At 46.7% G+C, this 60,948-nt stretch overlaps 4 protein-coding genes across 8 annotated transcripts; all 4 read left to right on the top strand.

Moving 5' to 3' along the window:
- The first annotated feature begins 3,417 nt into the window (after nt 1-3,417).
- On the top strand, nt 3,418-6,035 carry LOC103645732 (Hyaluronan / mRNA binding family). The gene is made up of 5 exons (XM_008668740.3): nt 3,418-3,783; nt 4,104-4,668; nt 4,785-4,998; nt 5,087-5,320; nt 5,406-6,035. Exons 1-5 carry the CDS (start codon nt 3,594-3,596, stop codon nt 5,883-5,885), a joined length of 1,683 nt encoding a protein of 560 aa, XP_008666962.1. The 5' UTR covers nt 3,418-3,593; the 3' UTR covers nt 5,886-6,035.
- A 2,633-nt stretch (nt 6,036-8,668) lies between these two features.
- LOC100193073 (uncharacterized) lies at nt 8,669-10,489 on the top strand. 4 transcript variants are annotated; one of them, NM_001326386.1, is made up of 5 exons: nt 8,713-8,844; nt 8,968-9,100; nt 9,200-9,249; nt 9,371-9,438; nt 9,553-10,489. In NM_001326386.1, the coding sequence occupies exons 1-5, from the start codon at nt 8,730-8,732 to the stop codon at nt 10,201-10,203; spliced, it is 1,017 nt and encodes a 338-aa protein (NP_001313315.1). In that variant the 5' UTR covers nt 8,713-8,729; the 3' UTR covers nt 10,204-10,489. The 4 variants fall into 4 exon arrangements, with proteins under 4 accessions (XP_008647165.1, XP_008647219.1, XP_008647125.1 ...); XM_008648943.4 differs by having other exon boundaries at nt 8,669-9,100; nt 9,553-10,477; XM_008648997.4 differs by having other exon boundaries at nt 8,706-8,844; nt 9,371-10,477.
- A 256-nt stretch (nt 10,490-10,745) lies between these two features.
- Nucleotides 10,746-14,000, top strand: LOC100284950 (30S ribosomal protein S1, chloroplastic-like). Of its 2 annotated transcripts, none has more exons than XM_008681121.2 (10): nt 10,746-11,171; nt 11,306-11,465; nt 11,570-11,643; nt 11,952-12,111; nt 12,193-12,313; nt 12,734-12,815; nt 12,911-13,008; nt 13,195-13,273; nt 13,363-13,413; nt 13,551-13,978. In XM_008681121.2, the coding sequence occupies exons 1-10, from the start codon at nt 10,968-10,970 to the stop codon at nt 13,632-13,634; spliced, it is 1,113 nt and encodes a 370-aa protein (XP_008679343.1). In that variant the 5' UTR covers nt 10,746-10,967; the 3' UTR covers nt 13,635-13,978. The 2 variants fall into 2 exon arrangements, with proteins under 2 accessions (XP_008679343.1, NP_001361311.1); NM_001374382.1 differs by having other exon boundaries at nt 10,806-11,171; nt 11,582-11,643; nt 13,551-14,000.
- A 13,038-nt stretch (nt 14,001-27,038) lies between these two features.
- LOC118476195 (uncharacterized) lies at nt 27,039-28,826 on the top strand. The gene has a single exon (XM_035964444.1). It carries the CDS (start codon nt 27,620-27,622, stop codon nt 28,520-28,522), a length of 903 nt encoding a protein of 300 aa, XP_035820337.1. The 5' UTR covers nt 27,039-27,619; the 3' UTR covers nt 28,523-28,826.
- Nucleotides 28,827-60,948: the final 32,122 nt, after the last annotated feature.

The following is a 60,948-nucleotide window of genomic DNA, read 5'->3' as shown; positions in this document are numbered from 1 at the left end:
CAACACTGAATATGTATGTATAAAAGAAGTCTATCACATTCACATATTTGAAATAAAGGAAAAAAAAGGAGATGTTCAGAGCTGAAATCTCTCTTCATAGACCATGCCAGTGAGATCACACCTAGTTCCGCTAGGTGGTAAAAAAAGATTTGCTTGGTCAAAAATAGAAATAGAAGAAGATAAAGACAGGTTATCTGAACAGATGGAGCAGAGGCAGCAAGTGCTTGAGAAACTGAACGCCTCCTTTGCTCCTTGTATGTCTTGTTTACCGCCTAAGCCGGCACAAGTCACAGCACGCGGAAGCTGTTCACAGATAGCACTTGCTCACCTATTGATGGCTTGGGGTCGAGGATGCATACAATGATCTCCACCTTAGTACATCGGAACCGGTAGCACACTGAACTATAGTTGCCACCCACATACTGACAAGAAAAGCTATTAACAAGATGTGCCTCATTAAACTCTTCTAATTTTGTCCTGATAAAAGTCAGATAACGTGATTGTCATTAGCACTAAAATCAGCCCATCCTTATATTTATCAGACTCACTCTTTGATAATGAAAAGTTAAACATGAAGCACAAGGGCACCAAAAGAAAGGGTAAAAGAAAAGTGAATTCCTTTAATAACAAATCCTAATGCAGTGAAATGCACTATAGCACATAGAATCCTAAAGATACCAAAATAATTACATGATCCTGAGGGAGGCATATCATTGTAAGCCTCTTCAAACATCTTATCCAATCTAATCCTGCAAAAATGGTTTATGTCATCTTGCATGTACCTGAAAAGCACTGTTTTGAAGACCCTCTAGCCAAGACATCCCTTATGATGATACACATGCCAACACAAATTGTAGCACTGTAATGATCAGTCAAAACCTTGTCCACCAAAGCCATCTCTTGTATTGTAGTTGCTCACATAAAGTTGCAGATACTATTACAATAATGGATATGCATTATGTTAATATATAAAATGCTATAAGGCGACTAGAAAAATATCATTAATGAAGCATTAATGCAATTGCTCCATGCTGGTGAAGGTAAAACTACCAAAACGAATTCTCAACAGCATTTCTTATAGTAAGTTTAGAACACACTTTTGAGCAAAAAAAGAAGTAGCCGAGAACACCATTCCCAATTTTCAATGACTAACGATCTCCCATGAATCGTGATAGAGACAAAGATGTCAGTCAAATATGGTAATGCTGCAAGCTGCACATAAGGAATGTATGAACACAACCCTGGCTCTTCCAGTCTACATAATGAAGTAAATTAATTGCACAATGTTATACACATACATATTTCTACACTACCGAAGTGCATGAAACATATTTTAAGCATCATAAGCATATCCAATTTCCCGAGAACACAGTACATGCAACATTATAGTTTCAGTCCAGAGAGCAAACTATTTAACTATCACACCCTAGAGCAAAAATATTTCATGGATTTGAGCACAACAAACATTAACACAACAGAACTATCAATTCAAAAAATAATAGGAAAAGAACTGGCAAACAAAGAGAAATGGGAAATGTAAGGCGACATCCCGTTAATTCTTGAAAGAATTGTAACAGAACTCGACTGACCTGAGGGATCTGTGTTGTGCTTGTATACATAAACCCTGAACCCTCCCTGCACAGATCGCAATAGAAAGAATGAGTTTAAACCCACTTCATCGCGCATATCGAGGCACATCAGAGTGCTCACAAAGAAAATGCCCATTAGGGGCTTCTAGTGTGAGAAATTATTGCGAAAGCTTGTAAAAAAATATTAGGCACAAAAACAGTTGATTGACAATAGACAAATAAAGTCAGTACTATTTTCGTTCACTACCATAAACAAAACAAGAAAACAAGAGGATATAATTAAGTAATATGCATCAAGAAAATAACATAAACCCCATGTTAACCACAAGTAAACAGCACATATCACTGTTTGTTGCTAGATGTAAACATATTGAGAAGCACGAAGCACCGACGAACCCTTCAACAAGCATTTTATTTTTGCCGTGGTTGGTGCTGATTAGCACAACTATGCACATTCACACATAGATCCAACAGGAGCAACGACTCAGGCAAACATTTCATTAATCACCTAACACACGCCCCACGTAAAGACAAACACAACCACTTTCAGCTTGGTGGCATGGCAAACAGTACCGTTGTTCTAGATGGAGCACTCACACTTGATGGCTGGGTTGAAGGTGAGGTCGTTGTCGATTTTTGTGCCATCCGTGGTGGCGATGGTGCAGGGGTCACCGTTGATGTTCCATGTCGTTGACTGGATGACGACTCCTAGCCGTCCCGCACCCGTCCTAACCTCTGATTAACTGCGTCCGCTCCTTGGTCGGGCGTCGGCGGGAGGGGTGATCTCATCGTGGGGGATGGCGGGGAGCAAGGTTGTGGATGGGTGGGGGGATGACGCGAGGGTGGAGGTGGCGGCGGTGGGGTGGGGACTGCAGGACGTGCCTTCCATCGTTGCGCGTTGCGGGGGTCCCGGGGCGAGGGACGTGGACAGCGGTGGTGAATGGATGCTGGACGACATGGTGAATGGCGCGGTCACCGGTGGGGAAGCAGATGCGCGCTGCCGAATCCCGGGCGTGGTGAATGTCGCGGTCTCCGGTGGGTAAGCCGATGCGTGCTGTGGATGTGCCATGCCGGAACCGGTGGGGAAGGGCGCGGTCTCCGGTGGGGAAGCACGCTGCAGGGGCATGGTGAAGGGCGCTGATGGCTAATTGCTCTGCCTGTGCCGCGCGTGGGGATGGGTGTGGAGGCGGGCGTAGATTGGAGGTGGTCGTGGACTGCGGCGAGGATGGCTCCATCGGCGTTGAAGGCGGCCTGGGGTCGAGTGCTGATTGCTCTACCTGTGCCGCGCGTGGGGATGGGTGTGGAGGCGGGCGTTGATGGGAGGCGCGGCGCAGGGATTGGGGATGAAATTCCATGGCGGGGGCTCGGGCGCGATGGTGGCGGACTTGGGGGCGGGGGCACGGTGAGGTCGGGTGGACGTTCTCGATAGAGTCATATGGTGTAGCATAGATATGATTCATATGTTTTATGTTTCCATGGTCTATAATGTTATGGATATATTTGACATCATAATTAATTATCTTTTATATGTCATTATCATAATGTTAATTTATTAAATTAAAATAATATGGAAAATGTTTATATTTAGAGTTGGAAGCCCGCGATGGCGGCCTCGCCCGGGTCGGGGACAGATTGGACGCGTTCCCGTCCGATCCGATTTGCCATGACGCACGCCTGAGACTGGGATTGGAAATTAATTCAAATGATGGGCTCCTTCCCCCTTTTTTTTTGCGTGGATGTAGCAGGAGACAGGAATGCATATGCATGCAACCGTAACGAGCGCCGAACCCGTCGCGCGGCCTCGCGGACTCCGATTCCCAGCTCCTCCTCGCGATCCAACGGCCGCGGGCGCCGCCTCCCGACCATATATAGCAACCAAACCGAGACAAGGCTCCTGTCTCGATCCAGCAAGGCGTTCGATCTGAAGCAGGCAACAACAGTAGTCATCTAGGCATCTAGCTAGCCTCGATCCACATCCCTGCTGCTACGATCAACAACACGGGGATGGCCAGTTTCAACTTCGCCGTGCTCGACCTCGCGGACGGCGAGTCTGGGGAGGCCGCGGTGTCGGTCGTCCTCGCCAAGGCGAAGGCCCAGGCCGTGGCCGACGCCAAGAAGACCATTGCCGGCTTCGAGAAGGAGAAGCCGATCGCAAAGAATAATATATACTTCACCAAACTTCAGCACGACAACGGTAACGCACCCCTGCTGGTCCTCCCAAGTCCCCATCCATCTCCCTCCGTTTAGTTAGCAATGTTCTTGCTGTGTGTGCTGCGATCACCGTGCCTATTTCTTGCTGCGATCTTGTCTCCGATAGCAGGGAGATTAGATTGGTTTGGTGGCATCGCAGCTGGTGCTGTTATTTTTTATTGTTGCCATTACTTAGTGGGCGACAAAACTAGCTATACTTATCGTTGTCATTTTGTTATCTCATGGTTGTAATTAATCTTTATGCGTCTAGTCATGTCATTGTCATGTCGTGTCTAATTAACCTTTCTTGCTTCTTGATGTCAGGTATTAGAAATATTTTGCACGAGATCAAGAGTTTGAGAGAGGCACTCACAAAGCTGAGAGCAGAGGAAACGAAGCTGAAGGAGGATGGAATCTTGTCGGCGGAGCAAAGGAAGCTCCGTCTCATGCCTTTGTGGGAAGATCAAAGGAAGCTGAGGCAGCACCAGAGGAAACTGAGGGACCAGGAAGCGAAGTTGAGGTCTCTGCGGAAAGAATTTTATTTGGAGCATAGATTCCCTCTCGGTGCTGGCGAAGAAGACACCCGAGTCCATGATCAGGGTGTTGATAATGTCAACGGCACCTGTAATGCTGATGGAGGAAGAGCACATGTGTACCGTGAGTACAACAGTAATGGTGGCAGGCAGGGATACCCTAAGAGGAAGGTTCAGAGGTACGTTGTTAAGGCCAAGCAGCCATCGTCCTCTGGTGCTCCCACAGATCAGGTTCATCACACGCCTGAGGATAAGGTCACCTCTGATTCTGGATCAGAGGCTCCTGTAGAGATTGCTCAGGACGAAACCGTCACTTCGACCAATGCGGACGCCGCACCCGCGTCTGGTATAGCAGGGTAAGTTCTATTCAATTTTTTATTTTCTTTCCAACCACGTAGATTTTTTTTCCACTTTGTGTAAAGTCATCTGTATATTGAAGAAAAGCAAATCAATGTTTATTCTCTTTTGACAGAGCTGCAGCAAGTAACAACGGACAAAGTGGCCCAAGACCAAGAACGTTTCTTCCAAAGGAGAAGCTCAATGGCTCTATGAAAAGGAAGAAGAAGAATGCGAACGGCGGCAATGAAGTAGACAAAGCAAAGAAGCAAGGTTCGTCCGAGACTGATCTTTTGAAGAAGGCTGACAAGGAACAACTGACAGCCTATCCAATGGAGGAGGAGAAAAAGGTAACCCCTCTATTCCAATTTTCAGCAGCATACTTCTTTCAACTTTATTGATTCCCAAATTTTACCCCGGTGCTCAAATTTTGAACAGACCCTGGTTGAGTATGAGAGAATTCATGAAGACAAGAAGAAGTCTTCAGTTGAGGCATCAAGATCTGCCGAGGTGAGGAAGGTCTCCGCCGATGAATTCGAGGGCCTCCGGATGTTGGAGAGGAAGAAGCTTGACGATGACTCAGGTGTCATGAAGGCAGAAAAGGTTCAACACAAGGCTAAGGAGACCAGGAAGAAGGAAGGGAAGGATGCTGACGATGCCAAGCCTAAGAAGGTACCATTGCTTTGTTTCCCTGTCTTGTTACTCTTGTTAACGTTGTTTTCTTGGCTGCGTCATCTGATCAGAAACATGGTTTCAGGTTGTCATCCCCATGAAAGATCTCTCCTTTCAGCCGCCAAGGCGCGCTTTTCTACTGGAAGATGGCACTTCCAACGGTGGTGGCCTCCGCCCTCGTGGCCGCTTCAATGACGGCGGCTTCCAGTCCCGCAGCCGCGACAACAGCACCGACTCCCGGGTTCGTGCTGGCCGTGGTGGCGCCAATGGCAGGGCGTTCCAGAACGAGGATGACAACTGCGACAAAGTTGCTCCGAGGGGCGGCTACCACTACCACCACAACCAGGGCGGCAACCACAACGGCGGCGGCTACCAGCGGCACGCAGGCAATGACAACTACCGGCCACGGGGACGTGGCTACTCCGGCAACGGCCGCTACCCTCCCCCTGCCCCCAAGCCCTTGGTCGTCGACGACATGGATTTGTTCCCGCCGCTACCAGCCTCTGCTCCACCCCGAGCTGCCGCACCGGCGACCGCCCCCGCACCCGCACCCGCACAGTCCTAGTCGAACGACTAGTCGCTTCCTTTTATTTATTCGTTTGCTGAGGATTGTGGAGAGACGAACATGGGAGGAGGTACTCCTCGAATTTGTAGCGGATGGTATAATATTTATAGTATAGGTATAGAAAATATTATTTACATTTATATATAAATAGATATATAGATTTATTATGAATATATATGATATAATCAAGTAGTAATATATGTTTATTGCCATAATAATAAATATATCAGCAAGTTTACACTACTGTTAAGTGCCTGAAGGTATGGTTTTCATATGATCTCAACTTGAATCACCTTACTAGTTAGTTACTTAGTTTCAGCATTAATCCCTGTAATGTTATCAAGGATGCTTGCTCTGCACAAAGCACACCTAGTATTCTATTGAGCAATTTATGTGCTCTCGATCCAAAGTGTATTGGTGTGGTTGCTGTAACTTTTATGCTGTATTATTTTTTATTATCAGCTTACTAAGAGCTGGAAAATGGGTCAGATCTCGTATTAGCATGCAGCGATGTGCAGAACTTGGTTCTAAAGTTCTATCTGTGTTGTTGTTCACTAGTTTTATTGTCTATCTGTTGCAGAAGATGCTGAAGTTACTTAGGGCATTTTGACATCTTATTCTATCTCCTTTGATAGGAAGATTTGCAGCGCTACCAGCCTCACTATATTATACTACCTTCGATCTTTTGTATTGTCGTTTGTAAGTGTAAAATTAAACTATCTAGCGACAGATAAAAAAATGGAGGGGGTATCAGTACCAATGGTCTACAAAACTTTGTACATGTTAGTTTGTTGTTGATCCTTCTATCTTCTGTTCTTAGTTTTCTGACTTTGCCCATGATATGATTATCCCCCACACCTCTTTAGCAAAGGGATAGTCTTTACATAAGTGGGGCATAGTCTCTTGAAACGAGTTGCAAAGACAACACACTGGATTACAAGGCCATCCCCGATTCTGAAGGTTGTCCGCGATCAGAATTTTGTTGTGCAAGAGAGTCCATACGAAAAAACGACTCAGCTCTTGCCTTCCAGATATAACATATTTTGATTTTTGCAGAAATTAGTGTTGAACTAAATTTTGTAAGCGCTACTTGCACTGTATTACCCATTCGCAGTCCACCGTGAAGAGATGGTGTCCTTGAGCTCGTCAAGCTCCTAAATGCTTCCTTGTGTTCTTTGTTATTTGATGCTTTATAGTTTCCTTTGTCTCGAGACACTTTCTAAAACTTGTCATAGTAAAGTATATAAATGTTTGAAATTTCTCTGCATTTGTCATTAATATTGAGGCAACATCATGATAGATTATTAGTTTCTATAATTAAACAAAAAGTTACATTTTGGACTGTGAAACTCGATAACATATGCACTACCACTACAGTTAATGATTGATCAACTAATGGCATTGATGCTCATGCAGTGGTTGCATGTAGGTAGGATTTGGCATAAGGGCATGTACAGTGGGTGTTTTAAGTTGTGTCTTACAGTGTGTCTAAGGGGGTGAATGTAAAAAAACTCAAGACACGTATCTTGACGAAGACACAGTGTCTTAGCTCTATGTTCGAGACAGGAGACTATCTGATTGATCACTTTAATTTATTGAATACTCTGATTGGTACAATGAATATCGTAAGACACATGTTTTAGACATGACCACTGTATTATGTTGTGTTTTAGTTGTATCTTGTACTTGGAGTACCGTGCAGCAGTATCTGGGTTGTATATGCCCTAAGCTACTTACTTTAATAGTTTAGTTAACTGCAAGGAATTACTTCAAATATGCTGTCCTAATTATCCCTTGTTGCACGCTGCCGTGTATGCTGCGGCATGCCTCGTGCAATGACAACTACGCGCCCATGGTCGTTGAGGACAACTACGGCCCGCTTCCCTTTATTATTCGTTTGCTGAGGATTATGGGAGACTGGGAGGATGCGCTGCTCGGATTTGTAACGGATGGTATATAATGTTTATTTTTTCACTTTTTTTTTTGCTTAATATCGTTGTTGCCTTGCTTTTGAGTTTTGGTTTGGCTATACCTTTTTTATGTGATTTCATTTGATTCGACAACATACTCGTGATCCATGGCTGCGACTGATTTTTGTCCTCCTATGTACTTTTTTTATTGATTAATTTAGCAATTCTAGAAGGTAGTCGACACTCAAGGAGAGATAGATATCAAGGTCAGCGAAAGCAAACTAATGGATTGATTAGTTGCTGAATTGACTTTGTGGGTTATGTTTGAATATGGATAATTTTTTTTTAAAAAAAAGACACTTTCCAAAAAAAATATAGAAAATATTATTCACATTTATCTATAAATACGTTTATTATGAAAAATATATAATGTGATCAACCATTAATATCTCTTTATTGCCATAATGATAGATTTTTTTTTGAACGCGGTCTATAATCATATTTATCGTTTGTTATAAAAGTAAGTATATTCTAGGGTAGAGAGTAATGATCTTTTCAAATATCATAGTAATTATTTTTGTAAACATTATTTTCGGGAGCGGGACTACAGGAGTATATCATTTGCACAGTGAGGATTGCATAACGCTGGCGGCAGCGTGACGCTAGCACCGGCATGACGTCCCGCGTGCGCAAGCGCGTCGTCCGCAACCTCCAGCCCCGCGTCCACCTGTGATGCTGATGGTCATGGACCTCCCTCGCGCAGCCTGGACAGCCGCAGCCGCACGCGCCGGTCAACCACCTCCCGCCGCAACCTTTTTTTTATGGGAGCCTCAGGGCAAAGCCGTCCGTCGTGGTCAACCGCACCTGGTGTATTTCTAGTGGCGTCCCGTCCCTCCGGCCAGATGGACACCAACCAACACGAGCTGAGGCCGCGATGACGACGACGATGATGAGGCTGAGGCAGCACCTGGGCCTGGTCTCCTCCCCTAGTATTTATACCTCCGCCATCGCCAGGTTCGGCAACAACACACCCCATCGCCGCCGAACAAGTACATCAACTACTACTCATATCACCCAAAAGCAGTTCCTGCTCCTCGTGATCCTCCTGCTCCTCCTCCTCCTCCTCCTCTTCTCCGTCGTCTTCTTGATCCCCACCGTCTCGTTGCCCCCAGCTCGGTCTCGGACCATGTCGTCGTCCGCCTCCGACGCCGCGCCGTTCGAGAAGCCCAGGGCCGTGGTCAAGAAGGTCCTCGCGGAGTCGCAGCCCGAGGGGCAGGGCGCCACCGTCCGCAGGAGCATCGGCAGGTACGCTGGCAGATGATCCGATTCCGTCATGCTGCTTCTCTCCTCGAATATCAGGAGGCGTTGGCTGACTTGTCCTTGCCGCCTTGCGCGTCCGTGCAGGCATGAGCTCCGCAACCTGGACCCCTTCCTCCTGCTCGACGAGTTCACAGGTACTACCACTCTATCTACGCCCAGATTTCCAGCCTTCTCGGATCATCCGAACTTTCCTGCTCGCCCGTCTATGGCTGTTTGTTGTTTGCGCCCTCACCTCTCTCTCGATTGGTGTCGCAGTCTACAAGCCCGCCGGGTTTCCCGACCACCCCCACAGAGGATTCGAGACCGTCACCTACATGCTCGAGGTTCGTTGCGTCTGCTCAACTCAATGCTTCGCTCCTCTTCTCTTCTGTTCAACGCACGCGAGCTGTTCGCTCAAACGTCCCCATCCTTGTGGTTCCGGTTATTGGCTGCTGCAGGGGGCATTCACCCACCAGGACTTCGCTGGGCACAAGGGCACCATCAAGACAGGGGACGTGCAGTGGATGACGGCGGGGCGAGGCATCGTGCACTCGGAGATGCCGGCGGGGGACGGCGTGCACAAGGGCCTGCAGCTCTGGATCAACCTCTCCTCCAAGGACAAGATGATCGAGCCGCGGTACCAGGAGCTGGAGAGCAAGGACATCAGCCGCGGGGAGAGCGAGGACGGCGGCGTGGAGGCCCGCGTCATTGCCGGGGAGGCCCTCGGCGCGGCGTCCCCCGTGTACACGCGCACCCCCACCATGTACGTGGACTTCACCATGCGTCCCGGGTCTCGCCTGCACCAGCCCGTCCCGGAGGGCTGGAACGCCTTCGTCTACGTCGTCGACGGCGAGGGCGTGTTCGGGCGGGAGACGGCCACGGCGCACTACTGCCTCGTCCTCGGCCCCGGCGACGGCGTCAGCGTGTGGAACAGGTCCACCAGGCCGCTGAGGTTCGTCCTCGTCGCCGGGCAGCCGCTCGGCGAGCCCGTGGTGCAGCACGGGCCCTTCGTCATGAACTCGCGCGCCCAGATTCAGAAGGCCATGGAGGACTACTACTATGGCAAGAACGGCTTCGAGAGGGCCGGACAGTGGAGCTCCTCCGCCTGATCGGCGAGGCGGGGAGCCGATGGCGCCAAATTAATCTCCCGTGCAAACTAAATATACTTTATTAAATTTGTTAGGGTGCTGAGTTTGACTATTTTTTAGCAACTACACTTGTATTGGTAGTATGTCATCTAGTATGGCGAATTGGATATTGTAATAAACAGTAAGGAAAATTGATAGTCTCAATAAACCATTGTATTTGTAGCATATGGAAAATTGTATATCAAGGCCATTTGTGGGTGATTGCTGTTTTCCAGTCTAAAGTATCAGTTATTTATGCGTGGAGACATTTGACCCTGTTTGGAACTTGGGCAATCGTTTAACCTGTTCGTTTGTTTTTTATAAAAAATAAACTGAAGTTTGATAAAAAAAATATTATGTATTTTTATAAAATTTATACGCTCCAACAACACAAACTAATAAAATAATTGGTAGATTTATGAGTGGAGACGCGGAACATGATATTGGCCTATTGGGCTCCGGACCTCCGAGTTGAACCTTCTAGTGGTACAAGTACAGTGGTGTACTCGTGTGGACAACATTGCTTCTCTCTCTCCCTCCAGAAGACGGGGGAGAATGTTGCCGAGCCACGTGGCAATCTATCTCACAGCCTGAATCAGAATCAGCCCGCGCCTCCCCTCCCACCTCCACTCGTTTCGCTCCTCTGAATCCCCCCCGGGCCCCGGCACGGAATTCCCCCCGGCACACCCCCCAAGGCCACCGGACGCCAGCAGCCCCGCCCCCGCCCACACCTACGTACGAGCGCAATGCTGGCGGCGTCCCTCAGGCCGGGGCCTTCGCTCGCGGCCTTCCCCGGTACCGCCCAGAGGAGCCCAGTTCCTTTCCTCCCCTTCCCTGCCCGCCTCCACCACCGGCCCGTCCTCCTCTCCGCGACCGCCGAGGGAACCGGCGCCCCCGCCGGCCAGGGAGACGCCTCGGCTGCCCCGCTCGACGAGGTGCGCCTGCCGCAGGTTCGTTTCCTGAGCGCTAGCTAGTAGCTACCCCCTTCTCGCGTGCTGGCTTCTGGACAACGCGGCTTGGCTGCTGCTCGATGAAATGCCAAAGTGAGGGACGATTGAGGAAGCTCGCTCCGTCTGTCCTGCAGTTCGCTGCGGACTGGGAATCCGCGCGCGCGTGCAAGGACCAGGGGAGGATCTTCTCGCTGCCGGTGCTGAGGGCCAACAGCGGCGGGCTCATCGTCAGGTTCAACTCCCTGCAGGGGTTCGTGCCCAACCCTCTCCTCAGCCCCGCGCACTGGTGTAAAGGTACTAGCGCTTTCCCTGTCTCTTCTGTTGTGCACGTTTCTGTGACCATCCTGTGGTTGCTACTTGCTAGTAGATACGACATACGAGGTAGTGTTTGATTGTAGCTAAGCTTGCAGACCCCAAAAGGCCCATCCAAGATGTTACGAAAGACCTAGTAGGAACGTCCATTTCTGTCAAGGTAACTGATTTCTCTCTGCCTTCTCAATTGCAGCTTCTGATTCTGTTGCACAGTTGTCTGTAGCTATTTTGTTGCAATATACTGTATGGATGTGCCAAAACTTCGATCCATATGTATTCTATATTTTTTATGTAATGTCCTGGCTCATATCACAGCTTCAATGATACCTATCGTTACTTCCAGCATCATAAAAGAAACATAGTGAAATGAACCCAACAAGTTCAATGATACATGCCTCACAAAATTACTCTGAAAATTGGATGAAATGGACCCAAGATTTATTAAGAAGCTGAATCTAACCGCTCTAGGTGGCTGAAGTGAATGAGGAGGAAAAGAAACTTGTCTTCTCTGAGAAGGATGCTAGTTGGTCAACATACTCTTCCCGAATAAAGATTGGCGACATCTATGATGGAATTGTGGGCTCAGTGTTCCACTATGGTGCATTTGTTCACCTGCGATTTCCTGATGGTACTTGTTGGCATGTGGCAACACATTTTCTTGGCTAGATATTCAATGTGGAGTTTCTGACAACAGCTACAAACTCTATAGGATTATATCATCTTACTGGCCTTGTACATATCTCGGAGGTGTCTTGGGATCTTGTCCAAGACGTCAAGGATTTTCTAAACGAAGGGGATGCTGTCAAGGTCATAGTTGTGAACATTGATATGTGAGTACTTTGTAGGACCCTTACAGAGCTCTGCGCACAATTGTTAATATGTACTTTGATTCTTGAACTCTTGATGAAGTAATTCTCATGTCATACTTTATCGTGAAAATAGATATGGTATGAAGCTTTGCTGCAGAATGTTGAGTGGATGTATCATAGAATCATGTAGGGAAGTTGTTACTTATCAGTAAAAGTCAATTGGCATGGTGTTTAGTGGTAACTTGGTATACATTACGGCTAAAAGGTGTGATGACTGACAAGATTTTTCATGCCATCTGTCTGCCTTATCAAATTAACAGCTGTTCACATAGGAAAACTTTTCTTTTCTTACATCATAAGGGAATGATTAGATATTGGATTCCTTTGGTTTTTTTTCTTTTGAAATAATTGGACATACTTTGCATTTACCCCAAAAAATAGGACGAAGTCAAGGATAGCTTTATCTATCAGACAACTGGAGGAAGATCCTTTATTGGAAACATTGGACAAAGTTATCCCTTTGGTTAGTTGTTTAATACAATATCTTGACTCTTAGTTTATTTAACTCTGAGATGTAAAAAAAAGTGGACTCATTCAGTAATCTTTCTTTTCTTCTAGGAAGCTGATCAATCACCTAATCGAATGATGTCTCCTTCGGAAGTTGAACTTCTGCCAGGACTTGATGGTATATGCAATGAACTATTGCAAGAGGATGGGTATGTTTTTTGTTTCTTTGATTGGTATCTTTTTTTTTTTTTTGCATTGTTGCATAGTTGGATAGCAAGTTCTTTACTGTCACAGATATGCCGCCAAGTCACACAAAGGTTCTACTGCATATCCACAGACGAACTGGTTTTGTTATATTAACACCCATAGTCTAATCAATTGTATTATCTTTACAGTATAACAGACGTACAGTTTGGGCGCCAGGCATTGGAGAAACGTGTCGTTTCACAAGATTTAGAGCTTTGGATTTCGAATGTACTATCCCAGTCATTTTCATAGTTGCAGCTCGGAGGAGATGATGGATGCTATAAACTTGGATTAACTTGTTGGATCTGACTACGCAGGTTCAAGCTAAGGACAACAGGTTCACACTTCTTGCACGAGCTGGGAGGCAGGTTAGGTTTCTTCTGGTGACCGCAATGATTTGTTTTGTTTTCAGAGGAGTTTCATTGTACTGCTGTCGGGCCTTGGCTGGTTCGTTTCCGAGTAAATAGAATTATATGGATTGTAATTCCTTCTTATTACTTGGCAGGTCCAGGAAGTGTATTTGACCACTTCCCTAGACCAGGAGGGCATAAAGAAAGCCGTGCAAAGAGTGCTGGGGCGTGTTCCTTGAACCCGACACGCAGCGTGTAGAAACCGATTTTCTAACTAAAGCATTACAAGGAATCAAAAGTACGAGCGAACAGCCTGAAACATTTGCCACTGTCAGTCTGTCACAACACCCGGCTAAATTTTTCTCTGTTGGATACTACGACAACCAAAAATCTGTAAATATTTGCAGTCCTACACGAGTAGGTTAGGCACCTTGGGCCCTCCCTTCAAACTAAGACGTTGCTAAGCAGTGGTTCTGTGTATTTGCTGGGGTCTGTCTTTTGATGCCATGTGCACTTGTCATACTGTGACTTCAGTTCACTGCTTGCACTTGGCTGAACTCCCGAGGTAACTTGTGTACATGAGTATACCATGTGAGTTTTATGTCTGAAAGGATCACGATGCCCAAGAGGGGGGTGAATTGGGCTTTTCTAAAAATCAACACTAATTAAAACCTAAGCAAGAGCTAAACAAGAGCCCAACTTCACCCCAACAACTAGCACTAAGAATATAATACTAGAAATGTAACAAACCTAAGATAATACTTCAAATACTTGCTAAACAAATACACAATGTAAAGTGCTTGAATTAAGTGCGGAATGTAAAGCAAAGTTTAGAAGACTCCTCCAATTTTTCCTGAGGTATCGAAGAGTCGGCACTCTCCACTAGTCCTCGTTGGAGCACTCGCGCAAGGGTATCGCTCCCCCTTGGTCCTCGCAAGAACCAAGTGCTCACTACGAGATGATCCTTTGCCACTCCGGCGCGGTGGATCCCTCGAGATCGCTTACAAACTTGAGTCAGGTCACCAACAAGATCTTCACGGTGATCACCGAGCTCCCAACGCCACCAAGCCGTCTAGGTGATGCCGATCACCAAGAGTAACAAGCCATAGACTTTCGCTTGACCAAGAGAAGCCTAATGCAAGTGGTGTGCTCTAGGTGGCTCTCACTAGCGCTAATGAGGAACAAACGCGGATTATGATTCTCTAATCTCCTCACTAGGCTTTTGGTGCTTGCAATGCTCTACCAATGTGCTGGAATAAATGTGGAGTGCAAGCCATTGAATATGGTGGGTGGAGGGGATATAAATAGCCCTCACCCACCAACTAGCCGTTACAGGCATTTACTGCGCGATGGCGCACCGGACAGTCCGGTGCGCCACCGGTGCGCCAACGGTGCGCCACCGGTGCGCCAACGGTGCGCCACCGGTGCGCCAACGGTCACTTCCAACGGCTAGTTCTGACAGAGAGCCGTTGGACTCATGGCGCACCGGACAGTGAACAGTCCACTGTCCGGTGCACACCGGACAGTCCGGTGCGGTGTCCGGTGTGCCACTAAAATTCATCTCCGAAGGCTGCGCTCTCGGGTTTCTGCGACTGGGAAAACTCTGCTGTGGACCAGCCTGGCCCCACCTGGCAGAGGGTGCACCGGACAGTCCGGTGCACACCGGACAGTCCGGTGCCCCAAAGCCAGAAACACTAACTCTTGTTTTTCAGCTGATTTTCAAATCGGTTTTCGCTCTAACTTGTGTGTGAGTTCTAGAGTGACATCTAGCACTGTATATGAGTGCGATTGTGCACCAACACTACACTAGAACTCTCTTGGTCAAACTACTCATCGACAACCCCTCTTTATAGTACGGCTAAAAGAGAATAAAAGACCTAACTAAATCGCGAGTGTTCACATCTCCTTGACACTCGGACTCCGTAGACCTTCACCTTTTGTTCCGTCGTTTTAGCCGTCGCTTCGAGTTCTTATCTCCGGGATTGTTTTCACCGTTGTAGTACTTCTACCTGTCATGCGACCTAACTTACCATTTGTCTCTGCAAAACATACGTTAGTCACATATAATATTACGTTGTCATTAATCACTAAAACCAACCAGGGGCCTAGATGCTTTCAATCTCCCCCTTTTTGGTGATTGATGACAACCCTACAAGTTTTGTGAGAGTAGTTTGTTTTGAAGATTCTGTCAATAGAGAGAATGGTTAGTTATACTCAGTAATCTTTGACAGAATGAATGTGTACCATAATAAGTAAGAGTGAGCGCATACACATCATAAGATTCTTGTTCATATAAAAGTGAAGTTAAATTAATGAAACAAGAGCTAGAAGACTGGTGATAAAATATAAGGTGAAAACATAATACACACAGTCAACCATAAGCAACGAGAGTATATGACGAGTTTGTGAGCCAAAAACATCAAGCTAGTACAGAGAGTAGCAGGCACATATATTACATCAAAATGACTCTGACTCTCTACTAACTCTCTAACTCCCCCTAGCTCTCACAACTCATATCTCTCCCCCTTTGGCGTCAAACACCAAAAGGGACCTGAACCTAAACGCCTGAAGCAGGAGGAGGCGGCGGGGGCGCATCCGGTCGAGGTCGAGGTAGCAGAGCGAACGCCGACGGAGGGTCAGAGTCAGTCTCGGATCCAGGATCTGCGGTAGAAGCTGGAGCTGGTACTGACTCGGACGGAGGCCGCGCTGCAGGAGCTACCGGAACAGAAGCGGTCACAGATACTGCCACAGCGGTAGTGGTAACAGCAGATGCTGGTGGCACTGGCGGCTGCGGACAGATAGAGCTGAGAACCGGAGAAGTGAACGCCAAGGTGACCGGCCGGAGCGGAGAGGTATCAACAGGGGGTCCAGACAAAATCGATGGCACCACTGGAGCGTGAAGCGGAGGAGGCGGAGCAGACTGAACCGGAGGTGCTGAGATACCAGAATGCTGAAGCATGAGCGCCATGAATGCCCTATTCTCTGCCCGATCCTGAAGTAGCTGCTGCTGAAACGCATCCTGCCTGTCCTGCATGGTCTGAAACATCGAGAGCATCCTCTCGGATAAATGGGCCTGCTCGGCTGCCAGGTGAGCCTGCTGCTGAGAGAGAGTCTGGAGAATCGAAGCAAGAGCAGGGTCCATAGCCTGAGGAGTAGCAGGGGCAGCACTAGAACTCCCAGCCTCATGATCATGTGAGCGTGGAGGCATAGGAGGCGGAGGCGGAGGAGGAACCCCAAAATCATCATCATCATCATCATCAGCTGCTGTACCCTGAGTGTCAAACTGTCGAAGAGCTGCATCCTCGGCCTGAGTGTCAAACACAGAAGCAGAAGCTGGCACTGGAATCTCAGGAGCAGGACGGTAAGATCCAAATACAAGGCGTGAGGCCTCAAGGGTGCTCTGAAATCGAGGTGGCTGGATCAGCTGCGCAAAGATGTGGCACAAGTAGTGAGCGTAAGGTAGCTGCCGACGAGCACGAATCCCATCCAGAACGGTGTCCTCGATCTCACAGATCAGAAAGTCCACAACATCAAACTCAGAGTGGGATACCAGGGCACCAAGAAGCCAAAGCTGAATATGTGTGGTAGCCTCCCTGTATCCCATCCTCGGTAGGAGTGTCCGTCTGATGAGCTCATATAAGTACTTCGCTGTTGTAGTAAAGTCTGCTGGAGAACGTCGCGACCCATCTGAGAAAGGCGGGCGGAACAGAGCCGCGACGTGAGCTGTCCCTGGAGCCACACCGCCGTGAGGGCGACGAGGAGGATCAGAAGTGCCGTAGCAGAGGCTGTGAAGGCGAGTCGTCGACTCAGGGAATCCAAATAGCTGTCGGATCTGACTGGCAGTGATCGTAACATCCTCGCGCTCAAAGCGGAACCTCATCCAATGATGATCCGGGTCAATCCAAACGGAGGCGTAGAAGACGCGGACCCACTCCTCAACATATCTGCCGCTAATAGTCAGAAGGGTCAGGAGGCCAGGCAGATAGGTGAGATGCGCCTCAGACTCAGCACCGGCTGCTAGCAAAAAAGCTGGAAGATCCAATAGGCGGTGCACTCGCAGCGCTATCTGAGCAGACATCTGAGCTCTGAAGAATGACTCCTGAATCCGTGTGCTGAAAAGAACACCTGCTGCTGGGTCTCTCTGAGCAGGTAGCCAAGACTCCACGGGTACGTACCTGAACCGACGTACCCGTGCTGCAGTAGCACGCTGAAGATCAAACAGACGAGGATCCGAAACCAGAGGACGGACCTCAGTCTCATCACGCTCCCGAAATCGAGGTGGAGGAACAGGAGGAGCTGAAGCGGGGGCGGGAGCAGGGGTAGCAGTGGAAGCTGGCGTAGTGCTGGTAGTGGGTATGGCTGTGGAGGTGGATGGAGCAATAGGAGTGACGGGAGCAGGCAGGGTGGGTGGCGGAGTGGAAGCGGAGGTGTGAGTGGAGGAGCGAGACCGGGAGGCGAGACGACGAGCACGGAATGCAATCTGATCGGATGGAACATCCGGCTGATCTCCAAGTGCTGCCTGCGCAGCGGCTGCTGCAGCAGCTGCTGCTGCACGAGCCTCTCTGTCCGAACGCCGCTTCTTGCGGCCTTCCTGCTGCTCCAAAAAGACAGTCTTGCCCTTCACCTGCCTGAAGGGGCGACGAGGGTCCTCATCATCACCACCCCCTGACGCCGACGGATTCTTCGTGCGCGGCATCCTGAACTAAAGTCTGCAAATGAGATAGAGAGACTAAGCATAGAGCAAAAATGACCGATAGATTTAGCAAAGAGTGAGATGTCTACCTGGAAAGCTCACACGAGAGGTGACGATCCAGGCAGGACGGGAGACGGCACACGGTCACACAAGGTCACTGAAATGACAGAAGAGGTGAGCACGTATTAGTCACATAGTCATAAGCATATGAAATGTGAATAAATACATACACAGAGAGATATGGCACGAGACGGGACGTTCAAGAGGTCAAAAGACGTAAAAGCGACGTTTGACAGATAAATAGTGACATAGGAGGTTTGGAATTCGAAAAGAGGCACGAAATGATATGGAATTGAGCCGATACTTCACGAATAGGTTTATATAGGCGAATATGAGTGAAGTGTGTGCTTGGTTTGAATTTAGGCGAAGAAATGGGGATTTGGGCACTCGGCTCGGAAACGATCGCTCAAAACGGAAATTTTGGTGAAATTTAAGCCTGGGATCTTGGATTGGCGTGAAATTTGGCAAGTAGGTTACTGGAAGTGTGGTGAAGGAGCCTGAAAAATTTGGGTTCAATTGGAGCAAGTTTGGGTGGTTTGGGAATTTCACCGAACACGTGGAGGGCGAGGAATTAGGGTTTTAGGGAAATGGCCATTTGAGGTGGGAATGCCCTCCCGAAGGAGCTAAAAGTTTGCAGGGACACATAATAGAGGTAATGCAATGCATTCCACCAACTGGATTCATGGGATTTCACAGAATTTTGAAAGATTTGCAAAAGGGGTGTTCACTGCCTAACTGACAGAGAAAAGAGAGATAGAGATGACAGAGGGAGAGAAGCTGACCGAGAGAGAGAGAACGAGCCCAAGCCGCAGGAGATCGCCGGAGCACGGCCGGAGACGGTGGCCGCCGGTGGAGATCGCCGGTGGGGGGAGGGGAATCGCCTGAACGCGAGAGAACAGAGAGAGCAGGCAGAGAAATGAGCACCTCTGGCTCGGTCGGGCTGGAGGCCTTTTTTTAAAACGCGAGATGGGCACACCGGACAGTCTACAGTGCCTGTCCGGTGCACACCGGACAGCGCACAGTAGCTGTCCGGTGAACCACCGGACAGCGCACAGGAAAACGGATTTTTGCGCGCGGCTGCCGGTGCACCGGACATTGCACAGTGCAGTGTCCGGTGCACATCGGACTGTCCGGTGAGCCCAGACAGAGGGGAGTTTGGAAAATTTTGAATTTTTCTATATAACTCCTAACCAAACCAAATCCCAACTTATAATCACACAAAATAACACTTGTTGGGACAGGTATTGGCACCCTCATATATTTTTCAAAATATTTTGCCATAGGCTAGATAATTTTTAGAGAAAATAGGCAAATGGTGAAATTTGCATTTGGGCTTGCACTAGGGGTTTTCAAGAGTGATTTGAGTTTTGAATACTCCCCCTAAGTGCAGTACCTCATGCATATTTCAAGAACCAATAATTGCATGAAAAGAAAGAATTTAAGTGCTAAAAGCTTAAAACTAAGACTTGTCAGGTTTGACCCGAGTTAAGCTTTTTCACTCGCTTTGTTGGCGGTTATCTCAACTAGGTTAGACAAGCCTTAGATGCAATACAAGGAATTTAAATATGCAATGCAGGCTTGACAACACCATTTGACATTTCACATAAAATTTCTGAGATCAAGAATATTTAGTTCATTCCTCAACATGCAAAAGCGGGTCTTATCAAGTGGCTTAGTGAAAATATCCGCTAATTGATCTTCCGACCTCACTCCTTCTAAAATGATATCTCCTTTAGCAACATGATCTCTAAGGAAGTGATGACGGATATCAATGTGCTTGGTGCGAGAGTGTTGTACAGGATTATTAGCAATTTTAACAGCACTCTCATTATCACACAATAAAGGTACCTTTTCTAGAACTACGCCATAGTCTAGAAGAGTTTGTTTCATATATAAAATCTGTGTGCAACAAGCACCTGCGGCAATGTATTCCGCTTCGGCAGTTGACAAGGCAACACTATTTTGCTTTTTGGATGTCCATGAAACTAGTGATCTACCAAGCAGATGGCATCCCCCAGAAGTACTTTTCCTATCAATTTTGCAACCGGCATAATCCGAATCGGAATAGCCAATTAAATCAAAAGTAGCTCCTTTGGGATACCACAGACCAACTCTTGTGGTGTGCTTGAGATACCTAAGAATTCTCTTAACAGCGCGAAGGTGAGCTTTCTTAGGATTAGATTGAAATCTAGCACACATGCAGACACTGAACATAATATCGGGCCTAGATGCGGTAAGGTACAATAAACTACCAATCATAGAACGGTAGAGAGTTTGATTAACTGGGTTACCTCCCTCATCTAAGTCGAGATGTCCATTTGTAGGCATGGGGGTCTTGATTGGTTTGCACTTCTCCATGTTGAATCTTTTCAACAAGTCTTTGGTATACTTCTCTTGTGAGAGAAAGTTACCATCTTTCATTTGCTTGACTTGAAAGCCGAGGAAGTATGTTAGCTCACCAATCATTGACATCTCGAACTCCTTCGACATCAACTCACCAAATTCCTTGCAATGATAGTCATTTGTCGAGCCAAAGATTATATCATCAACATATACTTGACAAATGAAAATATCACCGTTATGTTTCTTTGTGAAGAGAGTTGTGTCGACGGTCCCGATCTTGAAGCCCTTTTCGATGAGGAAGTCGCGAAGACGCTCATACCAAGCCCTTGGAGCTTGCTTTAGCCCATAAAGCGCCTTGGACAACCTGTAAGCATGGTTAGGATATCTGGGGTCTTCAAATCCAGGCGGTTGCTCAACATATACAAGTTCATTTATGAAGCCATTTAAAAATGCACTTTTTACATCCATTTGATAAAGTTTTATATCATAGCATGATGCATATGCAAGTAGGATACGGATGGCTTCCAGTCGAGCAACCGGTGCAAAGGTCTCTCCAAAATCTAAGCCTTCAACTTGAGAGAATCCCTTTGCGACAAGTCTTGCCTTGTTTCTTACAATCACACCTTGATCATCTTGTTTGTTTCTGAACACCCACTTTGTTTCAATGATTCTTGCATCTTGTGGGGGCTTCTCCAGGGTCCAAACTTCGTTACGGGTGAAGTTGTTAAGTTCTTCATGCATGACATTCACCCAGTCCGGATCCTGTAGCGCCTCATCTATACAAGTAGGCTCAACACAAGAAACAAAAGAGTGATGTTCAATAAAATTAGCATGTCTATGTGATCGAGTAATAACCCCTTGTGAAGGACTCGTGATGATTTGGTTTTGAGGATGAGCTTGAAGTAGTGATGAGTTTCTCCTGTCAACCACTTGGGAAGAAGATCCTGGAGCATCAACATCTTCGGCTTGTACCCTTGATTGTTCATGAGAGACAAATGTATCTTCATTTGCATGCCTCTCATCTTTTTCATCATCTTGTGGTACATTTGATGAAGATGGCATGTCAATGATTTGTACCTCTTCTTCATCTTCTTTTGGTTTGATAGCTCCAATAGGCATGTTCTTCATTGCTTCCCTAAGTGGCTCATCACCTACATCATCAAGATTTTCAAGTGCTCCTTGGGAGCCATTAGTCTCATCAAATTCCACACCATATGTTTCTTCTACCACGCCAGTGGCATGGTTGAATACTCGATATGCTTTGGACTTTAATGAATAACCCAAAAGAAAACCAATATCACAACGTCTTTGAAACTTCCCTAGGTGATGGCGTTTCTTGTAGATGTAGCATTTGCACCCAAATACCCGGAAGAAAGAGACGTCTGGCTTTTTCCCATTTAGCAGTTCATAAGGAGTCTTCGCAAGTAGCCGGTGAGGAAATAGCCTGTTTGATGCATAACAAGCAGTGTTGACAGCTTCGGCCCAAAACTTCTCCGGTGTGTTATACTCATCAATCATTGTTCTTGCAAGGGTGATCAAGGTCCTATTTTTTCTTTCAACAACTCCATTTTGTTGAGGTGTATATGTGGCAGATACTTCATGCTTGATCCCAATTTCATCACAGTACTCATGAATGTTGGTGTTGTCAAATTCTTTGCCATTGTCACTTCTAATCTTCTTAATCTTGCAATCAAATTCATTTTGTGCTTTCTTGGCAAACTTCTTGAATATAGATGCAACTTCAGATTTGTCATGGAGAAAGAACACCCAAGTGTATCTTGAGAAGTCATCAACAATCACTAGACAGTAGAGGTTGCCACCGGCACTGGCATAATTTGTAGGTCCAAATAAATCCATATGAAGTAGTTCCAGTGGCCTTGATGTTGACATGAAAGCTTTAGTGGGATGTGTATTAGCAACTTGCTTTCCAGCTTGACATGCACTGCATGGCTTGTCTTTTTCAAACACCACATCCTTTAATCCTCTAACCATATCTTTCTTTAATACCTTCTTGAGTGTGCTCATTCCAACATGTGCAAGCCTCCTATGCCAAAGCCATCCAAGAGAAGCTTTGGTGAAGAGACAGGTTCTTAAGTCTGCATCTTCTGAAGTGAAATCCACTAAGTAGAGGTTGTTGTATCTAAATCCCTTGAATACCATTGATTCATCATCCATTTTTGTTACAATAACCTCTGATGGAGTGAATAAGCATTGAAGTCCAAGATCACAGAGTTGTCCCACTGATAATAAATTGAAGCTCAAAGGTGCAACTAAGAGAACATTTGATATTGATAAGTCATTTGAGATTGCCACCTTGCCAAGTCCTTGCACTTTTCCTTTTGAGTTGTCTCCAAATGTGATTTTATCTTGACCATCAACATTCTCATCTAGTGAGGTGAACATCCGTGGGTTGCCTGTCATATGTTGTGTGCATCCACTGTCAATAACCCAATGGCTCCCACCGGTCTTGTAGTTCACCTACATTCACAGACAATTCAAGCTTGAGTTTTGAGGGCCCTATATTGCATAGGACCAGTGACTCTCTCAATTAAGGACTTTGTCACCCAGATTTGTCTAGGTCTACTCTTATTTGGTGGACCTAGGAATGTAACCTTAATCTTTCCATTTGCAACCTTTCTTAGAACATAGTGAGCATTGAAAGCAAATGGTCTTGAGTGCTTAGGCAAGGGAGTTGGTGGTTTAGCTTTGCAGTTGTGGGCAAAATGACCTTCATTTCCACACTCAAAGCATTTGATAGGCTTGTGAGTCTGCTTTGGCTTGTATTGAGTGATAGCTTTCTTTTGCACAAAAGCATTGTATCCAATACCACTCTTGTTATTTTTCATAACTGTGTTCATAAGCAGCTCATTTTGGAGGTATTGACCCTTGTTGAACTTTTGCACACTTGTTGCAAGATGTTCATTTTCACTTTTTAGTTTCTTGACCTCATTCTTAAGCCTTTGATTATCCACTGCCAACTCATTGTTGAAATCATTGTTCTCAATAGCAACTTTTCCTCTAGTAGTTGCATCAGTCAAGTAATTCTTCAATTTTTGGTTGTCTAAAGTCAGGACTTCAACTTTTTCAGTCAATTCAGCATGTAGACTAGTTTGCTCTTCTTGAATCAAGTCATCACATGAGGTTGCTACATCAAGCTTAACAACAGGGTTAATAGCCTCATGTGTTTTGCAAGATAAAAGTTCATTTTCAACAAGAAGATTGTCATGATCAAATTTAATTTGAGTATAGTCTTCCTTGATCTTTACTAGTCTATTTTGCAACTCCCTATTAGCTTCATTTAATTTGTCATATTTTTCCTTAGCATCTTTTAGGGAGTTTGTGAGCTCATTTACAGTTGATGACATAGTTTTATTTTCTTCTTTTATTTCATCACTAGCCTTTATAACTATGTCATACTTGGCATTTAAAGATTCATTTTCATTTTTCAACCTATCACATTTAGCTTTTGACTTTCTAATGATTTGAGTATATTCTTTAAGTAAGTCAGCTAACTCATCATACGAAGGTGAAGCAAATTCTTCATCACTATCACTATCACTATCATCATCAATATTAATATCATTTTGTACCTTCCGTTCACCCCTAGCCATGAGGCATAGGTGAGAAGTGGATGATGGCGATGGTGGTGGTGAAGAGAAGTCCCCGGCGATGGCGGCAACTTTTTCATCATTCTCTTCTTCACTTGAAGAAGACCCACTTGATGATTCGATGTCGGTGAGCCAGTCGCCAACAATATATGCCTTTCCATTCTTCTTCTTGTGGAACCTCTTTTGCTTCCCATCCTTTCTCTTGAAGAATTTCTTTTCCTTCTTTTCATCATCGCTGTCATCTTCTTTCTTGCCCTTGAACTTGTTCTTCTTGGGCTTGTTGCATTGATGAGCAAGATGACCAAGCTCACCACAGTTGTAGCAGTCCATCTCAGAAATGGGCTTTCTTTTGTTGGAAAAGAACTTCTTCTTCCTTGAATCAAATTTGATGCCTTCTCTATTTAGCTTCTTCAACATCTTGGTGGTCTTCCTTACCATCAAGGCAATGTTTGCATCAAGGTCATCATCACTTGAGGATTCTTCCTCAACTTGTATTTTTGCTTTTCCTTTTCTTTCATGATTTGCTTTGAGAGCCAAATCCTTTCTTTTGGAAGATGATTCTTCTTTGTCGTTGATGTGCATGTACATTTCATGGGCATTGATCTTTCCCAAAATTTGTGTAGGTGTGGTAACCGAAAGATCCATTTGATGTAGCACAGTGACAATGTGTCCATATTTGTCTATTGGGAGGACACTGAGAATCTTCCTCACAACATCCGGTTGTGAGATTTGAGTAAGCCCCAATCCATTGACTTCCTCTACAAGAATATTAAGTCGTGAGTACATAGCATTTGCATTTTCATTAGTAAGCATTTCAAAAGTATTTAACTTTCGCATGGCTATGTGATATCTTTCCTCACGTTCACTTCTAGTTCCTTCGTGTAGAGCACAAATGTCCATCCACAATTCATGAGCATTTTTATGATTCCTTACTCTATTGAACACATCTTTGCAAAGGCCTCTAAAAAGGGTGTTTTTGGCCTTAGCATTCCATTTCTCATAATTGAACTCATCACCTACAAGATTTGTGGCGTCTCTAGGTTCGGGGAACCCTTGTGTGGCGGCTTTATAGACACCGATGTCTATAGCCTCTAAGTATGCTTCCATACGAATTTTCCAATAAGGAAAATCGTCACCATCAAAAACGGGAGGAGGTCCATCCCCACCGGACATCGTAACTCTAGCGGTTAAGCTAATCTAAGAGCAACAAGGCTCCGATACCAATTGAAAGGATCACGATGCCCAAGAGGGGGGTGAATTGGGCTTTTCTAAAAATCAACACTAATTAAAACCTAAGCAAGAGCTAAACAAGAGCCCAACTTCACCCCAACAACTAGCACTAAGAATATAATACTAGAAATGTAACAAAGCTAAGATAATACTTCAAATACTTGCTAAACAAATACACAATGTAAAGTGCTTGAATTAAGTGCGGAATGTAAAGCAAAGTTTAGAAGACTCCTCCAATTTTTCCCGAGGTATCGAAGAGTCGGCACTCTCCACTAGTCCTCGTTGGAGCACCCGCGCAAGGGTATCGCTCCCCCTTGGTCCTCGCAAGAACCAAGTGCTCACTACGAGATGATCCTTTGCCACTCCGGCGCGGTGGATCCCTCGAGACCGCTTACAAACTTGAGTCGGGTCACCAACAAGATCTTCACGGTGATCACCGAGCTCCCAACGCCACCAAGCCGTCTAGGTGATGCCGATCACCAAGAGTAACAAGCCGTAGACTTTCGCTTGACCAAGAGAAGCCTAATGCAAGTGGTGTGCTCTAGGTGGCTCTCACTAGCGCTAATGAGGAACAAACGCGGATTATGATTCTCTAATCTCCTCACTAGGCTTTTGGTGCTTGCAATGCTCTACCAATGTGCTGGAATAAATGTGGAGTGCAAGCCATTGAATATGGTGGGTGGAGGGGATATAAATAGCCCTCACCCACCAACTAGCCGTTACAGGCATTTACTGCGCGATGGCGCACCGGACAGTCCGGTGCGCCACCGGTGCGCCAACGGTGCGCCACCGGTGCGCCAACGGTCACTTCCAACGGCTAGTTCTGACAGAGAGCCGTTGGACTCATGGCGCACCGGACAGTGAACAGTCCACTATCCGGTGCACACCGGACAGTCCGGTGCGGTGTCCGGTGTGCCACTAAAATTCATCTCCGAAGGCTGCGCTCTCGGGTTTCTGCGACTGGGAAAACTCTGCTGTGGACCAGCCTGGCCCCACCTGGCAGAGGGTGCACCGGACAGTCCGGTGCACACCGGACAGTCCGGTGCCCCAAAGCCAGAAACACTAACTCTTGTTTTTCAGCTGATTTTCAAATCGGTTTTCGCTCTAACTTGTGTGTGAGTTCTAGAGTGACACCTAGCACTGTATATGAGTGTGATTGTGCACCAACACTACACTAGAACTCTCTTGGTCAAACTACTCATCGACAACCCCTCTTTATAGTACGGCTAAAAGAGAATAAAAGACCTAACTAAATCGCGAGTGTCCACATCTCCTTGACACTCGGACTCCGTAGACCTTCACCTTTTGTTCCGTCGTTTTAGCCGTCGCTTCGAGTTCTTATCTCCGGGATTGTTTTCACCGTTGTAGTACTTCTACCTGTCATGCGACCTAACTTACCATTTGTCTCTGCAAAACATACGTTAGTCACATATAATATTACGTTGTCATTAATCACTAAAACCAACCAGGGGCCTAGATGCTTTCAATGTCAGTGCTAACGTTTACTTGAGCACTTTATTTTTCTTCCCCTTGCATTTCCTGTTGAGTTCTATGCCAGAGCTATCTCACTGAGTGCGGCTTCCTGTGTATCACATCATTTCGTTACGACAGATGGATCTGTTTGTGAGATATTATCACAATAAAGAAACTTCATATATATCAAGTTGGCCTGGCCCCTAGCTGAAATGGCCGACTCCATCTGACTGGTACACGTCGATATTATCCAAAGGAGGCATCTTTGCAACTTCTAAAAAAACAAACAAACAAAAAACTTCGAACCTAGAACTAGAACGAGCATCCGAGCAAGGCACCAAATGACCTATGCATGGACGATGCCGTGTCGACGAGCCGGCCCGTGGGTTGCGTTGCATTGACGTCAAGCGTCAGTGCGTGTCATGCATGTCGGCGTGCCCCCATCGACCTCTCCGCCCCGTCGTGGCCCTACGTGAGCGCATGGGTCACCATAACCTTCCCTCGTCGTCGTCCAGCTCGATCCATGCATCGATGCTCCCAAGGAAGCCCAAACAAGACAGAACTGCTAAATAGCTGATGACCCCGAGAACGTCCAAGCATCATCAGCCAGACAGCCACCCGGACCGGACGTATATCTTGGGGCGCCGCCGCCGGCAGATCGCATACGGCGACACGAACAACGGAAGAGGGCAATATATCTACACCACCACGCCGCCTCCAGCCAGCCTCCCTTCTCGTTTGCTTTCCTTCTGCTAGCTCGCCGATCCGATCGGTCCTCTTCTACACTCTTCCATCGAGCTAGTGCCATCCATGATCCATGGCGCACGGCGCCACGGTTCCGCTGGGCAAATCGATGCGGCGCGCGCTGCGGACCGCCATCGGCATACCCAAGAAGAATAAGCCGCCGCCGCCGCCGCTGTTGCCAAACGGCAGCGGCAGGGACCCGGGCGTGTCCATGGAGCTGAGCAGCTCGTCGTCGGTGGCGGCGAGGAAGGAGGCGGTGGTGCGGGTGGTGATGCGCGGCGGGGTGGTGGAGGTGTACCCGGGCGTGGTGCTGGCGTGCACCGTCATCCGGAACCACCCGCCGGGGCTGTGCCTGGCGCACCCGGACGTGTTCCGCAACCCGCACGGCGCCGTCGTCCGCCCGCTCGAGCCGCTCTTCCCCGGCCAGAAGTTCCTGCTGCTCCCCGAGACCACCGTGGTCCGGCTCAAGCAGAGGATCCCGGAGAGCTCCATCGGCGCCTTCGCGGACGAGGAGGAGTACGGCGACGAGGACGAGACGTCGTCGTCCTCCTCCTCCTCGGAGGCTGACGAGGTTGGCGCCATGACGGCGTGCAGCGCCAGGGATTACTTCGTGGCCAGGGACCGGTGGTCGGAGTGCCGCTTCAGGAGGCTCGTGGAGCAGGGGTTCGCCGTGGAGCCGAGCAAGGACGGCGACGACGACGACGACGAGCCGGCCGAGAGGGAGAAGGACAGGGCAAGGGCGACGACGAAGAAGGGGAACAGGAAGAGGCGGAAGGGGAGGCGGCGGAGAGACCGTCGTAGTAGTCCGGTGCCCCAGCTGCTGCCGGTGGGGCTCAGGGGATTCGCGACGGCGAGGAGGACGTGGGAGCCCAGCCTGCCGTCCGTGGAGGAGGAGGAGGAGGAGGCCGCCGTCTCTCCTCGCCACCGTCCTCCGTCGGGGGCCAACAAAAGGTCATGCATGAACCGCTATCAGTAAGCTGACCAGTGGTGTTCGTTGTTACACTTTTGCTTGCACTTGCACATAGTCGTGTCGTCGTCATGGTGTCCTGAGGACAGTTCAAAGCGGCCGGCCGATCACTCTCTGCACATACAGTGCTCTGGCCTCTCTGGTCCGATCCGTGTGCGTGCGGCTTGACCTTGTTGTGATCGATCATCGTGTCGTGCGCGCATTGGTGTTTTCGATCGTGGTGGTATTGGCAATGCGTCTTTACTAGCTGTCTCATCATGCATACATAAACAACTCTACGTTGTCTCGTAAAAAACCTTAGTTCTACTTGAAACATGTTTTTTAAGGATTAACACAGTGCTGGTTAATGCTCTTGGGTTTTCCTCTGGATTATTGTGCTCAAGAGCACATTCAGAATGCAATAGGTTCCTTTGGCAGGGTTATTATATGGGATGTTGAGAGGTCTAATCGCACTACGTTGCTTATAAAAGCTCGTGTCACGTCTTTGGAAGAGGTACCTCAATTCATAGTCTTCAGTATAGCAGAGGACTTTCAGGGGATTTTCTGGACTATTCAATGTGAAATTATTCAGAAAAACATGTTAGGTACTCAACCTGAAGATGAAGACGATGTTCCCCTTACCCTCGGAATGGCCAGCAGCTTCTTGTGGAGTTTTTTGGGTCTGGGACAACCTGTTGTCCCTGGTGGATTTGATCTCAATGTGCCACCTGGTGTTAATCCTCACAATGCTGATGAAGATCGGTGGGATGAGTGCATGTGATATCCTGGACCCTAGGATGGTGATGTCCTTGGCCAAGGCTTAATAGAATTAATAGAGTATCCATAGCAGCAAGTGCATCTTCTTTTTCGGAAGCCTATCTCGAAAGAACCTCCAAGTTAAGCGTGCTCGACTTGGAGCAATTTAGGATGGGTGACCGACCGGGAAGTTTTCTCGGGTGCGCATGAGTGAGGACAAAGTGTGCACAAAAGACTCGTGTTGGTCTGTGGGGACAATATATGATCCTAGCGAGTAAGTATCTGTCAGGAGACTGAAGATGTCAGAGCGTAGGAATGCGGAAGAGTAATTGACTGAGCGCAGGGAAGCTGATACAGTTCCAGAGGCTGAAACGAAGATGGGCCGCAGTCGTCGTGTGCGCCGGCCCAGTGGATGTTTTCCTTCTGATATATGGACCAAATGAGTCCTTGTTCTGTAATCGCATAAAGGGGAAACAGAGAGGAGGAACAAATACTTTTGAACACAAAGAATACGAATACTTCCAACCGCCAACTCCTTGTCTCCTTCCTTCGTCCTTAGAATTCCTGGTTAGCTACGTAGGACGCTAACAATTGGTATTAGATTTCAAGGTTCCAAGTACGCTTCCCTCTCTGGTGATTCGATGGCGGGTGCTTCAGACGCCAGGCTCGCAGGCGCCCTAGAAGCACAAGCGAAGACGATGGCGATGCAAGCCAAGTTGTTGCAGCAGATCTGCGACCGATTGGATGCACAAGACCGCCATTGGGAGGCATTGGAGAGGACGGTCGCGGGCAATGCTTCTTCCATAGCATCGCTGAAGCCAGCGGTGAGCGGCATCGACGCGACTGCAGTTCAGTCCGAGATTACCAAGTCCCTCTCGTCGCACTTGGAGACTCGGCTATCCGACGTGAGGTCCTTGACGTGGGAGCGGATCGACAGGGTTGACGCGGCGCTGTCCACACGCGTGGCGGCTCTCGAGACTGTTGTGACATCGCTCGAGTCTTGGATCCTTCGTCCTTAGAATTCCTGGTTAGCTACGTAGGACGCTAACAGTATCGCCGGTCCAAGAATTGGACGGGGTGTTACAGTGGCCACAGGAAGCACCGAATGATGGGCATGCCCAGTTACAGTTAGCCAATAATGGTCAGCAGATTCAGCAAGACAAGCAAGAGATGCAAATTAGCTTTCAATTTTCTGTCCTTGATGATATCCAATCATCAAATAGTTCAGTGGGTCAAGGGCTATAGGTCTTCATGTCACTGCACCCTCCCAAGCTGATCATTGCTTATGAGGAGGATGTCAACATGTTGTTAGAGCAGGATATTCAACTGCTAGATGTCTTGTCTTTGCCTGTGGTAGACCAGTTGGGTCTCTTGCAAGATCAAGTGGTTGGTGCCCAGGTGTAGGATGACAATTTTCAAGAGCAAGCAGTAAACAACCAAGTGCAAAATGAAGATGGCCAAGAACAAGAATTTAATGGTCATGTTAATGGAGAGTTCAATATGGAGGGACAGTTGAATGCAGCATGCATGCAAGGACAAGGACCTTCCTCTTGGGATATGCATGGTCGTATTTATAATGAGCACATGACCAGCAAAATGTTATATGCATGGACCAATTCTTTTTTAGGAGCTGACAATGACAGCAAGGTGTTAATTCCAAAAGTATGGGCAGAGTTCTTTATTCAGAGGCTGATGGCTCCTGGTACCTTTGAGTGGGCCAAAAAGTTCCTTTGTTCGGATGCCCACTAGCCCTCATGGACTCCAACATAGATTTAGTACCTCTCACAATCCTAAAAAGTTGCCCTTCTGTCTATGTTGCTCCTTATGTGGAATGTTCTGTACCTCAAAACAAGAAGAAAGGAGTTGCTTTAGTAGACACTGAGGTGATAAGAAGCTCAAGGATTCACGAAAGCATTCTGCTACGTCGTCCAGATGTTGCTCCATGTGTGGAGCCCCCCGATCAACCCCGGAGTAATCAAAAAGCTTGAAACTGAGTTCTGCAAAATAGTTGAAGGGTGTTAGCCTCAGAGGCGTTCAACAGTTCTAATGCATATGATGGTGTAATTCAACGTCCTATGCGTAGGCTGAAGCCAGCTCGTCCCAGAATATCCCCAACATCAAATCCAAATGCAAATCTGGGAGCAAGACTGTAACACCCCTGGTGTTACTTGCACTAAAATTTGAGCATAACATCATGTGCATTGACATTTCATGTTGTTTGTCACACCTACAATGCATTCACTAGGTAAAAATTTCAAAAGAAGTTGTGATCAGGTGACTTGATGTGTGTGATCAACCCTAGGGTAGGGTACTTAACCCTGGGATTAGGGCATGAGGGTAGTAGTAAGCCCAACATGAGTAAGAATTTCCTAAGCCATGAGAAATGTTCACAAGATATCAAATATGATGAACTTTAGTGGCACAAAAACCCTAATGTGCCAAACCCTAAAAACAAACCCTAGAAAACCCTAATTAGAACCCTAGGGGGTTAAATGCAAATTTTAGGCACTTTTGGACCAAAGTGCAAATATCAAAATGATAAAACATCACAAACCAAGTATCTTTCACATTGGAGAATTTTCAAGTGGTGTGATAAAGTTTGGACTTATTTGCAAAAAGTACCCATGAATGTTATATGGTTAAGTCTGAATTTCAGTTGAATGGGGTCAACTTTGGAGCTTAGTATCTCTGAATTCATAAAGATTTTGATCTAGGTCAATACATCAAACTTGTAGAGCTATGTAAGGGGTACAAATTTGATTAAGTGAGTAAGCCCTAGTACTACATGAAAATGGGAGAAAAAGAGACTTGAAATTGGCCTGTCAGACAGCCTTAACTCTGAAAACCTAAGTTCAGTGACATTTGGTTAACTTTGGGAGCAGTTCATGGTTGATTCAATGGAGATAAGGTCAGGGTCACTATGGCAAAATTGAAGCTCTAACATTAGTGAACAACTTTGCTATACCAACCTTGACCAGGTGCTGAACAATTTTTTGAGTAAATCGCTCTCAAACATGCTCTGTCAGGCGCTCTGAATAGAGTTCCGATGGTACATTCACTGAACAAGATTGCAGATACAGCGTATCTCGCCGCCGGTGACCCACACACTCGGATTCGCGCCGGCGCTGCGATTCATGCCAAGTAACGCGCGGATAACGACCCCTGGTGAAAAGATCTCGCCGTGGATGAACTCGGAGCACTGTGGCCGCTTTGTCGCCCATCTTACCGGCAACGTGGTCGATCGGTCGTCGTCGGGATGTACACCATTCATTGCGATTGCGCCATGTAGTGACCCTTTCACCACGTCGTTACCAGCCGTAATAGCTCACCGGTGACCGTCGTAGACCCTTAGCCTGTGACAGCCATGATAACACTTGCGCCAGTGACTTCCCCTCTCTCCAGCTGCCAGCACACTTCCTTCAAATTGGACGCCACCACTGATGAATTCTATAAATTGCGGCCCAGTGAGTTCCGCTAGGTAATTACGCATCCAACACACCAGCCCTTGCCTCGGATCATCCACCAGAACCTCCTAATTCCGTGTTTCCCCCAAATACGTTTTCCGTGCCACCGTGAACGCCTTGCCGTGGCCAGCCTTCTGCAGGTCAGTTCAAGTTTCTTTACTGGATGTTCTAGCCTCCCTTAAGTTCCCTGCTACTCGTAGACCCGTTTAATTGAACTAGACTGTCCTAGATCACCAAGAACACATCGGATTGTTCTCGGTTTTCGCCATCGCCGTGAACAGAAGGATTCCAGGCTAGAATCGTGCAATTGATAGAAGGATTAGGGTTGCCGGGGGTGGAATTAGGTGTCGAACAAAGGAGAGCCCTAGTCGTTGCGTTTTCCGGCTAGTACAAGTTCGCCGGAGATGTGCTCGTCACTGTCCACCATCGTGGACCTGGCGCTGCGAAGAAATAGAAGTACGAGGACCTAACCGCAACTGTCAGCGACACAAGTAAATAGTGAAAAGGGTTCTTAACCAGTTATTCAAACAGCTAGGGTCCTCTGCGCAAAGTTGACAACACGGGCGCGCGCGGGCGCGTTTCACCTGAACATGGGCCGACTTGGGCTGGTTTGAGCCCATTACTATTCATTCCTTTTCTTTTCTTTTCCTGCCAGGCTTAGGGAGTTTGTAGAAAATTCTAGAAAAATGATAAAATTAAGAGACCAATTTTACTAGATTCCTAATTTCCTCTAGAATTTAATAAAAATAGTTCCAAGATTTTTAGCCCCAACCATGAATTATTTAACATTTAAGAGGGCCTAAACCTAGACTTTTGGAATTTTAGAAATTATTTGATAACTCCAAAAATCACAAGACTTTTGGGTAAGTTTAATTGGGCAACTAGAACCCATGGGTGAAGTTTGACATGTTTTGGACCTTGTTTGATCCCAAAACCCTAGTTCCTTAGAATAAAACTGCCTAACTCTACTAGGGTGTTAACCTAGAAGACCCTAGTTTCCCTGGTGTATCGTGAAGGAAAGTTGTATTCAAGATACAACTTGATGTGTCACTAATATAACTGCATATTCATAGCATCACATGGGCATTCATGTTTATATATGGTTATGTATAGAAAACAAAGAAGAAGTAAGTGTTGAAGAAGAAGAGACTGCGCCACCAACTGAAACTCCACCTGTCGGGAATTGTTTTTATTTTGATATCTGTGGAACAAATCTCGAATCCCCTACAACACAAGGCAAGCCCCAGTGCATTTACCTTTCCTTGTGATTTTAAACTCTTTATCACTTGAATGATGCATTAGCTGATAGGAGTTGGGTGTTAAGCCAATTGTTGCATTTCCTTCCTTGGAACGGTTTATCCTTCCTTGATTACATGTTTTATTAAAAGGTTTTCTGATGCTTAGTCTTGCTTTAGAAAACAAAAATGTTTTGTTTTTAACAAAAGATGATGCTTCAGATGGAATAGGATGTTTTCAAAAATAAAACCTGATGGTGGATCCATCATGGCTGTGATGGTTCAACATCGGACAAGATGTACCTCTGCCAGGTACCAAACTTTGGGATTTTAAATGATAAAGCTGAGACCGGGCGGGTGACTTGCACGAGAAGAGAGTCTCGGTGTAGTGTCTCCGTCTGAGTCGATTAAGGACCGTGTCAATATAGGCTTGATGATCGAGGACCTTTTAACTGGTCACATGCCTCGTCGTGGGTAAGCTTTGCCTCGGGCAGACTAATACCAGAAAGGTCAACACAAAATGGGAGTGGAGAGATGGCGAGAGTAGTGTGTACCCTCCGTGGCAAGAGGTTGGACGGTGGTGCATCTGTGCTCTCGGTTGGCGTGAACCCAGTCTGGTCTTAAGAAACCCGGTGGCGAGTTGACATATGCAAGGGTTAAGTGCTACATATGTCGTGTGATTGGAGATCCCCAGCTGGGTATTAATCGATTCGGATCGCTGTTACTTCTCGAACATGAAGACTTGGTCACTGACTTACACGTAGCATTCCAGTGAACTAAAGGGTTGATAAAAGACAACTAGTGTAGGTCAAGTCCTTGAACTAGGGTAGAGAGAACTCTAGCTGCAGGTAATGACTTAACTTGATAATAAAACTAGATTTTTAAGGATCGACTGTTAGTAAGCATTTCTGCAAACAGAATCTTTGATTCTTGAATAGCCTTACCTTAATTCCCTCAAGCCAGCATATCCTTGAGAGTTTTATCTTTTGTCGGGTAAGACTTGTGAAAGTACACTCCATACTCAGGGTTTTCGAACCCATGTTGTTGTAGGTGAGAAAACAACGGACTTTTGTTGTTTTTGTTCAAAGGTGGTACCCAAAGAAGAGCCCCAGCAGTGAAGTCCGGGAGGATGTTGGCCTCCGACTTTTTAAAACAATAAACTTGTGTGTGGAAGGGTGTTTTGCCTCCCTGGTCTGTAATAATACTTTATGCACTCTAAGTACCCGGGTATTGTAATAATAATAATACTCTCTCTATATATTGGATGAATATAAATTAAGTTATTGTAATTTGCTTCTGCTTATTCTTTCCTTCGATGTGATGTAATATCTGCGTGACGGGTGAAGCGCTCTTGGGCAGAATGATGAAGATACAGTACCAAACTTGTCAAGTGATTATGTGCATCTACAGGGTTGTCCAAGGTCCTAAGGACAAGGACAACTGTAGGTGGGCCTAATACCTTGGGAGGTTCCGTCACAAAGAAAAGGAGCCAGGAAGGTGGGCCAAAGAGCCCAGCTAAGAAGTAGGGAGATGGAGCCCTCCTTTTCGTCGCTGCTATGCAAGTTGGCTAGACTTTGTCTATCTAATAATCGTCGCCATGATTATGTTAAACCGGGAGTTTTTAATGTTAGTCTCGTCTGGATTGGGCTTCATCATATTGTGGGTGATCTTAATACTTCTTGCAGAGGCTTGCTACTTTGCTAAAACTAAGTTATCGGTTAAGTGAAGAGACATTGTTCTTCTTTGTCATGTTAATGGTGATTATGGTTATTTGGGCTTCTTCTATTGGTCTTTTCTGGCATTGTTTTGACTCCTACTATGTAGTTGTCACATTATTCATTTCCTTCATTGTTAATATTTATGGAACAAACCAATAGACATTAGAAAAATCATGATTCATAATATTAGAAGGATCAACGCACCGAAAAAATGGAACTTTATTAGGAGGAGAATCGTTGAAACCAAATGTGACATCATCTGCCTCCAAGAAACAAAGCATGAGCACGTTATGGTGCTTATGTTTGGCTGCCCTAGAAACTTCGATGAATTTAATTGTCTACCGTCTATCATCACTATTTGGCAATGTTCAAGATTCTCTGAAGAATTAATATCTAAAAATGAATTTGTGCATTCTATTAAATTTTGTTCTAAGCTCACAAATCAAAAATGGACTCTCTACAACATTTATGTCCCCTGTTGAAATAATGGAAGAACAGTATCCTTGAATTGGTTCTCTAACATTCAAGTTCTATCAAATGAGTCATACATTTTTCTAGGAGACTTTAACCTTTCAGCGACGACGAAAAAGTAATTATAGATATCATCGATGAATAGTAATGATGATAAATAGTGTCGGTGAATAGTAACAATGATGAATAGTAACGGTGAATAGTAATGGTGAATAGTGATGGTGAATGGTTCATATGAACGAACGATGCACGATGAATAGTGACTATAAACGAACGATGAATAGAAAATAGGAACGAACGGACGAACGATCGAATGATCGGACGAACGAACGATCAAAATTTCGGCAGCATAACGGCAGGACAAAGATTTTCTAGACGAACGATGAATAGGGACTATGAACGAACGATGAACGATGAATATGAACTATGAACGAACGATGAATGATGAATAGGAACTATGAACGAACGGACGAACGATCGAATGATCGGACGAACCAACGATTGGAATTTCGGCAGCATAACGGCAGGATAAAGATTATCTGGACGAACGATGAATAGGGACTATGAACGAACGATGAACGATTGAATGATCGAACGAACGAACAATCGGAATTTCGGCAGCATAACGGCAGGACAAAGATTATTTGGACGAATGAACGGACGAACGATCGAACGATCGGACGAATGGACGAACGAACCATGAACGATCGGACGAACGAACAAACAAACTAAGAACAGGTGGACGAACGATCGAAGAACGACCGAACGACCCTTGTGCTAGTGTGTGCTTGTGTGGGAGGTGGAGTGGGCGTGTGGGGGGGAAGAGTTGCCATGAAATGGCTTGGGGTGGCTTGAGAGGAGGCCCTTGCCCATCTATTTATAGCCATGGTAGGGGGATTAGGGGGAGGTATGAGAGGATTAGTGGGAGGATGAGAGGATTAGTGGGAGATTAGCATGTATTTGTCTTGTATAAGTGAGATTAGCTTGTAGAGCTCAGTGTATGACACCGGAGGCATACATATACGTATGAGCATGAGGAAAGTTATGAAGAAAATATTTGTAGGGACTTGAAAATTGATTCTGAAGGTATTTCTGAGGAGGAAAATTTCTGGAGAATGGTGGAATATTTGGGCAATATTTCTGGAAAGAATTTGAGGGGGTCACTAGGGAAATATTTGGGTAGTATTTCTGGAAAGAATTTGAGGGGATCACTGGAGATACATTTGTAGGATATTTTGAGGAGGATTTTGGAGAGAATATAGACCACTATATTTTATTTGTTGATATCAACTCGCAAACAAACATTTTGAAATGAAATTTAAAATTCATTTTGAATTTAGAGCGAGTTTGAGAAAATTCCAAGATTTGAATTTTTAGGATGCTACAGTGGGTCCCACGGGTAAGTCACGCGGAGAGAAGAGAAACTGAAGAGCGAGGCTGACGTCCGGGCCCGGTATGTCGGCGCGTGCGCATGAGTGGGGTTGGGCTGCGCGGGGGAAATGCATAATGGGCTGAGTTCCAGCAGTTTGGGCCCATGCGCCATTTCTATTTTTTCTTTCTTTTTTCCTTTTCTCTTTTCTTTTCCTTTTTGTTTTTATAATTCAAATTTGAATTTAAATTTTGTTATGAGTTTCACCATTGATCAAAATGTACCAAATTCAAATATTAGTGTAAGGGAAATATATTCTTTTTATATATTTATTTTATGTACACTATTTTCTTTCCCTCCCCTTTTCTTGATTATTTTCTCATTTCCAAATATTCAAGTTGGTCTTTACATCTCCAATTTGCATATTAATTTATTTCTATTAATGACTACTATTAAATGCACATACAATTAAAAACCAACATGATGCACAATTTAGTGATATGTCCTTTATTGATTATTTACTTTTCAATGAAGTGTTCGCATGAGATGATAGATATAGGTCACAAAATATTGAGCTCACCTCTATTTTCACTGTTTACACCTTTGAGTATTACAAATATCAAATGGGCCACACTCGAGGATGCAAGTACGATTTTTCCATGCCAACGCCACGATCAAGCACAAGAATAACTCCATCGCAACTCTCCAAGATGAAAATGGGAATGTGGCTCTAGACCATAACACTAAAGTCAGGGTACTAAATGAAGTATACAAAGGCAGGCTAGGCATGACAGATCACAGTAAGATGGTATTTGAGTTACAAAACATTATTGTTGCCCCGTTGGATTTGAGCGGTCTAGAAATTCCTTTCTTGAAGAAGGAAATCAATTCCATAATAGGCAATCTTCCTAATGGTAAAACCCCTGGTCCAGACGGGTTCAACATGAATTCTCTGAAGAAGTGTTGGCACATTATATCATCTTACTTTTAGGCCTTATGTCGGGGGTTGAAAGGGAAATGGACTTAATCATTTCCTATAATCGATTTTGGTGTTTGACGTCCATCACAAACCACGTAGACTAACTAGTTTGCTTAATGTCTTTTATCTCAGGTGCATAAGGTTCAACATAAACCAAGAAAGAAATGAAATTGGGGACTCAACAAAATTTGGAGCAAAATACTTGATATGGTGCTACCAGTGGCGCACCGGACAGTGTCCAATGCCTCAGGCCAGGCACCACTCAAATAGACCGCTCTCTTGTTGCTTGGATTGCTTTCTCCTTCTCATTCTTATTTCTCTAAGTGCTTTGTAAAGCTAGCAAGAGACACCTAAGTGTGTGGTGATCCTTGCAGGGTCTTAGTGACCCAAAATGATTAAGGAGAATCCACGACCGGTCTGAGTGACCAATTGAGAGAGGGAAAGGGTTGGAATAGACCCGGCCTTTGTGGCCTCCTCAACGGGGACTAGGTTCCTTGGAACCAAACCTCGGTAAACAAATCATCGTGTTCACTTGTTGATCTTCACTTGATTTGTTTCCCCCTCTTTCCTCTCTCTAAAGGTTCCCTTGCTCATATTGATTTGAGTTTGCTCCCAAACATTATCTGCATTGATTGAGCAACTCTAAGCAAGGAGCACTAGCTTTCTAACTCCGATTTAGTTCGAACGCTAACCCCGGCCTTAGCACATGTTTAAAACTTATAAATTTCAGGTTTCACCTATTCACCCCCCTCTAGGAGACTTTCAATTGGTATCAGAGCCAGTGCTTCATTAAGAGTCTAACAAACTCGAAGTGATGTTTGGAGATCACGCTAAGAGGGAGATTGTCACGGGCGATAAGGCCATTGGCTCGGGAAGGACTCTATCAAGGGAGTCCGGCGACAAATACAAGGAGAAATCCTCCTCCTCCATCAAGTCACATAGGAAGGGTGATAAGAAGAAAAAGAAAATGAAGAAGGTGGTCTACTACGAGACCGACTCTTCATCACCTTTCACATCTGGCGCCGAGTCTACAACTTCGAAGCGCCACGAGCGTAAGAAGTATAGTAAGATACCTCTTCGCTATCCTTGCATTCCAAAGCGCACTCCTCTACTTTCGTTACCCCTAGGCAAACCACCATATTTTGATGGTGAATATTATTGCATGTGGAGTGATAAAATGAGGCACCATCTAACCTCACTCCATGAAAGCATTTGGGATATTGTTGAGTTTGGAGCACAGGCACCACAGGTGGCGACGAGGACTACGACTCGGACGAGGCCACCCAAATTAGGCATTTTAATTCCCAAGCAACTTCTATACTCCTCGCCTCCTTGTGTCGAGAGGAGTATAATAAGGTGCAAGGGTTGAAAAATGCCAAAGAAATTTGGGACGTCCTCAAAACGGTGCACGAAGGGGATGAGGTGACCAAGATCACCAAGCGCGAGACGATCGAGGGGGAGCTCGGTCGATTCATCCTCAACAAAGGAGAAGAGCCACAAGCAATGTACAACCGGCTCAAGACTATGGTCAACCAAGTGCGCAACCTCGGGAGCACGAAGTGGGATGACCATGAAATGGTCAAGGTTATTCTAAGATCTCTTGTTTTTCGTAATCCCACTCAAGTTCAATTAATTCATGGAGATCCTAGATACAAACATATGTCCCCCGAGGAAGTGATTGACAAGTTTGTGAGCTTTGAACTAATGAGAAAAGACTCCAAACACATTGTCAACTTGGAGCAAGGCGCCACCTCCACATTCGAGGTGCAACCAGTTGCATTCAAAGCCGAAAGAAAAGAAGGAAGAGTCTACATCAAGTAGACTCCCAATCGACGCCTCCAAGCTTGACAATGAGGAGATGGCTCTTATCATTAAGAGCTTTCGACAAATCCTCAAACAAAGGAAGGGGAAGGACTACAAGCCCCGTTCCAAGAGGGTGTGATACATGTGTGGTAAGTCCGGTCGCTTCATTATGAAATGTCCCTATACAAGTGACAGTGACAGGGACGACGACGAGAAGGAGAAGAAAAAGATGGAGAAGAAGAGATACTACAAGAAGAAGGGTGGCAAAGCGCACATGGGGTGGGAATGGGACTCCGACAAGAGCTCCACCGATGAGGACGCCGCCAACATCGCCATCAACAATGGCCTTCTTTTCCCCAACGTCGGTCACAAGTGCCTAATGGCCAAGGATGGCAAGAAGAAGAAGGTACATTTTAGAGATACCCCCAAATACACTACATCTGATGATGAGGGTAGCTCTAGTGATAATGAAGATGATTTAACTTCTCTTTTTGCCAACCTTACTAAAGATCAAAAGAAGAAAATAAATGAATTGATAGAATCCATTAACGAGAAGGATGATCTCTTGGAATGCCAAGAGGACTTGCTCGTTAAGGAAAACAAGAAATTTGTTAAATTGAAAAATGCTTATGCTTGTGTTTGGGTACCCAAAGTACTTGTTTCTAATGTGAAAGGACCCAAGACCGTTTGGGTACCTAAGAACAAGGCCTAAATTTGTTTTGTAGGTTTAGGCATCCGGTGGATCAAGTTGGATAATCGATAGCGGGTGCACAAACCACATGACAGGGGAGAAAAGAATGTTCTACTCATATGATAAAAATAAAGATCCCCAAAGAGCTATCACATTCGGGGATGGAAATCAAGATTTGGTCAAAGGTTTGGGTAAAATTGCTATATCCCCTGACCATTCCATTTCTAATGTTTTTCTTGTAGATTCTTTAGATTACAATTTGCTTTCTGTTTCTCAATTATGCAAAATGGGTTATAGTTGTCTTTTTACTGACATTGGTGTTACTGTCTTTAGAAGAAGTGATGATTCAATAGCAATTAAAAGCGCATAGTGCAGAAGTTAGATGTCAGGCTGCGAAGTCAGAAAACATTGGACTGTCCAGTGCAACTACAGGACAAAGGGTTTCAACAGTCGACCGCTCCAAACCCCAACGGGCTGCTGACGTGGCACGCACCTGACACTAAACAGTGTCCTGTCCGGTGCGCCCATCGACAGTAGAAACAACCAACAACAAGGAAGTGGTTGGAGGCTATAAATACCCCCCAACCACCTCCATTCAAGCCTTCCAAGTTTTCTGAACTTCACATTCAATACAAGAGCAATAACATTCACTCCAAGACACGTTCCAAAGATCAAATCCCCTTCAAGCCTCAAAATCAACTCAATTGCTTAGTGACTTGAGAGAGGGTGTTTTGTGTTCTTTTGTTGCTCTTGTTGCTTGGATTGCTTTATCCTTCTCATTCTTATTTCTCTAAGTGCTTTGTAAAGCTAGCAAGAGACACCTAAGTGTGTGGTGATCCTTGCGGGGTCTCAGTGACCCAAAGTGATTAAGGAGAAGCCTCGACCGGTCTGAGTGACCAATTGAGAGAGGGAAATGGTTGGAATAGACCCGACCTTTGTGCCCTCCTCAACAGGGACTAGGTTCTTTGGAACCAAACCTCGGTAAACAAATCATTGTGTTCACTCGTTGATCTTCACTTGATTTGTTTCCCTCCTCTTTCATATCTCTAAAGGTTCTTTGCTCATATTGATTTGAGTTTGCTCCCAAACGTTATCGTTGAGCAACTCTAAGCAAGGAGAACTAGCTTTCTAATTCCGATTTAATTCTAACACTAACCCCAGCCTTAGCGTGTGTTTAAAGCTTATAAATTTCAGGTTTCGCCTATTCACCCCCTCTAGGCGACTTTGAGGGGTTCTATGATGGAAATATTTGTATGCAAAGTATAAATGGCTCTGATATAGTCCTGCTCCCGAAGAAACCCTCTCCCATGACAATCAATGATTACCGGCCTATCTCCCTTCTCAACTTCAGTGTCAAGCTTTTAACCAAGATTTTGGCAAACAGGCTACACAAGGTCATCACCAAACTCATTCACAGAAATCACTATGGTTTCATCAAGGATCGCACCATCCAGGTTTGTTTGGCCTAGGCCTTTGAGTACATTTTCTGTGCAAACAATCAAAAAAGGAGATGATGATATTGAAACTGGACTTTGAGAAGGCTTTTGACAAAATAGATCATAGTGCCATCTTAGATATTTTGAAACACAAAGGCTTTGGTACGAGATGGCTTTAGTGGGTATAAATGATTATGAACTCCGGACCATCATTAGTCTTGGTAAATGGGGTACCGGGAAAAGCTTTCAAATGCAAAAGGAGAGTGTGTCAGGGGGATCCTATATCTCCACTACTCTTCTTTCTAGCAACGGATTTATTGCAGTCCATCCTAAACAAAGCTAAGGACATGGGCCTGCTTAGGCTCCCACTAATTCAACATTATGGTCAGGATTACTCGATAATTCAGTATGTTGACGACACGATCCTTATTATGGAAGCATGCCCAAGGCAGTTAATCTTTTTAAAAGTGGTGCTTAATTCTTTTGCAATGTCAATAGGGTTTCATCTAAATTACCAAAAATAAAGCATATATCCAATCAACTTATCTCCAGACAAGATGGTTACCCTTGCAAACACTTTCAGTTGCAGCATCGAGACCCTTCCTTTCACTCATTTGGGATTGCCTTTAGGGACAACCAAGCCAAACTTGTCTTCTTTCATGCCGTTAATTTAGAAAATTGAGAAAAGGATGACATCAACTTCCACGTTTCTATTGCTGGTAGGCAAACTACAAATGGCTAACTCAGTTTTCTTGTCGTTACCCACATATTTCTTATGCACCTTAAGATTCCCAAGGCGGTCATAGCACAAATCGACAAATACAAAAAGCACTGCCTCTGGAGGGGGCAGACATGGAAGACAAAACCACCGCAAGTTGCTTGGAGGTTGGCGTGTAAACCTAAAATAAAAGGTGGCTTAGGCATTATGGACATCACAAAAAAATGAGGCACTTCTGACGAAATCGTTACATAAATTCTTTAACAGACAAGACCTTCCTTGGGTGCGGCTGTTTTGGAACAACCATTACAGGGACAAGGGTGTCCCCATTGATCATAAGAAAGGCTCGTTCTAGTGGAGAGATATTCTCAAAACCCTCTCATACTTCAAAAACATCGTGAAAGTGTTTGTGGGAGATGATCGCTCAGTATTCCTCTAGCATGACAGATGGATAGACCGGCTCCTCAGTCTTGCATACCCGGAGTTATTCTCTTACGCAAGGAATAGATACTTAACCCTTTCCAGTGCAAAAGTAGTTACCTTGCTGCAGGGTCTTTTTCAGTTACCGCTATCTGCTACAATGCTAGGGCAATTGCAGGCTCTAGAGATATGTATGCAAAACATTCATATGCGGGAGGAAGTTGACAGATGGGATGGCATCTAGGGATCAGGTAGATACTCTACACAGAAGGTATACAAGATCATTCACTCATCCCTTCTTGTCCCTCGAACCTTCATTCATCTTTGGCGTTCCAAATGCTAGCCAAAACAGAAATTATTCTTCTAGCTGGTGCTTCAGGATATGCTAAATACCAAAGCAATGCTCAAAAGAAGAGGGATAGAGCTTGACTCTTACACATATGAAAATTGCATTATGCAAAAAGAAGAAACATGGTCACACCTCCTTCTAAAATGTGGATTCGTCAGAAGGTGTTGGCAAATAATTAGCGTCGCTCCACTCAGAAATTCAAATCCACATTTGGTGGTCCAAGACTTTAGGATAAAGTCGGAGAAACCATGGTCCATGGGGATGCTAGTCATCGTGGCATGGTGTATCTAGAAGTGCAGAAACGGTTGGATCTTCGAGGGTACCCCTCCCACCACACAACTGTGTAAAGATTTGTTCAAAAAGGAGTTCCTCCTTATTACATATAGAATGAGAGATTGGATAGTTGAAGACATTAGAACTCGGTGAAAGAGAAATGTGCCCTTGGGCCATTTCTATAGAGTTTTGGGTGATTAAATGCTCAACACATTATGTTCAGACTAACATCACATGACATGAGCAATGAGCTTAGGTACTTAAAGCAAATTGAGCTTGGAAGATGGCAAAATGCAAATCTATATGGTGCCAAGAGAAAAAGGTAAGCTCCAGACACTTAGTCAATTGTTTTATGTACTAATCATATGTGTCTAAGGGCTAGGGACTTTATGAAGTCAAGCCAAAAGGAGAAAAAGAGACTTAGATTGCAATAGGAGAAGATGGACTGGTCCGCGTAGCACTGGACAGTTCGGTGCACTTGCGAACAGAAGGCAACCATAGCCTGCCAAATGGAGCTCCAACGGCTCCTAGGTTCCTTGGGGCTATAAAAGGGACCCTAGGCGCATGGAGCACTACATCAAGCATCCTTTGAACATCCGAAAACATCAAGACAATGTGAACACACTTTTGCTTTGATAGATTAAGATTCGAGGACGTGTTTTGAGTTGTAACTCCGCTGTGTTTGTATATTGTGCTCTTCTCTTGACTTGTGTGTGTGGTGCTGTGATTTTGTCTCTTATGTGTGTCTCTACCCCCCCCCCCTTGCTCTTGTGGTTTATTTGAGCTCAATTGTGTAAGGCGTGAGAGACTCCAAAGTGTGGAGTTTCCTCACAATGAGAAAGACTTGAGATAAGAAAGAGAACCGTGGTATTCAAGTTGATCATTAGATCACTTGAAAGGGGTTGAGTGCAACCCTTGTCCATTGGGATGCCACAACATAGAGTAGGCAAGCACTTTACGCTTGACCGAACCACGGGATAAAAATCAGTGTGTCACCTATGTCGGTGTTTAGTGTCCGACCGCACACCTGGGGTACCCTCGTGGTGCTTTTTGGGTAGGACGGTGTCGTGGATTGTAACTCGATGGTTCGTGCCGAGGGCACGAGAAAGAGAGAGTCGAGTGAGTTTCAGCAGGTTCGGGCCGCTTGAGGAGCGTAATACCCTACTTCCTGGGATGACGTTGTATGAGGGAGGTGTTTACAAGTGGTGTCTAACGCATGGTGAGGTGCTAATGAGATGAAAATGATGGGGATCCCCCTTGGCCTTATATACACGACCGTTGGGCACTTCCCGTGTACACGTTGATCACACTCTTCCAACTTATATCCTAGCTAATAGCGAACATACTTCGCTATCTCGAGGAAAACCCGACGCCTCCGCTCCGAGCTATCTCTGGCGTTTGAGGATGTCGAGCGCGGGAAAAGCGAACAACTTCAACGGGATCACGCCCAAGCCGCGAGTAAACTGGGCGTGGGCCCATCGCCTTCCTGGGTCAGCCCATTTCCGTCGTTCTCTTCGCCTGGCTCACGACATGGTGTCCCTGCGAGGCGACTGGCAAGTGGCCCCAAGCAGAGTTCTCGTCCCTTAGTGGATCCGGGGGATATCTGTCCCCCACAAGCCCCCAATCTTTGAGTTGATTTTGAAATAATCGACTCAAAGGTTCCTGATCCTTGCTTATGGGCTCGTTGTATGACTTGAAACGTTTATAACTCCGTTGGGTGTAGCCCCCGAGCTTTGAGTTGATTTTGAAATAATTAATTCAAAGGTCTTCGTGTTATGCTTTAGAAATCAGCACTTGGCTTCAAAGTATAGATCAAGTTAATATATGCAACGTGACATGAAGCTCGCATCTATGGTAGACAAATAGCCAAAGCTAAGGGGCATCAGCGGAACCCAGCTAGGTGGCTTGGTCAAGCGCGCCGAGGGTACAACATGCCAAGGACATAGTGTGCCAAGGATAGACACAGCGCGCCGAGGACAGACACAGCGTGTCGAGGGCATAACACGCCGAGGGCATAGCATGCTGAGCATAGTGAAGAAAGGGAGATGGTGGTTAGACAATGGGGATTCTCGTCTCGGCCGAGGGCTTGACACGGGCTAGCTCAAACAACTGATTGACTTTCCCGCCTCGCCTGAGGGCGTGGTGTGGGCTGGGACGGCTGGCGGCTTCTCCGCCTCGCTCAAGGGCGTGGCGCAATCTGGCTTGTGTGGCTGAGGGATTTCTCCACCTCACCCGACGGCGCGACGCATACTAGCTCAGGTGGCTGAGGGATTCTCCATCTTTCTCGAGGGCGCAACGCAACTGGCTCGGGTGGCTAAGGGATTCTCCACCTCAGACAAGGGCACGACACAGACTAGCTCGGGTGTTGGGCTGGCTCGGGTGCGAGCATGGACCATTGGATCTTGGGCAAATAGTTAGGTTTAGGCTCGAGTTAGTTAGAATCCAACCTTTGGATCTGGGGTTAACAGTAGGGATCGAGCGGTCGGCTTCAGTCCTTTTCTCCTGCCACCAAAGGCGGCACCACCCGTGTCCGCGACAAGATGCTCATCGGAGACGAGGGGTGTGGGCGCTCCATGGGTCTTAGAGCTATTGGGATGGACTAGGATGATGTGGAAGGGTGCGGGGAACCCAATGGCGGGGGGTTGAACCAGGGTAGGGGCACCAAAGGGTGAGGGTTCACGGTGGGTCAGCTTGACGGTGATGTTGGGAACTTTGTTGAGCAATCGCGTGCAATCAAGATCAAGAGAGAGAAATGGAGGGGGCAAGGGAGGTTCCTAACCTCAAGGCGAGACCCCAGATCCCCTCGAAGGCGGCAACGACACGGTGGCAGCTTCGAACAACGACGATAGTGATGGGACTGCACCAGGGAACGACAGGTGAGCATGAGCAGAGCAAACCAGAGGGTGAAAGGGGAATTGGGGGCAAGTCCCGAGTGATTGGCACCGAGACGAAGCTCATGGTGACAAGGGCGATGGAAGGAGATCGATGGTGACGGTGGAATGACCTTCACAACGGCGACGACGCTACTGCGTGCTGGGTGGGGAAAACAGGCAAGGCTAGGAGTGGGAGCGCTGGGGTTCGTTGTCCTTATTTGAAGCACGGGCAAGGCGCGTGAGACGAGGGTCGTGGGGTGCGGGCAGTGGTTATCTGCACGGAACGCGTGAGGTGGGCACATCCCCTGTAGAGCGAACGGATGCGGGGGGAAGAGGATGGGACTGACAAGCTGAGAGCACCTAGAGGGGGGGTGAATAGGTGATCCTGTAAAACTTAAAACTTAACACTACAAACTTGATTATGAGTTAGAATAATGAAATCAAGTGAGTAGAGAGGAGAACTCTTGTGAAGCACAATAGACACAATAAGGACAAGCACAAGAGACACGAGGATTTATCCCGTGGTTCGGCCAAGTACAACACTTGCCTACTCCACGTTGTGGCGTCCCAACGGACGAGAGTTGCACTCAACTCCTCTCAAGTGATCCAATGATCAACTTGAATACCACAGTGTTCTTCTTTACTTTGCTCTTTTCCCGTTTGCGAGGAATCTCCACAACTTGGAGTCTCTCGTCCTTACAATAAGAATCACAATGAAGCACTAGAGTAAGGTAGGGAAGCAACACACTCAAATCCACAGCAAATACGCACACACAAGAGCAAGACTTGAGCTCAAGACAATATCTCGAGGTTCTCACTAGAACAGAGCTCAAATCACTAAGAATGTCGAACAAGTGCGCAAGAATGAAGTGTGAGTGATCAACAATGCTCAAGGAATGCTTGGTGTGCTCCTCCATGCGCCTAGGGGTCCCTTTTATAGCCCCAAGGCAGCTAGGAGCCGTTGAGAGCATTTCAAGAAGGCAATTCTTGCCTTCTGTCGCCTGGCGCACCGGACAGTCCGGTGCACCACCGGACAGTCCGGTGCACCACCGGACACTGTCCGGTGCAGATTTCTTTCCTTCTTTGGCGAAGCCGACCGTTGGCGCTTTGGAGCCGTTGGCGCACCGGACACTGTCCGGTGCCCCTTCTGACCGTTGGCTTTTGCCACGCGTCGCGCGCGGATTATGCGGCCGACTGTTGGCTCACCGGACAGTCTGGTGCACCACCGGACAGTCCGGTGATTTATAGTCGTACGTCGTTAATTGCTTCCCGAGAGCAGCCAGTTGACAGACGCCGGCCTGGCGCACCGGACACTGTCCGGTGCACCACCGGACAGTCCGGTGCTCCCAGACCGAGCTGTCTTTGGCTGAACAAAGCCATCTCTTTTCCAACTTGATTTTTCTCTGAATATAGCACTTAGACAAACATGTTAGTACACAAAAACCAATGTACTAAGTCTAGAATCATACCTTTGATCTTGATTTGCACTTCTTGAGTCCTTGGCACAATTTAACACTTAGGCACTTGTGTTGCACATTTAATCACCAAAATACTTAGAAATGGCCCAAGGGCTCATTTCCCTTTCAATCTCCCCCTTTTTGGTGATTTATGCCAACACAATAAAAAGCAACTAAAAGAAGTGCAACATCAACTCAAATGAAAACACAATTTTGTTTTGATTCAAATTTGGCATATTTGGATCATTCTTTGCCACCACTTGGTTTTGTTTTTCCAAATCAAACTCAATTCCCTATCTCTAAGTCAAACACACTTGTTGAGACATAAAGAGAGTTGTTCCAAGAGAAATTGATCAAAGATTTCAAAAACTCCCCCTATTTCCCATAATCAAATATTCTCCCCACAAGAGACCAACTTTTGACAATAAGAGACAAACAAGAGTATTTTGACAAACAAAAACTCTAACTCACTCTACTTTTTCAAAATTCTCAAGTGGTAGCTGATCCATTTCTTGCTTTGGACTTATTTTCTCCCCTTTGGCATCAAGCACCAAAACAGGATCAATTTTGGCCCTTTAACCCCATTGCCTCACCAAAATCTTCACTTAAGAGTAAAAAGGCAATAAGAGTACAAAGATGAACTTGGAATTAGTTACTCTTTAATCGGAGTGCAGTGGAAGTCTTGCATGGTCCAAGTCCACCTTTTCCCTTCAATCCTCCTTTGAGACTAAATTAAGCAAACTCAAGCACACAGTTAGTCTCAAAGGGTCAAATTGTAGCACATCTCCCCCTAAATATGTGCATCTCTAGCAAATGGACTTGTGAGGTCCGGGGAGTGCTTGTACAACTTGAGCACCATAAATAAACAACAAAATGCATTAAGGAACATGATCAAAGCATAAAACACATGTATGCTATAAATCAATCCAGGTTCCGCGAATCTAAGACATTTAGCTCACTACGCAGCCTGCAAAAGGTCGACTCATCTAGAGGCTTGGTAAAGATATCGGCTAGCTGGTTCTCGGTGCTAACATGAAACACTTCGATATCTCCCTTTTGCTGGTGGTCTCTCAAAAAGTGATGTCAGATGTCTATGTGCTTTGTGCGGCTGTGTTCAACAGGATTATCCGCCATGCGGATAGCACTCTCATTATCACATAGGAGTGGGACTTTGCTCAGATTGTAGCCAAAGTCCCTGAGGGTTTGCCTCATCCAAAGTAGTTGCGCGCAACACTGTCCTGCGGCAACATACTCGGCCTCAGCGGTGGATAGGGCAACGGAAGTTTGGTTCTTAGAACTCCACGACACCAGGGACCTTCCTAAGAATTGGCACATCCCCGATGTACTCTTCCTATCGACCTTACATCCAGCATAGTCGGAGTCTGAATATCCAATTAAGTCAAAGGTAGACCCCTTTGGATACCAGATCCCGAAGCAAGGCGTAGCAACTAAATATCTAAGAATTCGCTTCACAGCCACTAAGTGACACTCCCTTGGATCGGATTGAAATCTAGCACACATGCATACACTAAGCATAATATCCGGTCTACTAGCACATAAATAAAGTAAGGACCCTATCATAGACCGGTATGCCTTTTGATCAATAGACTTACCTCCTTTGTTGAGGTCGGTGTGTCCGTCGGTTCCCATTGGAGTCTTTGCGGGCTTGGCGTCCTTCATCCCAAACCGCTTGATCAAGTCTTGCATGTACTTCGTTTGGGAGATGAAGGTGCCATCCTTGAGTTGCTTCACTTGGAACCCAAGAAAATAGCTTAACTCGCCCATCATCGACATCTCAAACTTTTGAGTCATCACCCTGCTAAACTCTTCACAAGACTTTTGGTTAGTAGAACCAAATATTATGCCATCGACATAAATTTGGCACACAAAAAGATCACCATCACAAGTCTTAGTAAAAAGAGTTGGATCGGCTTTCCCAACCTTGAAATCATTAGCAATTAAAAAGTCTCTAAGGCATTCATACCATGCTCTTGGGGCTTGCTTAAGTCCATAGAGCGCCTTAGAGAGCTTACACACGTGGTCGGGGTACCGTTCATCCTCGAAGCCAGGGGGTTGCTCCACGTACACCTCCTCCTTGATTGGCCCATTGAGGAAAGCGCTCTTCACATCCATTTGGAACAACCTGAAAGAGTGGTGAGTAGCATAGGCTAACAATATGCGAATTGACTCTAGCCTAGCCATAGGAGCAAAAGTCTCCTCAAAGTCCAAACCTGCGACTTGGGCATAACCTTTTGCCACAAGTCGTGCCTTGTTCCTTATCACCACCCCGTGCTTGTCTTGTTTGTTGCGAAACACCCACTTGGTTCCCACAACATTTTGCTTGGGACGAGGCACCAGTGTCCAAACTTCATTTCTCTTGAAGTTGTTGAGCTCTTCCTGCATGGCCAACACCCAGTCTAGATCTAGCAAGGCCTCTTCTACCCTGAAAGGCTCAATAGAAGAGACAAAGGAGTAATGCTCACAAAAATTAACTAATCTAGAACGAGTAGTTACTCCCTTGCTTATGTCACCCAATATTTGGTCGACGGGATGATTCCTTTGAATCGTCGCTCGAACTTGGGTTGGAGGTGCCGGTTGTGCTTCTTCCTCCATTAAATGATCATCTTGTGCTCCCCTTTGATCACACGCCTCCTCTTGATGAACCTGTTCATCTTCTTGAGTTGGGGGATGCACCGTTGTTGAGGAAGAAGGTTGATCTTGCTCCTTTTGTTCCAGTGGCCTCACATCTCCAATCGCCATGGTGCGCATTGCGGCCGTTGGAACGTCTTCTTCATCTACATCATCAAGATCAACAACTTGCTCTCTTGGAGAGCCATTAGTCTCATCAAATACAACGTCGCTAGAGACTTCAACCAAACCCGATGATTTGTTGAAGACTCTATACGCCTTTGTATTTGAGTCATAACCTAACAAAAACCCTTCTACAACTTTGGGAGCAAACTTAGAATTCCTACCTTTCTTCACTAGAATGTAACATTTGCTCCCAAATACACGAAAGTAAGACACATTGGGTTTGTTACCGGTTAGAAGCTCATATGAAGTCTTCTTGAGGAGGCGTTGAAGGTAGACCCGGTTTATGGCGTGGCAAGCCGTGCTCACGGCTTCCGTCCAAAACTGTTTGGGCGTCTTGAATTCACCAAGCATCGTCCTCGCCATGTCTAGTAGCGTCATGTTCTTCCTCTCTACCACACCATTTTGCTGTGGTGTGTAGGGAGCGGAGAACTCGTGCTTTATTCCTTCCTCCTCAAGATACTCCTCCACTTGAAGGTTCTTGAACTCGGACCCATTGTCGCTCCTTATCTTCTTCACTTTGAGCTCAAACTCGTTTTGGGCTCTCCTTAGGAAGCGCTTGAGGGTCCCTTGGGTTTCAGATTTATCCTGCAAAAAGAATACCCAAGTGAAGCGGGAAAAATCATCAACTATAACAAGACCATACTTACTTCCTCCTATGCTTAGATAGGCGACGGGTCCGAAGAGGTCCATATGAAGTAACTCCAGGGGTCTTGATGTTGTCATCACATTTTTGGCATGATGAGAGCTTCCCACCTGTTTACCTGCTTGACAAGCTGCACAAGGTCTATCTTTTTCGAAAGTTACATTAGTTAGACCTATCACATGTTCTCCCTTTAGAAGCTTGTGAAGGTTCTTCATCCCCACATGTGCTAAACGGTGATGCCACAGCCAGCCCATGCTAGTCTTAGCAATTAAGCATGCATCTAGACCGGCCTCCTCTTTTGCAAAATCAACTAAATAAAGTTTGTCGTCTAGTGCACCCTTAAAAGCTAATGAACCATCACTTCTTCTAAAGACAGACACATCTAAATTTGTGAATAAATAGTTATATCCCATATTACAAAGTTGACTCACAGACAACAAGTTATATCCAAGCGACTCAACTAAGAACACATTAGAAATAGAGTGCTCGGATGAAATAGCAATTTTTCCTAACCCTTTCACCTTACCTTGGTTCCCATCACCGAATATGATTGAATCTTGGAGATCCTTGTTCTTGACGTAGGAAGAGAACATCCTCTTCTCCCCCATCATGTGGTTTGTGCATCCGCTGTCGATAATCCAGCTTGAGCCCCGGGATGCATTAACCTGCAAGGCAATTTAGGCTTGGGTCTTAGGTACCCAACTCTTGTTGGGTCCTACAAGGTTAGTACAAATAGCCTTAGGGACCCAAATGCAAGTTTTATCTCCCTTGCATTTTGCCCCTAATTTTCTAGCAACTACCTTCTTATCCTTTCTACAAATAGCAAAGGAAGCATTTAAAGCATAATAAATTGTAGAAGGTTCATTACTTGTTTTCCTAGGCACATGAGTATTTCTCCTAGGTACATGATGAATGACATTTTTCCTAGCCACACTTCTATCATACATCATAGAAGAACTTGAAGCAAACATTGCGTTTGAATCATAAGCATGTGAAACAATATCATTGCAACTTCTATCATGATGAACATTCCTAGAATATCTCCTATCATGGTATAAGAAAGCATGGTTCTTTTGCACACTATTTGCCATAGGGGCCTTCCCTTTCTCCTTGATGGAGATGGGAGCTTTATGACTTGTCAAGTTCTTGGCTTCCCTCTTGAAGCCAATCCCATCCTTAATTGAGGGGTGTCTACCAACCGTGTAGGCATCCCTTGCAAATTTTAGTTTATCAAAATCATTTTTGCTAGTCTTAAGTTGAGCATTAAGACTAGCCACTTCATCATTTAGTTTAGAAATGCAAACTAGGTGTTCACTACAAGCATCAACATTAAAATCTTTGCACCTATTGCAAATCATAACATGTTCTTCACGAGAGTTTGTTTTACTAGCTATTTCTAACTTAGCATTCAAATCATCATTTATGCTCTTTAAACTAGAAATAGAGTCATGACATGTAGACAATTCACAAGAAAGCATTTCATTTCTTTTAATTTCTAAAGCAAGGGATTTTTGTGCCTCTACAAACTTATCATGTTCTTCATACAAAAGATCATCTTGCTTTTCTAACAACCTATTTTTATCATTCAAGGCATCAATTAATTCATTAATCCTATCTACCTTAGTTCTATCTAGGCCCTTGAATAAACATGAATAGTCTATTTCATCATCGCTAGATTCTTCATCACTTGAGGAAGCGTAAGTACTAGTATCATGAGTGCTTACCTTCTTTTCCCTTGCCATGAGGCAGGTGTGATGCTCGTTGGGGAAGAGGGCCGACTTGTTGAAGGCGGTGGCGGCGAGTCCCTCATTGTCGGAGTCGGACGATGAACAATCTGAGTCCCACTCCTTTCCAAGGTGTGCCTCGCCCTTAGCCTTCTTGTAAGCTTTCTTCTTTTCCCTCTTGTTCCCTTGTTCCTGGTTACTATCATTATCAGGACAGTTAGCGATAAAATGACCAATCTTACCACATTTGAAGCATGAGCGCTTCCCCTTCGTCTTGGTCTTGTTTGGATGCTCCTTGCAACCCCTTAGTGTCGTCTTGAAACACTTAATGATGAGTGTCATCTCTTCATCATTAAGCCCGGCCGCCTCAACTTGTGCCACCTTGCTAGGTAGCGCCTCCTTGCTCCTCGTTGCTTTGAGAGCAATGGTTTGAGGCTCTTGGATTGGGCCATTCAACGCATCGTCAACGTATCTAGCCTCCTTGATCATCATCTGCCCGCTTACAAACTTTCCAAGTATCTCCTTGGGCGTCATCTTGGTGTACCTAGGATTCTCACGAATATTGTTCACAAGATGTGGATCAAGGACAGCAAAAGACCTTAGCATTAGGCGGACGACGTCGTGGTCTGTCCATCGCGTGCTTCCATAGCTCCTTATTTTGTTGACGAGGGTCTTGAGCCGGTTGTACGTTTGGGTTGGCTCCTCGCCCCTAATCATTGCGAATCTCCCAAGTTCGCCCTCCACCAATTCCATCTTGGTGAGCATGGTGACGTCGTTCCCCTCATGTGAGATCTTGAGGGTGTCCCAAATCTTCTTTGCGTTATCCAGGCCGCTCACCTTATGGTATTCATCCCTGCACAAAGATGCTAGAAGAACAGTAGTAGCTTGTGCATTTTTGTGAATTTGCTCATTGATAAACATGGGACTATCACTACTATCAAATTGCATTCCACTCTCTACTATCTCCCATATGCTTGGATGGAGAGAGAACAAGTGACTACACATTTTGTGACTCCAAAATCCGTAGTCCTCTCCATCAAAGTGAGGAGGTTTACCAAGTGGAATGGAGAGTAAATGAGCATTTGTATTTTGCGGAATACGAGAATAATCAAAAGAAAAGTTTGAATTGACCGTTTTCTTTTTCTCGTAGTTGTCGTCATCCTTTTGGGAAGAAGAGGACTCATCGCTGTCGTCGTAGTAGACGATCTCCTTGATGCGCCTTGTTTTCTTCTTCTTCCCGTCTTTTCTTTTGTGGCTTGAGCCCGAGTCAGTAGGCTTGTCATCTTTTGGATCATTGACGAAGGACTCCTTCTCCTTATCATTGACCACCATCCCCTTGCCCCTAGGATCCATCTCTTCGGGCGATTAGTCCCTTTCTTGAAGAGAACGGCTCTGATACCAATTGAGAGCACCTAGAGGGGGGGTGAATAGGTGATCCTGTAAAACTTAAAACTTAACACTACAAACTTGATTATGAGTTAGAATAATGAAATCAAGTGAGTAGAGAGGAGAACTCTTGTGAAGCACAATAGACACAATAAGGACAAGCACAAGAGACACGAGGATTTATCCCGTGGTTCGGCCAAGTACAAAACTTGCCTACTCCACGTTGTGGCGTCCCAACGGACGAGAGTTGAACTCAACTCCTCTCAAGTGATCCAATGATCAACTTGAATACCACGGTGTTCTTCTTTACTTTGCTCTTTTCCCGTTTGCGAGGAATCTCCACAACTTGGAGTCTCTCGCCCTTACAATAAGAATCACAATGAAGCACTAGAGTAAGGGAGGGAAGCTACACACTCAAATCCACAGCAAATACGCACACACAAGAGCAAGACTTCAGCTCAAGACAATATCTCGAGGTTCTCACTAGTACAGAGCTCAAATCACTAAGAATGTCAAACAAGTGCGCAAGAATGAAGTGTGAGTGATCAACAATGCTTAAGGAATGCTTGGTGTGCTCCTCCATGCGCCTAGGGGTCCCTTTTATAGCCCTAAGGCAGCTAGGAGCCGTTGAGAGCATTTCAAGAAGGCAATTCTTGCCTTCTGTCGCCTGGCGCACCGGACACTGTTCGGTGCGGATTTCTTTCCTTCTTTGGCGAAGCCGACCGTTGGCGCTTTGGAGCCGTTGGCGCACCGGACACTGTCCGGTGCACACCGGACAGTTCGGTGCCCCTTCTGACCGTTGGCTCTTGCCATGCGTCGCGCGCGGATTATGCGGCCGACTGTTGGCTCATCGGACAGTCCGGTGCACCACCAGACAGTCCGGTGATTTATAGTCGTACGTCGTTAATTGCTTCCCGAGAGCAGCCAGTTGACAGACGCCGGCCTGGCGCACCGGACACTGTCCGGTGCGCCACCGGACAGTCCGGTGCTCCCAGATCGAGTTGTCTTTGGCTGAACAAAGCCATATCTTTTCCAACTTGATTTTTCTCTGATTCTAGCACTTAGACAAACATGTTAGTACACAAAAACCAATGTACTAAGTCTAGAATCATACCTTTGATCTTGATTTGCACTTCTTGAGTCCTTGGCACAATTTAACACTTAGACACTTGTGTTGCACATTTAATCACAAAAATACTTAGAAATGGCCCAAGGGCTCATTTCCCTTTCACAAGCGAGGTCGGTCGGTCAAAGAGGGTAGAGATAGTGTGCGCGAGAGAGAGAGCGCGCGACCGAGGGCAACGCGCCAACTGGGCGGGCTCGTGGGGTAGAGAGAAGGGAAGGCGCACGACTGAGCGCGGTTGAGGGCTTGGCTGAGATGGCTGGCTGGGCCAAACCGTCGAGGGTAGAGGTGCAGGTCGAGGGTCGAGGGTAGAGGTGGCTGACTGGGCTCAACGGGCGGCTACCGATGCGCGCGTAGACTCACAGTTGGTGGCGGTGTCGTGCATCCCTACTTTGAGCTTCATCGTCTGTCATTGGGTTGCAGGTTGCCTCGTGCCCTCTACATATTCTTCTCTTTAGGTTGCCTCCAATAGGAAGAAGCCATTTCGGTCAGACATTTAGTATTTTGGCTGCCATCGGTGCTTTAGTTGAGCATCTAAATTATGAGTATATCCAACAAATAAGCCATTTTACCTTTTGTATTCATACCAAATAGTACCAGTATGGTGGGATTGCCATGTCATCGAGACACGTGTGAATGTCTCCTTGCTAACATCTATTTTAGTTTTCTTCTTTCATCTTATTCAAAATAGATGCTCTTTTTTCTTTCCTCTTTGGTGCACTACAATGTCAACTTGTTTGCTTGAGCTACTTTGTAGAGGCTACTGTTTTTTTGCAGAAATACTAAGGATGACAGTGGGTAAGGTACCCAATAGACACAAAGTCATACCCATACCTACTAGGGAAAAATGCCCCGTACCCATACCCACTACACATCATGGGTATAAAATTATGCCATACACATACCCACCTTGGGTAGAGGGTACCTGTCAGTACCCTGGAACAGGGGTACCCCTTACTACAGTATGAAGACGCGGTGCCCACGCGGCTATCTCTAGTCTCGTGGTAAACAGCACCCGACCCCACCACGTGGACGGCTTCGGGATCGCCACGTGGCCAGAGAAGATGATATATCCCAAAGTATCAACAGTGAGTCCGGACCCCATGGGAAAGCGTCGGACCCCTGTATATACAGACGGGACCTCCGGGTACGGTCCAGGGCCACCACGTGCGGGAACCAAACCCCTTGGATGGGTTCCGGACCCCTCTATGTGGGGTCCGGGCTACTCACAACAGGGTCCCGGGATTCTAAGACAAAGAATATCCAGGCCTTAACCAAGGCCAGGCGGGGGTCCGAAGCCGACACGTGTCCGGACCATACTGTATACGCCTCTGCTCCCCGCTCAGGCGGAGCCCCGATGCTACCACGTGGCATGGTGCACGTGACGTAAGCCAACGGGCGGAGCCTAACGTAAGGCCTCTAGGCCGCGCGGCCGCTGCATTTAATGCGGATAAGGCGCGCCACCTGTCTATTCCACTAGCAGGTGATGTGTCGCCTCAGCATTTAATGAGCCCTGTCCATTCCACTAGCAGGCGATGTGCCGCCTCGGCATTTAATGAGCCCTATCCGTTCCTCTGGCGGACGGCGACCAGACCATCCCGCAGGCGGCGTGCCTGTCCAATCCATTGGCAGGCGGCGTGTCCACACTGTATAGATGGTCAAATGGGTTGTGCTTGACGGGCCGGCCCGAAGCACGGCCCATTTAATAGTGTCATGTCGGGCCCGGCACGACAGCTGTGCCGTGCTTGGGCCGCTGCCTCGGCCCGTAGTGCCGGCCCGGCCCGGCCCGGCACGATTATATTTTTTTATTTTATAAAATATAGTATATATATATATATTAAGATTTTATATTTGCTATTTTCAACAAAAACACTAGAGTTCTACTGGTTAGTCGCTTACAGATAGTGCTCTCAACCTTGTAGAAGGAGGGTGTGGGTTCGAAACCTCAATTTTGCACAGTTTTTTTTGACAATTTTCTGATTTAATGGGAACCTGGACACATTAAATGGGCCGGCCCGGCACGGCTACCAGGCCGGCGTGCCGTGCCTGGGCCGCGCCCATTTGGGCAACTCTACCACACTGCCACATGCGCTACACTCATGATGACTCGCGCGTTACCGAGGAGACAGCAGCGACACATCAATATTGTATGAACTGCGGACATTATGGCACTCGGAGTTCGCCCTGGCGTTATAGGCATTAGTGACTTCTTTCCATTTTGCCCCTGGACCCACATGTCGGGGCTCAACATCCTTGTACGTGCCCCCTTGAGCTATAAAAGGGAGGGCACACGACGTTACAAGGCAGACCGAACTTAGACGCTCTCAAGCTCTCAGGTTCACTTAGACTCTCATACAATACACAGACAGTGGAGTAGGGTATTACGCTCCGGCGGCCCGAACCACTCTAAATCCTTGTGTGTTCTTGTGTTCATCTCGAATCCATCTAGCAGGAAAAACGCTTAGGCCCCTCCTCATCTCAGGATTTAGGGCGGGTGCGTTCCACCACCCGGCTGGAGAATTACCTCTCCGACATTTGGCGCGCCAGGTAGGGGCTTAGGCTTTAGGTTTTTGCTTGTTTTCCTGCTCGACACCATGGTCCAAATCGTAGAGCACCATGATTTCATGCCCGAGGACTTCCCGGTGGAGGAAGAGGTTGCGTCTTCCACACCACGGGCCACCAACCGCCCTGCGCCTGGTGCTGCTGTTGTGCACTCTGCGCGGTAGCACACTCCTGCGCAAGCATCCAGGGCGTCTAGGGCTACGCCTCGGGCACTATCTTTGGACAGGGAGTTGTTGCGCCACCCTCCTAGCTCCATGGCCTCACCGGGGGCCATGAACCAGTGGTGTGACGACGTCGACCGTCTGCTCGGCATGGCGCATTCTGGCTCAGCCAGGCCCAGGCCTCGGTCATCCCAACGTCAACATGAGGCGTCGGCGTTAGTGCGTTCACCCTCGGTGAGGGCCGCACTGACTGAGGACCTGCGGGCGGAGCTCAACCGCAGGCGTGCGGGAGAGGACGCTCCAGCCTCTCTGGAGAGGACTGATGATCTGCAGGCAGAACTCAACCGCAGGTGTGCGAGCGAGGATGCCCGCGTCTCTCTAGAAAGGGCGCATGAGCACCGATAGAACGTCGAGGGTTGCAACCTCGACTATGACTTCGTTGTGGTTGCACCGCAAACCCCGGTGGGCGCCCGAATCCAGGCAGGTGTCCCCTTGGCCGGCGTGGGCTGTGCCGCACTGGCGGATCATCTCCGTGCGGCAACTTGGCCATCCAAGTTCTTGAAGGTGTACGTCACCGCCATTACTGCAGCAGGCGGAGACACCGCTGTAATGGCAACATATTTACATGTAGCCTTGTCTGGGCTAGCCCAGACTTGGCTCATGAACCTTACCCCAGGATCAATCTACTCCTGGGAAGAACTCTACGCGCGGTTCACAACGAACTACACCAGCGCTTATCAGCAGCATGGCGTGGAGGCCCACCTCCATGCAGTGAGGCAGGAGCCCGAGGAAACTCTCTGGGCGTTTTTCTCCCGCTTCACCAAGGTACGAGGCACTATACCTCGTATTTCCAATGCTTCCATCATCACCGCTTTCCGCCAGGGAGTACGTGATGAAAAGATGTTGGAGAAGTTAGCCACGCATGACGTGGAGACTGTCACCACACTCTTCGCTCTAGCTAACAAGTGTGCCAGAGCTACCGAGGGCCGTGCATGGCACTCGACACCACAGACCGGGGTTGCCCAGATGGGTGGCTCGGGTACCGTCATCCAAGACGGCAAAAAGAAGAAGAAGAAGAAGAATCGCGGCCACGAGAAGCCGCAGACTGCCGCTTCGATCGTCGCAACTGCGACTAGGGACCGGAGCGAGCGAAACAAGCACCCCCGGCCATAGGGAGGCAACAGCGGCACTTGCCCTGTGCACCCAACCAGTCGCCACAGCGCCTCGGAGTTGCCGCGAGATCATCAAGCTCGTGAAGCGCGTCAGCGAGCGGCGCGAGCAGTCCTCCAAGGAAGGCTCCCCACCTCGTCGCCGACCTAGCAAGGAGAGGGTCGACGACGGTGAGGTGGCCGCGGGGGAACGAGAACTCGGGTATCAGTGACCCGAGGGGGTCCTCAAGGACATCTTCACTAGAGATTCCGACTCCGGTGACGATGACGACCACCGCAAGAAGTTGTACGTGATGTACGGCGGGAGCTGGGAGCCCACCTCCCGCAGGAACGTCAAGTCCCTGCGCAGAGAGGTCCTTTCGGCGGTCCCGGGGGTCCCGAAGGCTGCTCCACATCAGCGGTGGAGGAGCACCACTATCTCCTTCGGGGCATCCGACTGCCCCGAAAACATGGCAGGGGCCGGTGTACTACCGCTCATCACCGCCCCTGTCATCACCAACATGCGGTTGCACCATGTTCTGATTGACGGAGGGGCCGGCCTCAATGTCATAAGTCATGCTGCATTCAAGCAGCTGCAGATCCCAGGGTCCCGACTAGGACCCTCTCGCCCATTCTCCGAAGTGGGCCCACAACCGGTGTATCCCCTTGGGAGCATCGCACTCCTGGTAACATTCGGGACCGAGGAGAACTTCTGCACGGAGAACGTCCTGTTCGACGTCGCGGAGGTTAACCTCCCCTTCAATGCCATCATCGGCAGGCCGGTCCTGTACCGGTTCATGGCCATTGCCCATTACGGGTATTTGGTCCTCAAGATGTCGTGTCCGGCCGGGGTCCTCACCGTGCAGGGCGACCGCGCCGCTGC

This window comes from Zea mays, chromosome 1, assembly GCF_902167145.1.
Source record: "Zea mays cultivar B73 chromosome 1, Zm-B73-REFERENCE-NAM-5.0, whole genome shotgun sequence".
Taxonomy (NCBI): domain Eukaryota; kingdom Viridiplantae; phylum Streptophyta; class Magnoliopsida; order Poales; family Poaceae; genus Zea; species Zea mays.
This window is presented reverse-complemented; position numbering and strand designations above follow the sequence as displayed.

Coding starts and splice junctions, on each gene's coding strand:
- LOC100193073 (XM_008648903.4), top strand. CDS start 8,730: ATGACGACGACGATGATGAGGCTGAGGCAGCACCTGGGCCTGGTCTCC. Junction 9,101..9,199: donor GTCCGCAGGAGCATCGGCAG/GTACGCTGGCAG, acceptor GCGTCCGTGCAG/GCATGAGCTCCGCAACCTGG. Junction 9,250..9,370: donor CCTGCTCGACGAGTTCACAG/GTACTACCACTC, acceptor TTGGTGTCGCAG/TCTACAAGCCCGCCGGGTTT.
- LOC118476195 (XM_035964444.1), top strand. CDS start 27,620: ATGGCGCACGGCGCCACGGTTCCGCTGGGCAAATCGATGCGGCGCGCG.
- LOC100284950 (XM_008681121.2), top strand. CDS start 10,968: ATGCTGGCGGCGTCCCTCAGGCCGGGGCCTTCGCTCGCGGCCTTCCCC. Junction 11,644..11,951: donor GAACGTCCATTTCTGTCAAG/GTAACTGATTTC, acceptor TAACCGCTCTAG/GTGGCTGAAGTGAATGAGGA. Junction 13,274..13,362: donor TAGAGCTTTGGATTTCGAAT/GTACTATCCCAG, acceptor CTGACTACGCAG/GTTCAAGCTAAGGACAACAG.
- LOC103645732 (XM_008668740.3), top strand. CDS start 3,594: ATGGCCAGTTTCAACTTCGCCGTGCTCGACCTCGCGGACGGCGAGTCT. Junction 3,784..4,103: donor CAAACTTCAGCACGACAACG/GTAACGCACCCC, acceptor TCTTGATGTCAG/GTATTAGAAATATTTTGCAC. Junction 4,999..5,086: donor CAATGGAGGAGGAGAAAAAG/GTAACCCCTCTA, acceptor AATTTTGAACAG/ACCCTGGTTGAGTATGAGAG.